At 38.1% G+C, this 72,089-nt stretch overlaps 1 protein-coding gene and 1 pseudogene across 1 annotated transcript; one reads left to right on the top strand and one right to left on the bottom strand.

Moving 5' to 3' along the window:
- Positions 1-24,098: 24,098 nt before the first annotated feature.
- LOC128104637 (60S ribosomal protein L28-like) lies at positions 24,099-24,434 on the top strand. The gene has a single exon (XM_052729569.1). The coding sequence runs from the start codon at positions 24,099-24,101 to the stop codon at positions 24,432-24,434; it is 336 nt and encodes a 111-aa protein (XP_052585529.1).
- A 19,291-nt stretch (positions 24,435-43,725) lies between these two features.
- On the bottom strand, positions 43,726-44,636 carry LOC128104630 (pyrroline-5-carboxylate reductase 3-like; annotated as a pseudogene).
- Positions 44,637-72,089: the final 27,453 nt, after the last annotated feature.

The raw sequence follows: 72,089 nt of genomic DNA, 5'->3' as shown, positions 1-72,089 counted from the left end.
TACACTAAATAAGTATGCACCAAACTCTGGTGCTCCAAATACAATAGTAATAATAATAATAATAATAATACAGTACTGGATTTAAAGATACAAATTAATAAATATAAATCCATTAATAGTACATAATTTCAGTATCCCACTTTCTAGATTAGACATCTGGACAAATAAACAGAAAAATACCAGAATATTTTGACATCATACATCAAATGTACTTAACAGATATCTACAGAATATTCCACCCAAACATCAAAGAATACACATTATATTTCAGCAGTCCACAAAAGCTTTTCCAAAATAGACCACATCATAGAACACAAAACCAACCTTTATAAAACCAAAATTTAAAATAACTCCATGGGTCTTGTCTGACTATGATGCAATAAAACTTCAAACTGACAGCAAACAAATGCTAATGAAAATACAGCCTTATGGATATTAAACAGCTCAATCTGTGGATAATAGATCAAAGAAGAAATCAAGAGAGAAATACAAATTTTCTGAAATTAAATCAAAACAAGAACATAACAAATTTATGTTTGTTTGAACACACATTTGATGTAGTCCTATTAGGGAAATTTATAGTTCTGAATGTCTACATTGAAATATCAGAAAGAGCACAAATAAATGACTTAATGATGTTGCAAGGAAAATCCACCAGAGACCATTACACAGATACTCTTAAAGCTGGACAAAATGTCTTTATTGCTGGCTGGTGGCTACATGGGAAACTTACCCAAATCATGCAGTTCTGAGCCTGTAGCTCTTTATCTTTTATGTCCAAAAATTGTATCCTGGTTGGCACACTTAAGTTAGCAAGAAGTGAACTACAGCAGCCAAAAGCAATTTTAGTAAATTCTTTCCAGGAACTATGGACTAGATCTTTGTTCCCATTTGGGCAGGAGTTGGGGGTCTACATTCTGGATTTTAAGGTCAAAATGGTGCCTCTAATATGGCATTAGTCATGCTAAGATCTGGAGGCCTGTTACATTGGTGCAACTCAAAAATTTGAAAAAAAAAAAAAAAAAAGAGCAAACCAAATCCAAACCAAGTCAATGACAAGAAAAGAAATCAGAGCATAAATTAATGAAATAGAAACAATGAAAATAATACAAAGACTCGATGAATCCAAGAGTTGGTTCCTTGAGAAGATAAAAAAATATATGTAGACAAACTCTTGCCACAACTAACCAAAACTAAGAAAAAGAGGACCAAAATTAACAGAAACTTTAATGACCAGGGAAACATTACAATAGACAACAAAGAAATTCAGAATATTATAAGAAGTATCTTAAAAACCTGTAGTCCATTAAGCTGAAAAACCTCCAAGAAATTGATAAAATTCTAGATTCAGTCAAACCACCACCAAAATTAAACCAAGGAAAAGTTAATAATTAAACAAGCTCATAACCAATGAAGAGATTGAAATAGTAATAAAAGTCCTTGCAACTCAAAAAGCTCAAAACCAGATTGGTTCACAGAAGAATTCTATAAACATTAAAAGAAGATCCACAGCCAAACCTTCTTAAACAATTTTAAAAAATGGAAATGGGAAGAGCACTCTCAAAGTAGCCATTATTACTCTAATACCAAAACCAAGTAAAGACACACACACACACACACACACACACACACACACACACACACACACACACACGCACGCACGCACGCACACGCACACACACACACACTCACACACATGCACACACAAATAAAGAAAACTAAAAGCCAGTATCCCTGATAAAAATAGACTCAATAATACTTGCAAACTGAACACAGGCACATATCAAAAAGATTATACACCATGGCCAAGATGACTGTATCCATGAAGTATAAGGATAGTTCAACAAGCCATTAAATATAATTAACCACATAAATGGACTTAAAGACAAAAATCACATGATTATCTTAATAGTTGAAAAAATAGAAAAAATTCAACATGTCTTCATGATAAAAGGTACTAGAGAATATATGACTACAGGGAGCATACCTCAACACAGTCACAGCTACAAACAGGAAACCCACAAGCAACATCAATATTACCCAGATAAAACCCTGTGACCTACTACAACAACCTGCCAATAAGACTCACTGGTGCAGTGAGAAAACATTGTGAGAATAACCATTTACCTTTTAAAACTTGATTTAAGACCCACTCCAAGAGATGGAATGCATACCCAGTACAGCTAAAATGACAACAAACCTGGGAGTAGAGAGGTCACGAAACCTAGGGGAAAACCTACTAATATTACTCTGCTAAAGGGATATAGAAATAAAACAAATCCTACTGACATACTGTTATACCCATAGATCAATGAATTGCTTAACCCTCACTGGAGAATTTCTTGCAGTACATTGGAATTAACACAGAGACCCACAACTGGACAATGTGTAGAGAGTGAGACACTTTGGAGCACTCAGCCCTAAACTGACGTCTTTATCAAACCTGTTCTTTTAAGGCTCAAGGATCTAGATAGAAGAAGAGAAAGAGAGATTGCTAGAGTCAGTGGTGGTGGATGATGCCAAGGTAACCATGTCTTCCAGACACAATGGGCCCGATACGAATGTGAACTCACAGAGACAGTGACAGCTCAAGACCTGCATACGTTCAAACAAATCAAGAATCCTAGCACTGAGAAAAAGAAGTTGGCACAAAGTTCCACCCTTTACCAAGAAGTTATTTACAATTGATGCCTGCTGTGAAAGGGAAAATTGGTTATCTCCAATGCAGTGCCACTGGGTATATCAATCACACTCCAGGGCAGCCTCCATGCCCAGCAGGTGGCCAACACAAAACAGATTGCATGGGTTTTTTTGTGCACTTTGTTGTTTTTTGTTTGTTTTTTTTTTTTGGATATTTTTCTCTCATTGAGTTTTTGTTTGTTAGCTTTGATTATCATCTTTTGTTTTTTATTTGAGAGGGAGAGAGAAAACAAGATGTTGGGTGGGTAGGGTGATGGAGGGGATCGGGAGGAGTTGGTGGAAAGGAAAGAATATGATTAAAATATAGTGCATAAAATAAAATGTTAAATAAAAAATTCACAGATATATATCCAAATGAAACTAAGAATTCATTCAAGCTATAAGGCTCTATTCCAGTAGAGACAGAAGTTAAAGTTCTGCTCACAATTGATGCGTTACACAGCAAGGGACTCCAATGTGGGCCTTCTGTCAACTCAGGTATGCTTGGATATCTATATGCTGTGAATGTGTTGCTCTGATTGCTTAATAAATAAAGTGATGATTGGCCAGTAGCCAGGCAGGAAGTATAGGCGGGACAAAGAGAGAGGAGAATTCTGGGAACAGGAGCGCTGAGTTCCAGGAGACACTGCCAGCTGCCACCATGAGAAGCAAGATGTGAAGGCAGAACTAAGAAAAGGTACCAAGCCACGTGGCTAAACATAAGCAAGAATTATGGGTTAATTTAAGATATAAGAACTACATAGCAAGAAGCCTGAGCCATTAGGCCAAATGGTTTAAATAATATAAGCTTCTGTGTGTTTATTTGGGTCTGAGCGGCTGTGGGGCTGGGCAGGACTGGAGAAAACCTCAGCTACACAGGTGTTGACCTCCTCCTAGGCAATGTAGGTCCTCACTCACTGATGTCACTGGGCTCAGGGCAGTGACAAAAAAAGAGTATGTTAACATGTGATGCTGAAAAGACAGGGGAGCCACTCAGTCTGGGCTCAACGGCTCTCTAGACCTAATTAGCCATGTACCTGAGGCATGGTGTTGGGCTTTATTGAAACAATAAATCCTACCTTCTAGAAAAAGGATCTCAGACTGCAGTATCCAGTTCAGGGCCCTGTGGCCACTCTTGTAACCTGGAAATTTCAGGGGAGTTGGTAAATGACATGGAGGTGACCCTGATTCAAGGAGTCACACAAAAGACTGTGCTGGAGAGGAACAGGAAGTTTACCAGATCTGAGTTGAATGTCTATTGGGTTTCCAGCAAGCTCTGCCTAAGCTTGGATTCAGGTACTGTGCTTGGTTAGACCACAGTCCCCACAGACCCTGTACAGTGGCCATTTTGTGCCAACACCTGTGGGAGAAACAGGATATCCAGGAGATGGGGAGTTCACCTGGCTTCACCTTTTGCTTTGCAGAGTTTCCTCTGCCACCCCTCCCTCAACTCCAAATCCTGTCACATGTCCCTGTTGTACCGGTTTCTCAAAACCCCCAGAGACCACCAAGGAACTGGTTTCCAGTGCAAGCACATAAGTGTCCTTTTATTGTCAGGTTTGAAGCTGGGCCACTACCAGGGGTAGAGAGTTTTTATGGGGAAAAACTGCAAACTGGGAATTACATGCTTTGGCAACTTGGGATTGGGTAGAAGGGATATGGGGCAAGGTGATTTTTTTGAAACGATTGGTCTAGACTTTTTGCACAAAACCATATTTGAAGCTATTGGGTTGTACTTTTTGGTAGGGAACTACAACTTGCTGAGCAGGATTATTTGGGCTGCTCAGCAGGATTATCTAGATATCTTCAAGGGCCATAAACCATAGACAGAATGTCTACAGGAGCATACTGCCCTGTTTCTGTTCGAGTTGCCATGGCACATTCCTGAGGCCCTTCCTGGAACTGATTACAGCAGGTGGTCTAAGATGGTGCCCCTACCCTAAGATGGAGTCTGTATTGCCTTCACATTCCAGCAGGAATTCACAAGGGCCATCCAGTGCTTGCTGAATCTAGAGATGATGGAAACGAAGGAGCACTCTTTCTGTATCTAGCTTTTATTTTCATTACTAGTTTGAACAGGAACTTCTCTAAGTGAGAAATTTTTGAGATACTATAGCCACTTATGCTGTGGGATGGTCTTTCTGATGAATATGTATTGCTACCATTGGTTAATGGTAAATAAGCTGCTTTGGCCTATGGCAAGGCAGCCTAGAGGCAGGCGGGAAGTCCAAGCAGAGATACAGAGAGGAGAAAGGCGAGATCAGAGTAGATGCTGAGAGCCACCTGGGGAAGCAAGATGTAATACAACACAGGTAAAGCCAGGAGACATGTGGTGATACGTAGATTAATAGAAATGGGTTAATTTAAGATGTTAGAGCTAGCTAGTAAGAAGCCTGAGCCATAGACCAAACAGTTTGTAATTAATATATAAGCCGCTGAGTAATTATTTTATAAGTGGCTGCAGGACTGTGGGTGGGAGAGATTTGTTCAGACCATGGGCCCAGGCAGGACCGAGAAACTTCCCCCTATACACTTACTCTGAAAGACCCTCTGAGCCATGACCAGCCAAGTCCCTTGGCCTCAAGCCACCCTTGCCTGGATGGGGTTCACACTCCTGCCAGAGCCATTCTGACTGTGAACTAGCATTTATCCCTGGATGGCCAGCCTGAACAGCACCCATGAGAGGTAATACCTTCTTAATCAGGCCATGGACCGTCTCCAGAGATACTCCCACTGGTATCTTGGGATGGTGAAACATCCCAACAGATGCCATGATGATCACATTCAGTTATATTCTGGCCTTCCAGGACTACGAGCTTACCATCAATGATCTGGGCTGTAAGCTCATCAAGAGTGTCATCCCCTTTTTGTTGCCCAATAAACAGAGGGGCAAGAACCAAAGAAAAGCTTTAAAAATGGAGGGAGAAAGAGGAGGGAAGGAGGAAGGGAGAGAGGAAGAGGAGTGTTGGTGGTGTTACAAGATAGAAAGCAAAGAGACGTATACAACCTAGCCTTAAGGAAACATCTAGGATGCTGGTACCCAAAGTAGACCAGATGTCTCCCTGAAAGTTGTCCAGTGAGCATGCTTCTCTATACCTCCAGGCTCTGGCTCCTGGGCAGTCTGTTGCAGATGTACTGGTGTTACAAAGAATTTGGTCGTCGCTACCTAAGCCTCAAGCTAGGTCCAGCCACCCATACTCAAGAAGGTCACTAAAAGAACCAAAATAAAAGTGAAAAGCAGAAAATGGAAATTTATCCAAAGTGGCCACATAGTGAGGAGAGACAAAGACATCTAGTAAATGTTATTGGTTGCTTTTCACCCTTCGATTCTTTGCTCTTTGGGGGGCCTACCACCCAACTCCCATATAGATAAACACAGAGATTTTTCTTACTTATAAATGCCCGGCCTTAGCTTGGCTTTTTTTCTTGCCAGCTTTTCTTAACTTAAATTATCCTGTCTACATTTTGCCTTTGGGCTTTTACCTTTCTCTATTTCTGTATTTCTTTCTTTACTTCTTATTCCATATCTGGCTGTGTGGCTGTATGGCCTTCTTTTTTCACTCCTTGATCCTTATTGCTTCCCAATCCCTCTTTTCTCCTTCTGTATATTCTCTCTTCCTGCCAGCCCTGCCTATACTTTCTCCTACCTTGCTATTGATTGTTCAGCTCTTTATTAGATCAATCAGATGTTTTAAACAGGCAAAGTAACACAGCTTCCCAGAGTTAAACAAATGCAATATAAAAGAATGCAACATATCTTAGCATCATTAAACAAATGCTTCACAACATAAATGAATGTAACACATCTTAAAGTAATATTCCACAATGAGTGAACACCTCAAGTCTGTCTTCAGGGTTCTTTTTAAATAAAGGGTCAAGGATATGCACACCTAAGCAATTCCCACCAAAATGTGTTCCAGCCTACCATTGACCCATCATTGTCTGGGCTTCAGTCTCATGCTGTAAGGTGGGATGACAAGTTATTAGGACTGGGTGAAATGTATTTCTGGAAGATAAGTTTCCCCCCCTCTTGCTGCTGGCTTGTCTTTCTCCCAGTATGAGATATCTTGAAATTCACATTTCTTTGCAGTTCATTGTTTCAATAATCTGATAGACTAAGGTTAGAACTCAGTTAGTGCCCCCTATAGACATGCTTAAGAACCATTTTTTTTTATAATCTCATGGCTTTTTAGTTGCTTTTGGAAGGGCTGGCATAAATAATTCCTCTTCATTGGCTTGACACAGTGTCTCATCATGAATCCTAGGCTTGCCTCAAGCTTAAGATCCCCCTATTTCAGCTTTGCAAGTGCTGAGATTACAAGAGCTACATGCTCTGTTTCATCCCATTTAAGTTCTGACAACTCTCCCCCTTGTTTCTGAATAATATTGTTTGAAGGCATTTCAGATTAATAGTTCAGTTATAAGCCTTTACAAATATACAACTGGTAGTTTGTTATCTTTTGTCCCATGATGCCAGGAAAAGACTCTTCCTAACTGGTCCAATTTGATACCACATTGAGGAAGGAAGGTGTGACAGCTAATCTTGGTTTTCAACTTGACTGCTTCTAGAATTAACTGAAACTCAAGCAGCTGGGCACACTAGTGAGGGAGTTCTCTTGTTTGGATTATTTAAAGTGGAAAACTTACCATAAGTCCAAATCATTGGAGATCAGAAGACCCTTCCAAAATCTGGGCCACACCTTCTGGTGGCAGCCCAGATAAAAGGACATGGAAGAAGGAAGCGTTTGCTTTTTGTCTGTTTGCCCTCAGTTTGGCTAAGAAGTTCACCTATCCTGTTCCTGAGACTCCCCTTTCTGATGTTAGTACCTACTTCTTCAGGATTCAAACTTAGACTGAAAACCAGAATCTCTCTAGGACTTCATGGGACTCCAGCACTAGATTGGGACTCCTGAGACATCTAGTGTCTCATGGACTGAATTAAAATCAGATCCTTGGCATTTCTATCATGAGACAGCCATTATAAGACTACTCAGACAACAGCCTGTAAGCCACTAATAATATCATATGTGTGTGTGTCTGATATATACATGTCTAATATGTATATCTAATATATATCATATATTTCTAATAAATGTCATATATTTTATTATATTTGTCATTTCCGTTTTGTTACATTCCTTTGAACACCTTGATTAGTACAGGAAGTAAGCAATAGATGTCAAGAAGTTAGTGCCAGTAAACTCTTTAGGTCCAATTTAAGCAAGTGAGGTATAGAAGAAGTGGTTCTTAGGTCAAGTATACTTGAAGTCCATTCTTCTTGACCTTTATGTAATGTTAGAAGTGTTACTCAGGCTCCCTTGTCAGAGCTGTACTTCTGTAGAATGTTAATGGATAGTTTAGTTATGAGCCTTTACAAAAACACAACTATCAAGTAAGAGGCAATAGTTAGCTATAAGGCATCACACACACATACACACACACACACAAAAGCAAGAGTAATACTATTTTGAAAATCTAGTAATTGTGTACAGATTTACAAATATTCAAAATTTATCTGTCTTCAGAAGGCTTATGTAGTTAGAGGCAGCTATACACAGAGTAGCAGCAGCAATCAGTGGCACAGAACTATATAGAAGCTACTTCTAAAACAAAAGTTAACAACTTTGGTTTAGATACACAGCTATACGTGTTTCTTATCACAGATAAAAAAGGCATTAACTGCACTAAAATAAATTTAAAATAGTTGCTTATAAAGCAAGCTATCATTTAAAAGACTTCAATGGTAACTGACCCGTAAATGATCTTTGACTTTAAGACAATTCCTCAAGTAGCAGAATACATGAAACAAACTTTTAAAATAAGTCATAAAAATCTTGCTTATTTTCATCATAAAGATCTAAACAATTTCTTTAAGAATGTTTTGTTGCTTTAGAAATAGAAATTAGGTTCTATTTCTGCTATACATATCAAACATCAACAGCTTTGAAATAGACAGACAGATATTGTAGAAGGGGCCGAGAGATTATAAGAGCCAAGAGGATCAGGGAGTTTACTTTGTGATTGTATCTCTTAGTAATGTCAGAAGTCACACCCACAAAAATCTCACCAATATGACCACCTAAACATTAGTTGGACAACAAAAAATGACTTGCCAAGGTGGACAAGGGAAAGCCCACAAGGCCTCAACCCTATAAACACACACACACACACACACACACACACACACACACACACACACACACACAAACCAAAAAAAAAAAAAGAAAAAGAAAAAAGAAAAACAAAGAAACACACAAACAACTGAGGATTTCTGAGAGTGGGAGAATTAGACTTCTCCAGGGAAAAGCACACCAATTAGTTATCTAATACCAAATAGTGCTGAAAACATACATACATACAAGTAACACTATACATACTGAACAGGCTATACTTAAAAATATATATGTATGTACATGTATATGTATATACACATACAACAGCAATTAATGAAATAAGTCTACAAATTTAAAAGAGAGCAAAGAGAGGTAAATGGTAGAGTTTGGAAGGGGGAAATGATATAATTATATTATAATCTCAAGAATATAAGAACTTTTAAATGATCTGTATTTTAAAGATGATAACCAGATGAAGTTCATAATGGAATGACAGTTTTACATGGTTTGGACAAATTAAAACTTGAAAATCTGAGCCGGGCAGTGGTGGCGCATGCCTTTAATCCCAGCACTCCGGAGGCAGAGGCAGGCGGATCTTTGTGAGTTCGAGGCCAGCCTGGTCTACAGGGCGAGATCCAGGAACGGCGCAAAGCTACACAGAGAAACCCTGTCTCGAAAAACAAAAATCAAAACAAAACAAAACAAACAAAAAAAAAAAACTTGAAAATCTGTATAATTAGTTACTCTGTATTTCCTAAGTCATACATATATTGAGATGAGAACTCATGACACATAAGGGCTACCACTTTTTCAAAGCAGTTAACATTCCGAGTATAGTATTTCAGAATGTTGAAATATTGAGAGTCTTGGGGAAGAGTGATCAGAACGAGAGAGCATAAAACACAGAGAAGGCATCTACAGAAAGTGCATTTTACTAGAAAACTTGTTAGATTTGAAGGTCATTCAGGCCAAGGTCACATGTGCTTACCTGTAGCTAGCTAGCTAACTCTCCTCCTCCTCCTCCTCCTCCTCCTCCTCCTCCTCCTCCTCCTCCTCCTCTTCTTCTTCTCTCTCTCTCTCTCTCTCTCTCTCTCTCTCTCTCTCTCTCTCTCTCTCTCATAGTTGTTGTAAAAGAATGTGGGAGCATCCTACTGAGAGTTTGCCTGTGAGTCTCTGATCTCTACTATCCAAAAGCAGCTTCCTGTAAACGTAAGCAATCAAGAACACATCTCACATACTGGACATACATTAACTATGTTTTGTTTCTTCCACTTTTAGTATGAGCTACATATAATAGCTCATCGACTATCACAACAAGCACAATCATGACAGACAGAATAAGACAGCACCACAGTTTAAATATGCAAACAATAAATATAAAATAAAATGAATATAAAAACTGTGAGTATTAGCCTTAACAATCCAATGAACGTAAACTATAACTCAATGTTACTCTTTTGGGAATGATATTACTTTTATCCTAATTATTTTACAATGTATATTTATATAAAATTGTTTTTCCCCTTCCTTAATAGATTTTTATGGCAAAACTTGTCTTTTTGAGTTCTTTAATTTTTTTTTTAAAGAAATCTAACTATAAAAGGTATATTCATTGGATTTTGGATACTGACCAAAATGCCACTGCCTGTCTGACACTGGGCATTTTTTATTATTTTATTATAGTAGAAAAAACTAAAATTATAGAAAACAAATGAATTTCTAAGGAGGAAGATATGTCTTTTCAGGAAGCAAGTAGCTAAACATTGAAATTCAAAGTATCAAATCCCTGCGGGCTCACCTAGTGATGTAATCATTACCATTATTTACTTGTGAATCAATCTTTCCTCACTCTGGGATTTGATTTTCTGGAGAGAGCTTTCCTTTACTTCTGGTATTACTTGATACCAATGAGAGATTTTTCCCTGCCTGAAAAACTCCAGAAGACACAGGGCAAATCCTGTACCCTTCAGATAGCATTCACCAGAAAACATGAACTTATCTAAGAATGGAGCATTTTCATCTTTTGTCCCATAAAATCCCACAAGACCAACTCCAAGTTAAAAAGCAAGGACTGCCTTTCTGGGTAGTATGTGTTTCTACTCCATTTGCCCAAGCCCAAGACGAGATTTGACTCTCACCTCTGCCAAGTCCTGTCCCCCAGATAGTTTTGGTAGTGGTGGCAAGCAGTAGAACCTCCAGACCCTGGCAACATGCCTGCTTTACACCTGTTTTTCAGACTAAATGGGTGGTCCTCAAGCTTCCTTCTGATCTCTCTTTCCAAACTTCCATGAGAGGGAAACTAAGAATCAAGGAAAAGGATCCCTGGAAATACATTAACATTAAAATAGGTTGTTTACAACACATCTCCAGCAGCTATTTCAAAGCAAAAGTTAATTCATCTCAACATTGTCAATGTATGTACATTTTAAACTGATCAAATATATGTTTATAGTTTCTCTATATAAGTTACTCCTGAAAATAATCTTTTAATTTTGCATTTTAAGTTTGTCTAAAAGAAGCAGTTTAGGTGTTTTTGGATCATAAAACAAACAGATACTTTATTTGTCTTGCTTATTTCTTTGTTTTTTAAATTGAAAAAAGATTCTTCTCTCATACAATACATCCTGACCACAGTTTCCCCCTCCTCCCAGCTACACCCCACTTCCCTACTCTCCCTCTGTCTCATCTTCAGAAAAGAACATGCCTCCAAGAAACTACAGCCAAACAGAACAAAACAAGATACAATAAGACAAGGCAAAGCCATCATATAGAGGCTGGACAAAGCAACCCAATAGGAGGAAAAGAGTCCCAAGAGAAGGCAAAAGAGTCAAAGACACACCTGCTCCCACTGTTAGGAGTCCCACAAAACACTAAGCTAACAACCATAACATACATGCAGAGGACCTGGTGCAGACATGTAGGTCCCATGCTTGCCGCTTCAGTCTCTGTGAGCCCATGTGAACCCTCCTTAGTTGATTCAGTGGGTCATGGTGTCCTCCATTCCCTCTGATTCCTACAATCTTTCCTCCCCTTTTTCCATGGGCTTCCCCAAGCTCCCACAGAATGGACTCAATATAAACCTCCAATTTAGACTCTTTCTTCTTATTTGTAAGCACTAGACCCTAGTCATCTTTAGAAGTAAGCTTAAATGAACATTTCAACTAGAATTTTAGATAAGTACACAAGAGATAAAGTCAAAAAAACATTTTGTTATTTTCTTGAACTTTCTGAATCCTTGAATTTTAGCTTAAAAAAAGGACACAAAGCCAGGAGTAGTGATAGGCACCTTTAATCTGAGCACTCTGGGTAGTGCACATCAGAGGCAGATGGATAGCTGTGAGTTGGAGGGTACCCTGATCTACAGAGATAGTTCCAGGCCAGCCAGGTTTACATAGTGAGAACAACAATAAAAAAGACACAGAAAACATGGAAATAGTTGCTCTTATGTAGTCCAAGTGATCCTAAACACATTTGTACATACAAACATTTGTTTGAAGGCATGCCAATAACGATTATTAGTGTGAAATGATTTTTTTAAATGCAAAACTGAAGTGGTCAAAGTTTTCTCTCCAGAAGATCCAGGGATGTAAAGTTTTGTTCTGTTACTGTCTTAGATTATCCTAAACTATGTAAGACTTATCAGCCACTATTCTCTTTAGAGGCTACCAAAGTAGTAAAGACAATATTTTTTGTGGTCACATAAACCACAGCAGATCTCCTCAACTCTTTTGTCTCTCTGTTCCAAATAGCTCAGTAGAACTCAAAAGAGTTTCCAAACAGACAAGGTCTGTCCTACAAATGGCATCATTGTCAGATCATAGACTTTTCACTTTTAAAACACTCTCCCTCTAAAAGGTTGGACATCTTAGCTTGAAGAAATCAGCCACATTCCCTCCTTTGACAGGATCCTTTTATAATGATTAAAATGCACAAGTAACAGTAGATAAAAAAGAAAAATCCAAGACAAAGGAAACTTCATCATGTCTCCCTGAAGCCTCCAACTGCTGGAATGGGAGAGCAGTGTCTTCCTATTTTGGCAGCCTCTGACTTTGAGTTATATTAATTTTCCCAACACCTTTGAGAGCTCATTCCCTCCCTCTCCCACCAACATGATCAGCATGTTTCTTTATTAAGCAATTTCAATAGCAGCAACAGCAACAACAAAAATATCTCTCACCTTAAGGGCTTAAAGGTAATAAATAAAAGATTGTTTATTCTGGACTCACATTTGAGTGATCATGGCCACAGAACACAGATTTAGTTTACAGCAAATTCCATGTTCTAATGTGGAAGCAGTTTCATGAAGTTTTATAATTTTACAGATCAGAGAAAGCCATAAACCAAGACAAATTTAACACTGGAAAGTTGTTGTGGAATAATCTTTTTGTACACTGTGAAGATGTATCATCCTGATTGGCTTAATAAAAAGCTGAATGACCAATAGCTAGGCAAGATTTTTCAGGCACAAAGGATGCTGGGAAGAAGGTGAGAGTCTCCAGGCAGATGGAGAGGAAGCAGCATGGGAAGTACAGAGTAAAGGTAATGAAGCCACAAGACACAAATTAGATTGATTTTTTAAAAAACAGGTTAAAATAAGTTAGAACAGCTAGTTAGTAACAAGGCTAAGCTATCAGCCAAGTTTTTATAATTAACATAAGTTTCCATGTCATTATTGGGGAGTGGGCAGTCCTGATGAAAAAGTCTGACTACAGGGAATATGAAAGGAGATTACAGTAATGGGGGAAGCTTTTCTATAGGCCTCAGATGGTATCTGATGACATTCTTAGCTTCAGGCTTGGTGGAAGCTAGAGGACTGCTAGGTTAATAAATTAAAAGGGGTTGAATCTATTGGTCTCAGGATGTTAGTTTGGACAACAGAGGTGGGCAGGAATGACTTCAATGAACTAAAGCTAGCCTGAGAGAAGGTACTTAGCCTCTGGCCCAGCAACATTCCAAAGCTGCCATCAGTGCAGGTCTAACCAATCAGTCTTTCAGACACAGATTCTTTCCAGGGACTCTTATTGACACATGATACTCCAGCATGCTCCAACCATGAAAGACAATGCCAATCACAAATGACATTCACACCAATTGTTCAAAACAACCCTAAATTGTTCATAGGGGTCCAAAGACAAACAGGAAAGCAAAGCCTCTGTATTCAGATTGTTCCAAGAATACCCTCATAAAGTCCAAACTTAGGAAACAGCTGATGTCTGCTGCACTGGAACTACAGGAAGGTGGTTTCTGAAGTAAAATGAGTCCAGTAACTATTGGGAATTTCCACCTTTACACCATCAGTCAGCAGACACTCCCCAAATATGTCTTCATGATCGCTATCTTGTTATGAACTTGAGAGTCAGGTCCCAAGTGCCCCAAGTCAGGTCAAAGCCACCCATTCTCAATAAGTCCATGAAGGGAGCAAAATTAAAAGTGGAAAGCAATAAATGGAGATTTATTCAATATAGCCACATTGAGAAGAGAGAAAAAGAGATCAGTGAACCCCTCTATTCTCTCTTTGGATTCATGACGTGAGACTAAAATTTAATTAGAGGGCCAAGGATATGCACATCTAAACAGACCCCATCAAAGTGTGGTCCTGCTCAGCATTAACTCATCTTTGGGCTTCGGACTCATTCTGTAAGTTACTAGGACTGTGTGAAATCTCTTTGTAGAAGACATGTTCTCTTCTGGCTGCTGCATTTTCCTTCTCCAAGCATGAAATTTCTAGGGAAATTCTCATTTCTTTGAGGTCTGTTGTTGAATAGTCTGATACTCAGATAGACAGATGCAAGAGTCTGTAGGATATCTTCATTTCTGCCAGGCCTATTACACTGGTACACCCTGACCTAGCCCCAGGCCACTCCACACTACAGCAAGTGTAGCCTGAAAAAGAACTGGATCATAACTTTTTGACAGGTTCTGAGGACTCTCAAGAGTCAAGAAAGTGATGACTGTGATGGAGTAGGTTTGGGCTCGGGGGAGGGACAGTGTTAAAAGTCTCTTGCTTGTGAACAAGGGAGCTGTGATCCACCCATAGCTGCAGATCACATTCCAGCAAGAACCCACATCAGTGCTGCCACTGGATCTATAGTGAACATGTTAGGTCTCAGGCAGTTCATATGCCCAGAAATGACAGTCTTGACTCAATTAAAGCTGAACTACAGAAGGAATTCTGGTGGTTAAAGGCCACCATTCCTCAGGAACAGGCTTTCTGTCCTCCAAAATGAGTCATGTTCCTTGCCTCTGGCAGAAGGGACAAATGGTTCTTAGTGACATATGCCTATGGCTGTAATATCAAAGCCCATGCTAGCCTCCAGGTTTCTATTCACAAGTACCCATTATATATTTCAAAGCCCACATGATAGCATCCTGGCCCTACTTACCTCCTTAGGCTTTTCTCTTCCCTTCCCTAAACTCCCTGGCCTGATCCTCTTCACTGGCTTCCCGCCTCCTTATATCCTGCTGTTGTCTTGCTGTTCCCTCTTGCTGTCTTGATATTCTCTCCTCCTCCCTGCCCCTTTCTCTTTTGCTAGTCTCTGCTGTCTCATTGTCTCTACTGTTCTCTGCTATACCAGCTTCCCTAACCCTGGCCATGTCCAGTCTGTTTTTTTTTTTTTTCTTTCTGCTCTGAACTCTTCCAGATACCTCTGGCTGTTCTCTCTCTTATCCACAATAAAAACTATCCCCTAGTGGAACAGCCATGTCTGCAGTTTCTTTACTATACCCCTTTGCATATAGGGTAGAAAAGAATTGTCACTCTCCTGAGCTTCCCTATATTGATACTGAGAAAGCCCTAGGTTCCTATAGGTAACTATGCAGAGTCAAGGCATCATGAAAAAAAAAAATGGATGCCTTGGAGCTTAATACTTGGGCTGTGGCAGCCTGCACTACTCTTCAGCCTGCCCATTTTCTCCTCCTCCTTCTTTTCCGTCTGATTTTCTTCCTCCTTTCAGGACCAGGTTAATTTGGGTGTTCTGCCTGATGCAAATGATAGCCCTACTCAATTGACAAAAGCTCCATCCTCCCCTCCACCATTTCTCACCTCTCCACACCTCCTTCCCCTGAACCTTTGCCTTCAAACCTCCTTCCTCTTGAAGGGCATCCCAGACACCAATGTATATAGACACCTTTCCGCTGTTTCCTCCTCTTTCCTCCCTCTTCCCTCCTCCAGGCCTTTCCCATGCATCTGAACTTCTGATCTGGCAACCATCCTCAGGTTCTTGTGTAACAGACAGACATAATTCCTCTCTCTGAAATGATTATTTTGAGATTAGCATCCCCAGGCAATAGCAGGAACTTCTTCTCATTTCCATAAGTAAGTTGTTGCATGTTGTACACAGTGGCTGCAAATGAATACCAGTCTCCTCCGCCTGTCTATACTGAGTCCTCTGCTTTACAACAGATTTCTATCATCTGTCTGTTCCTGCTCACATTTAAGATCCCTGGTGGTCAACAACAGAAAGCCTCTCCTCCACCCCCCAACCCCCACAAGTGCTTCTCCTCCTTGACTCCTTTCTGGCCTGAATAATTTGCTTCCAAGGTAGCAGGCAGTACCTGTCCAATACTACCATCCTATTTCATCACAAATCTAGAGACTGTGAATACCACCACTCTCCCACTTTCCACCTGTCTCTGCCCAAATCCTTACCAAGTTTCACATGCAGTCAGTTTGGGAGGCAATTTCAGTTTGCAACCGTACTGAATTGTCCCTGAGCCTACCCCTGAGATGCTAAGTGGGCATCAATCTGTGACATTGAATAAATGTCTTAGCCTCTGTCACATTCTGTAGTATGTATTTAATTCTTGAACTTGATCATATTACTTTAATACATACATATATACATACATATGCATACACATGCTCTGAGAAGGACCTCAGATGATTGGGTTAGAGTCTAATATGCAGGGGAAAATTAGAGTTATCTGTAAGTTGTGCAAGCACTTGACTCAGATCCTCCAATGGCAGAGTTAGAGTTCCAGATGTGGGGCAAGTAAATACTCAGTATGAGTCCTCAGATGGCAAGGTTAGAGCCCCAGATGGAGAAGGGGAAGAGAAAGCTGTAAGATGAGCAAGTTGGCTCTTGTCCTCAGATCATGGCATGAGAGAGAGGGGCAAAGCAGGGCTGCCTGTGAAATGGGGAAGTGACTAGGCACAGATTATCAGATGGTACAAACTGGCTGGATTAAAGTCCCACAGACATGGTCATGGGAGGGCTGACTGTGAGGTGTGGTTGATATATTGTGCACCCAAATAAACTTAGCTGAAGGTCAGAGAACAGAACAGCCACTATATTAAACATAGAAGTTAGGCAATCATAACACATGCCTTTAATCTTAGCATTCCAGAGGCAGAGATCCATCTGGATGTCCATGACTTCAAGGCCATACTGGAAACAGAGCCAGGCATGGTGACACATACCTTTAATCCCAGCACTTGAGATCTCATGTCTTGCTTGGAAAAGACATGTCTTTAATCCCAGGAAGTGATGGCAGGAAGCAAAAAGGTATATAAGGCATGAGGACCAGGAACTAGAGGCCTTTTAGGCCTTTTAAACTTTTAGGCTTTTGAGCGGCAGTTCAGCTGAGATCCATTTGGATGAGGACTCAGAGGCTTCCAGTTTGAGGAAACAAGATCAGCTGAGAAGTAGGCAAGGTGAGGTTAGATGTAGCTTGTTCTGCTTCTCTGATCTTTCAGCATTCACCCCAATACCTGGCTCTGGGTTGGTTTTTATTAATAAGACCATTTAAGATTCATGTTACAGTGAGGTGAGCAGGCATTTGGTATAGGTCCTTAGATTGTAGGGTTGGAATGTTATAAAAAGGGAGAAAGGAGTGGTGTTAACTGTGGATAAGCAACTAGCTTGGTGCACATCTTTGGATGTGGGGTAGGATCCCAGATGGGAAGGACAGGCAGGGATGATTGTAGGACAAATGGGCACATGGCAGGGATCCTCAGCCAGGTTTTGAGTATCAGAAGAAAGAGGAAGAGTGGGCTACCTGTAGGATGGGCAAATGATTGGGCACAGGTCCTTAGATAGCCAAAGTTAGACAGGAAGAAGGAGAAAAGGAATGATGGCTGTGGATGAGCAGATGATCCAGAGCAGGGTCTCAGGGAGCCACTTAAACCTCAGAAGGAAGCAGACTGGATGATGATCTGTGTGTTCAGCAAGCTACCTCAGTGTAGGTCCTCAAATAGTGGAAGCAGATCTCCAAATGTGAAGTGAAGGAAGTTGGGGATGACTTTGGGGTGAACATGTACTTGGCCTGAGTTCTCAGAAAAGAAGGCCATGTGGCTAGAGACAGGTCATCAGATGTCAGTGTTAAAATTCAAGAAGGAATGGGAACAGAGCATTCCCTGTGGGGCAAGCATACACTAAGTGCAAATCCTCAGAGTGCCACATTAGAGTTCCAGAAAGAGAGGGAAGGGAGATTTAGCTGTGGGATGAGTACATGGCTTGCCTACATCCTCAAATGGTAGATTTGCAGTTTCAATTGAAGAAGGAAGGAAGGCAGGGAAACCTGTGTGGAGACTAGTCACTCACTCGGTACTTAGAGGGCAGGGTTAGAATCCCAGAGGGAGGAGTAGCTTTGGGATGAGCCAATGGTCATCAGATAGCAGGGTCAGAGTCCTGGAAGGAGTTACTTTTGGAGTGACCAACCATTTAGTCTGCTTTTGTGTTCTGAAAATATTCTTGAAGTTACCTTCCATATTATGATTTGATTTCCTGAAATACACATTTTCTTTCTCCCTTCTTAACTCAAATTCATATACTATGCTAGTTATTTTTTTTTGTCAACTTGACAAGTCAAGGTCATCAGACAAGAAGTAACTTCAATTGAAAAAAAAAAATGCTTCCTTCAGATTGGCCTGTAGGCAAGTCTGTCGGGCATTTTCTTGATTAATAGTTAATGTGGGAGGGCCCAACCCCCTCCCTATGGTTAATGCCATCCCTGGGAAGATAGTCTTCAATGGTATAAGAAAACAAACTGAGCAAGCCATGGAGAGTGTAAGGCAGTAACCAATCTTCCTCCATGACTTCTGTTTGGGTTCCTGCCTCCAGGTCCCTGACATTGCTCAGTGATAGGCTATAAGCAGTAAGATGAAATAAGCCCTTTCTTCTGAAAGTTGCTTTTGGTCATGAATGTTATCACAGCAATAATAAGCAAGTTAAGACACATACATATTTTATATGGCGTTAATGTACTGTTAGACATTTTTAACTCTTTCCACATCCAGCTATATTTTTTGTATCAGTTGATTATGTTAAAATCAATAGATTCTCTGTTAACACCCAGTTATTCCATGTACACTGAATGTTTGGAAAATATCTTGATGATTACCTACAAAAAGGTGTTTCTGTCAACCTTAAAATCGTCTATCTCTCTCATCACATACAATGTATTTCCTGTAATAATTGAATAAAGCTAGACAGGAAGGAGGCTGATTATCCCACTAATTGGATAATATTCAGAAAACTATTTAATCTCTTTCATTTATTATGACTTCAGTACCTATAAAATCTCTGAAAACAACATTGCACTATGATTAAAAATAGTCTATAATGCCTTTGATAAATTAATTATGGCCCCAAATTTGCATTAGATTCCATCAGCCTTTGAATAACTAAATATGATCAAGGATCAAAAGACATGGTGTCATTTGCACTATTCTATGGCTACATTAACCTTGTATATTTCAACTCTAGTTTTAAAAAATATTTGTAAACTCAAGCAGGAGCTAGATCAAGAGTTGGGGAAGCAGTTCAGTGTAAAACATTTGTTCAGTATGTGCAAGGATCTGGTTCAGTTTTCAATACTGCAAAAAAAAAAAGCAACATGATTTTAGCTACTAAATACTGTAGATTTGGAATTTTTCTTCAAAATATCACCACTTATTTTTATATTTAAGTAAAGAAGTTAGGAAGAAGTTCATTTTAAAAATTTAAATGACATTATTAGTAAGAAACTCATGATGTATGTTAAATTTCACAGGAATCAACTTAGAGGAAATGGAAATCTAATGAAGTATATTAAGTTAAGAGCTGGGTATATAAAGGACTCAAAGAGCTCAGGAATTGCTAAGTATATTTTCAAATGACAATAAATTAATTACATTTGAATTTTTTATACGTCAACTGTTTTGCCACAGTCAAATATCGATTCAATTGAGACAAGAAACAAATCATTTTATCCATCCCTAATTTCATTATGTCCTTGTTCTTAATGATCATTGTCAGCGATTACAGCCATGCAAAGAAAGCACATGTTATTTTCTTTTAACTGTGTGCATAGTTTATAGAATGATTATGTAATCGATGTCAATTAACAGCACTGATGCTTGCACATCGTTAATGTCACACCCTTTTCTTTGTCATTGCCTTTAACTATAACACTGTGAGATGAACGCCCTTCTTCTCATCTTCTTATACTAATGCATGCTATTAAAAGTGGAAAGAAATGCTATATTTATCTTGATATATGTTAAAAAATAATGAAGAAGATAATTATCAAGCTTGCACTGCAATTTCATGGCACTTCTGTCAGTTTCAAAGTGCTCAATCTGCATTCTTTTAGTTCATAGTGCCTAAAAAAAGAATTAGTGGCTGAAATACAGTCATTTAATTAATTTTTGACTATTATTACTTTCATTGCTATCCTTTTGGTACAGGCTGTGTGTTGGTAAATTTAAAAATTGAAAAAATGGAAAACTATAAAATGAATCCATTCATTTTTTTTAGTTTATCTGACTATTTAACCCCTAAGTATTGAATGTCAGAGGTTCATAAATATCACAAAATGAAAAATATTGAATGTATACTTAATTATATGCTACACGGTCACTTTTCTGAGTGCTGTAACAAATAATCTGACAGAAGCCACTTAAGGAAGAAAATTTTTACTTTGCCTCACAGCTTCAGAGGGTTCAATCCATCATAGTAAGGAAGGCATGGCAGCTGCTGTGGTATAGTCCATGGTAAAGAAGGATGCAGTATGACTTGACCATTTCTTGATCAATCCAGAAGCAGAAAACAATGAGACAAGACCTAGAGCAGGGCTTACCCTTAAAAAGCCTCATCCCAGTGACCCACCTCTGCCAGTTTGCCTTTTCCAGGGAAAATAGTGAACCAGAAATAACATCACATCCCTGGAGGGATTCCTGAAACTAATGTTAGCATCAAGGAGTTAAAAGATTCAGGGTGGTGGTTTCCACCACATCTACTGTTAATTCTCCTATTTAGCCTGCTCAGAAAAAAAAAAAAAAAAAAAAAAGGATATTGTAGAATGACAGTTGTCTATGCAAACTTAATCAAGTAGTGGCTTTAATTGCAGTTCCTGGAGCAGCTATGGTTTCCTTATGTGAGCAAATTAACATATCTTCTGGTACCTAGTTTGCGGCTATTGATCTAACAAATGCTTTTTATCTCAATACCTGTCCATAAGGACCAACAGTAGCCATTTGATTTCATCTGGCAAGGTCATCGTATATGTTTACCATTCTACCTCAAAAGTATATTCATTCTCTAGCCCTGCATCAAAACTTGTTTCAAAGAGGTCCTGATAACCTGTCTTTTCTACAAAATATCACACTGGTCCATTATATTGATGACATTATGCTGACTGGAGCTACTGACAAAGAGGTAGCAACCAGTCTGTGCTCTGGACTTTCTATGCATCAGGGTGTTAAAAAATGGGACTGGGTCTCAAGAAAATGACTGTACAAGCCAACGTATTCAAGTAAGGCAAAAAGTTTTCCTTTTTCAGGAGAGTGCACAGTCATGCCAAGTCAAGCACTCAAGTACACCCATTAGGAGTTTCTCTGAGTTTTTATTACTAATGCAAAGAGGTCCTGTGCTTCACTCTGAGTGGTCAGAGCTTGACTTCATTCTTATGTTGTTGGATAATTCAAAACAGCTCTGCTGATAAGCAAAATGCATCTTTGGAGAACAGGATAAAGCCTTGAGCACATACTTTGATCTTTGAAAAATGCTGACAGTAGGAAGGATTTTTTTCTCCAGATGGTGTCTTTATAAATTTCTTCAAAGATAGAACTTCCTTTACTTCATTTAACCCATTGATGGAAAAGACAATATATTTCACTTGCACTTCACACAAAAGAATGTGAAATGAATCCAACCAAAATTCCAGGGCTTTTGGACTCAGTGAATTTTTTATGAATTTAGTGGTGTAGAGAATTCAAAAATATTTGTACTAAGGTAAAAGTCAAGTTGTTGTACTTGGCCCCTTCAACCACAAAGAAATAAACAATGTTTAGGGGGCCTATTTGAATTTTGGAGACAGCACATTCCTAACTTGGATCAAGTGATTTGGAAAGCTTCTAGCATTGAGTAGGACTTAGAACAGAAGAAAGTTCTTCAACAGATCCAGGCTTCCCTGTAGGCTGCTCTACCACTTGGGCTATATGACCCATCAGATATGACAGTATTTAAGGGGTCAATAACAGATAGAGAAACTATTTGGAGTCTCTGGCAGTTCCCTATAGATGAATCCTAGTGGAGACTCTTGGGGCTTTGGATCAAGGCTCTGCCATCATCTTCAAATAACTATTTCTACTCCTGTTACAACGACCCTGCACCCAAGAATACATCTATGACCTCATGGGTTGTTCCCAATGATCAGTAGGCTGAAGAAAAGAAGATTCATTTACTGAGGGCTCACTTCTTGATGATGCCTACATAGTATGCAGAACCATCAGTAAATAAAGCTCTCTTCTGAGACAACCCTGAAGGTCTATAGTGGGCAGAATTTCATGCAGTAGTTGGAAGGAGAAATTAGTAGTTATGTGATTACATGCCTGTGGTAGTTTGGATGAGAATGCTTTTCATAAGCTCTACATTTGAATACCTGGTCCCCAGTTGTTGGAATGGTTTGGGAAGAATTAGGAGATTTGGCCTTGTTAGGCTCTGAGGTTTTATAAAGCCCATGCCATTCTCTCTCTCTCTCTCTCTCTCTCTCTCTCTCTCTCTCTCTCTCTCTCTCTCTCTCTCTCTCTCTCTCTCTCATATCAAGATGTAAGCTCTTAGCTACTACTCCAGTGCCATGTCTTCTTTCCTACTGGCATACTCTCTCTCAAGATAGTTTTGGACCTCTAACCATCTGGATCCATGAGCTCCAACTTAATAAGATGTCTTGATCATATTGTCTTAGCACAGCAATAGAAAAGTAGCTAAAGCAGAACTCGGTTCTAGGAAGTGGACTATAGACCACATATCAAGAAATGAACCGAGATTCAACATATTTAGGAAAGTTTAAACAACATCCTGCATATTACCTGACCACATATGAATAAAGTTATAAATCAACAATAATAGAAATGACATAAAGTACACAAATGCATGGAAACTATCACACTACTGAATCAAAATTGGATGAAGGCAGAAATCAAGAAGGTAATTTAAAGATTTCTAGAATTAAATGAAAACATAAGACCAAAACCTATGGGACACAACAAAAGCAGTCCTAAAGAGATCATTTGTAACACTATGTGCCCACAGAAAAATACTTGAGAGATCTTAAGTTAATAACTTAACAATGTACCCTTAAAGGCCTTAAAAGAACAATAACAGCAATCAACATCTTTTAAAAAGTAGGCAAAAAGAGATAATTAAAATCAAGTCTCACATTCATGAAATAGAAATGGAAAAAAACATGAATAAATGAAATTAAGAGTTGGCTCTTTGAGAAGATTAACAAACATTTAGCAAAAATAGCCAAAATAAAGATAGAGACTACTCAAATCAATAAAATTAGAGATGAAAGGGAGACAGTACAAAAGATATCAAGGAAGTTCAAAGAATCGTAAAGACTTATTTTGAAAGTCAGTCCACAAAAGTGGAAAACCTGAAAGAAATGGATGAATTTCTAGATATATAAATACATTTATATTTATCTTTTGAAGACAACAAAGAGGCCTTGAGTGGAGGTGTGTGTTGCTAAAGTCTTGCAGCAGGTGGAGACAGGACCTGAAGGAGCAGCCACCATCACCAAAATCCCAAGAATCCAGCAAGGACACCGTAGCTACCAAGGGTCTAATTGAACTGTGTACTACTCACTGGTCAACATCCTGGAATCGGATATTAATAAATAGCATACATGGTTAAAATAAAATATAAAAGTGTGTTGATTGAGGTGAAAGTAAAAGTGTGATAAATTGTTGGACAAATTGGGAAATCATTTTAAATAAACATCACATCATTACACAGGAAAAAAAAAAACACTAAAGTTAAATCAAGATTAAGTAAATAGCTCTTTCTGTCTCTAGTTACCGCAGGGAGAGGAGTTGCTGCAATGTCTGTGTACCTGCAGAGGATGGTTGTTCGGAACTGCTTCAGATTCCTGATCAAGACGAATAAGCAGCCATACATCACATATCCCAATAATCTAAAGGCCTTCAACTCCTTCTACTACAACCGGCTGATTCACCTTAAAACTGTGGGGATGGAGCCTGTGGCCAACCGCAAAGGGGTAATGCTGGTCATGAAACACAGATCCAGTCAGCAAAAACCACCTACTTCTGTGATGATCACGGGCACTCTCAGCAGCATCAGGCACATGATCAGCAAGAGCAAGTACTTTCTTGATCTGTGCATGGTGACCATCCATGAGGCCAGTGTCATCCTGTGAAGTCAGAAGCCTGTGGTTGTGAAGAGGAAATGAACCCACTCCACCAAGAGCTTCCAAGCCCCAAACTCCAGAAGCAGTAAAGAAATAGAGTCCACTGACTTCTTCAACCACCTCAAAAAAAAAAAAAAAAAAAAGACTAAGTAAATAATTTAAAGAGACTCATAACATCCAGTGAGGTAGAAAGTATAAACAGTAATAAAAATATCTACAAAATAAGGCTAGAGAGAAGAATGATTTGTTAAGAGTACTGGTTGCTCTTCCAGAGGACCCAGATCAATTCCCAGCACTCACGTGGTGGCCCACAATTGCCTTTAACTCCAGTTACAGGGAATCCCACACCCTCTTCTGGCCTCCTTGGGTACCAGGCAAGCACATGGTGCATGGACATAGGTGCAGGCAGACACTCGTACACAAAAATATAGTTTTTAAGATCTCCAACTTAAAAAAATAAAATGGCTCAGTGTCAGTTAGGTTTAGTACAGAATTCTATAAGATTGTCAAAGAGCCAACACCAATACATATCAAATTATTCTGAAAAATGGAAAAAGAAACTTTACAAGTTCCCTTTAGAAAGCCAGTATTACACTAATACAAAAACTAGATGGAGTCCTCACAAAAACAACAAAATTATAGACCAATACCTTTGTTGAACACACACGATAAAATCCTCTAAAATACTTTCAGACCAAATTCAAGAATACATCAAAAAGATCATCCACCATGATCAGGTAACATCCATTCCAGAGACTCAGGTTCACTATAATCAATCAATAAATATAACCCACCAAATAAATAGACTAACCAACAGAAACAGTATAATGATCTCATTAAATGCAGAAAAGGCCTTTGACAAAATCCAACATCCAGTCATAATAAAAGTCCTAGAGGAAATAGAGATTCAGGGGCTGTATTTCAACATAAATAAAGCAATATACAGAAAAGTCACAACCAACATCATTCTAAATGGAGACTATCTCAAAACATTTCCACTAAAATCAAGAATAAAATAAAGATATTTACTCTCTCCATTCCTATTCAACACAGGGCATGAGGTCTCAATTAATACAATAAGATATATGAAGGAGATAAAATGAATACAATGGTAAAAGAAGAAGCCAAAACATCTTTATTGGCATGAATTTATACATAAAAGACCTTAAGCACTCCATCAGAAAACTACAACTGATAACCACACTCTACAAAGCAGCAACATCCAAAATAAATATCCCCAAATCAGTAGCCTTCCTATATACAAAGGACAAACATACTATGAAAGAAATCAAGAAAATGTTATGATTTATAATTTCCTCATCAAGAAAACAAACAACCCAATTTCAAAACACTATTTGTTGCCCTCTAGAATTTGTCAGTAAGATCCTAGTGCTAAAGGCACCACTTGTGTAAGTCTTAGAACATGGAGAAATCAAGCTGGTAGTGACCTATAAGCTTCAGTCCTGTGGCTAGCCTTCTTAATGTTGGAAGGTGCTATGCATGATACCAAAGGAGAAAAGTAGCCATCACTCTTACTCAGTTGTGACCTCTATGAAGGATAATAATGAATGGCCTGGCAATACATGTCCACTGGTAAAATAGTAGTATGTATGTTGTGATAGAAACCAACCACTTTATGATTAGATTTAAGGTCCACTCCACAAGCTGAAACATACCTTAGCACTGATACCTGATCAACAACTTGTGGCTAGACAAGTCATAGACCCTAGGAGAGGGCATACTGCTATCATTATGCCAAATAGACATAATATTAAGCTGACTCCTAACCATTTATTGGAATATCCATAGATTAATGCATTTTTCAACTAAAAGCTTGTTTGTAGTAGATGATAATCAACACAACTAGCAAGGTGCAGAAAGTAAGACTATAAATGGACATTTCCTGTCCCTACTGCCAAGTTCCAAATAACCAGCTCAGAGGTTGAATATAAATTATAAATGATCAGTAGATAGCTCAGGCTTGTTACTAGATAACTCTTACATTTCAATTAACCCATTTCTATTAATCTATGTATTGTCACATGGCTCATGCCTTTACCTGTCCTCTAGCATGTCTTGCTTCCTCGGTAGCTGGCTAGTGTCTCCTCCTGACTCTGCCCTCCTTCCCATCATTCTCAGTTTGGCTTTCCCACCTAACTTCCTGCCCAGCTATTGGCCTGTCAGCTTTTTATTAACCAATGAGAGTAATACATATTCATGATGTAGAAAAGGATTGTTCCACAGCATTTCCTCCTTATTATCTAATTAAAAAGGAAGGTTTCAACCTTAATATAGTAAAACTATATGCAACAAAAATAGTTAAAGTAAGAATTATAGTAACAATATCTAATCCATTTGCATTTGGCAAAATCAAATAATTATCTATCTTATCTTAGTGAGTCTAAAGTTTTGTATCTAATTTACTTTCTATTATAACTAAGGAAAACTATAATTATAACTATTTAGACTTCAACTCCATCAAAGGCCCTAGAAGGGTAAAATATTACCTAATGACAGGGACATCAGGCTGCCTAGATAGTCACCCAAAGTCCCTCTGTAATGTTGGGGCTTCCAACTCTGGCCTACAGGCCTAGCATATCTGACAGACTTTCCTGTGAAGCAGGGATTTTTGAAGGTGTGTCCTGCCTTGTCTTAGCAAAGTTCAGCAGTCACCTTTCTTGCAGCCTGCTTGTCCAGTTTAGATAGTAACTGTCAGCAACTGAGGCAAGAGCAGTTTCTTTGCCCACATGGCTAGCTTTTGTCATAAAGAAAACAAACTCCATATGGAGTTTCTTCAATGCCCATTATCCTCTTTGAAGTATTTGGTGCTACCAGAAGCAGAAATGTCTCACTATCGAGAAAAGTCTAAGTTCTTAAAACATTTTAAATGCCATATTCTGTAGGTCTTTCAAGTGTTTGAAGATTGCCTATCTATCTGAAAATTTAATCTCCATATGACCTTGAAAACCTAACTAACATGACTATAAGTTTGTTTATTGATGACTGCTAATCTGTATTTCTTAATTATATATTATGTTTTTAAATGAGCTGCATAAACATAATACCCTAAACAAGATTAGAAATATATATACAGTTCTCCCTCTCTGTTCTTGATCCAGCTGGGATCTCCCGCTCCCCCAAGCTCTCTTTCCCTCGACCCTCGCCCTTCATTACCCCCACTCATGTCCAGGCTGTTCATGTAGATCTCTTCCATTTCTCCATCATTGGGTGATCCCCGTGTCTTTCTTGGGGTCCTATTTTCCAGGTAGCCTCCCTGGTGATGTGAGTAGCAGTCCAGTCATCCTTGTTCCACATCTAGTATCCTCCTATGCATGAGTACATACCATGTTTGTCTTTCTGAGTCTGGGTTACCTCACTCAGGATGATTTTTTCTAGATCCATCCATTTGCCTGAAAACCTCATGATGTCATTGTTTTTCTCTGCTGAGTAGTATTCCACTGTGTATATGCACCACATTTTGTTTATCCATTCTTCAGTTGAAGGGCATCTAGGTTGAATAGGAGACCATGGTAAACGAAGACCACATGAGAATAAGAAGAAGCAAAGTGCTACAGAGGCCCACAGAAATTCACAAAGATACCCCCACAACAGACTGCTAGCAATGGTCGAGATACAGCCCGAACTGACCTACTCTGGTGATGGGATTGCCAAACACCCTAATTGTCGTACTAGAAACCCCATCCAACTACTGAGGGATCTGGATGCAGAGATCCATGGCTAGGCCCCGGGTGGAGCTCTGGGAGTCCATTTAGCAAGAAAGAGAAGGGTTTATATGAGCGAGAATTGTTGAGACCAAGGTTGGATAAAGCACAAGGACAAATAGCCAAATGAATGGAAACACATGAACCAATGGCTGAGGGGTCACCAACTGGATCAGGCCCTCTGAATGGGTGAGACAGTTGATTGGCTTGATCTGTTTGGGAGGCATCCAGGCAGTGGGACCAGGTCCTGTGCTCATTGCATGAGTTGGCTGTTTGAAACCTGGGGCCTATGCAGTGTCATTTGGCTTGGCCTGGGAGGAGGGGACTGGACCTGCCTGGACTGAGTCTACCAGGTTGATCTCAGTCCTCGGGGGAGGCTTTGCCCTGGAGGAGATGGGAATGGAGGGTGGGCTGGGGGGAAGGTGAGGGGGGAGGGAGGGGGGAGAACAAGGGAATTCGTGGCTGATATGTAAAACTGAATTGTATTGCAAAATAAAAAAAAGAAAAGAAATATATATACAGTATAACAAAATTAACTTTAAATTTGTATCAATTAACCAAAATCCATACCAATGTAAAATATGTATGATTAATAGTTGTTTTTTAGATTAAAGTAGATTCCATAATCTACCCTTTTAGTCTATCATTTCTATGTCCCCCCCTTTTTCTTTTCAGAACAAGATTTCTGAATCCAATTTCCTTTGTTTAGCTTTTTTTCTGACCATTAATCCATAACAACTTATAACCAACCCACCTAAACAATAAAAAACATTAATAGTTTATTTTTGGGAATGTGAGTATAGTTCTCTAGACTACTTCCTGTTCATTGGGGGTGCTGGTAATCTTTGAGAGACCCTGGGAAAATTTAGGAAAATTGTTAAGTCTTGGCTGTAGTATTCTGTGAGGCTAGATCATCTCAGTCAGCAACCTAGAAGCAGTTCTGGATGCTAGATCACCTGGGTTATTCATTTTTGTTGGTGTCTGGTCTCCTTCCTCTGAAAACACACCAACTTTTAAAGGTAACATACATATCTATATTAATACAAGTATATACTGTGTATTGTACACAAGTCAGCCAAAGAAAATTTTTTTCGTTTTATGTTTGAACAGGTAAAATATACATCATGTGTCCTGTAGTCTTTTAAGGTTATTTATTAACATTTGTAGTCAGATTTTTCAGAGGGTCTTTCTTGATCAAACCCGATTTTTTTTAACCCAGAATGAATCCATAGCCTCTCATTTCCTATGGAAATAAAAGCAGAACCTCCTTCCCACAGTAACATAGCTTTTAATTTAAATTTTGAAGTCAAGAATTTTTAATATATATATATATATATATGTTGGTTTAATCTAGCAGCTTTCATAATTAAATGTCTCTTAGCAGTTATCATTTGTTCATTAGCAGTCAAAAAATTAAAGACAACACAATAACATACAGTATACAGACTCCCTGTGTATTTTTCATCTTTCCATGGCTTATTATATTTTTATTACTCTATTCCTTTTTAAGGACTTTATTTCAAAACTATATCTTTTAATCTAAGACTGTATATATATATATGTATATATATTTATATATATATATATATATATATATATATATACATACATATATATATTTCTCTCCCAAGCCTAAACATATTTTTTAAACACACTGTGACCCATTTAGAGGCTTTTTTTTTTTCCGGTCTGAATCTGTCCTTACTGTGCATCTGTAACCTTTTCTCTCTGTATGAGCAGAAAAACTGCTGTGTAACTTAGATCATGGAGTGCTGATGCTGGCTCCTCCCCCTCAGTTCCCAAAGAATCTAGTTTCATGATGGCAGAGGTACATTTACTACCAGCTCTAGGGGCCATGTTTACCACCCCAACTCTAGGAAGTTTCTAGGTCCTTACTACCAATGAGTAGCATGCCACTGGCTGCTCATAAACAACATATAAGTGTTTGGTAGTAGGGCCTCTTAAAAGAGCCACCCATTTTTGCTGTTAGCACTGAGCCAGGAAGCAGTCTCTTAAAGGAGCTGTGCCAGCAAACAGAGCTCACCCAAGAAAAGGCAGCTACCAGGAGCCATGCTTGACTCCATTCTTGTGTGTCTAGAATCCATTTTTTTAATATAATTTTATTTTATTATTTTTTCTTTTTTTCTTTTCATTTTTCTTTATTAAGAAATTTTCTACCCACTCCACATACTGCACACAGATCCCCCCTCCTCCCTCCTCCCTCCTCCCACCCCCCAGCCCTCTTTCCCAAGCCACCCCACATCCCCACATCCCCCAAGAGAGGAGAGATACTGTAGGTGAGGGACGTCAAGATCATGATGGGAGGACGTGCAGAGATGACTGGCCACACTAATAGAATCCATTTTTAAGATGTCAGGTTTTATGTGGAAATTTCAGCCACATGTTGGAATACCATATGTAAACGGGCATTTCCAGTCCAAACCATCTCATCCCAAATAAACAACTCAGAGGCTGAATATAAATTATAAATGCTCAGTAGATAGCTCAGGCTTATTACTAGCTAAATCTTGCATTTCAATTAACCCATTTCAATTAATCTATGTATTGTCACATGGCTCATGCCTTTGCCTGTCCTCTAGCATGTCTTGCTTCCTCAGTAACTGGCTGGCATCTCTTCTTGACTCTGCCCTTCTTCCCATCATTCTCAGTTTGGCTCTCCTGCCTAAGTTCCTGTCAGCTTTTTATTAACCAATGAGAGTAATACATATTCATAGTGGAGAAAAGGATGATTTCACAGCATAAGACTGTGGTGTGCTCAGTTCTAAATAAACATATACCACATACCCTCCTCCCAAAGCTTAGAGATCTTTGAGAAAGAGGGATTAGAAAGAATTTCAGAGATGGTGGATGACTAGAAGGAAACTGTCACCTGTCCATACCTGGACAGCTACGCATGTGAACTCCCAGAAATTGTGACAGAGTGCACAAGATCTGTTCATGCACAAGTCAAGCCAACATAGTATAAACACTCAAGGAACCATTCTCCCTCTTTAAAAGCAAAAGGAAATCCTGTCATTTGTGATGATCTAGTTTAACCTGGAGTATGTTATATTATATGAAATGGCACCAGTACAGAAAGACAAATTACTGGATGACCCCACTTATGGGTGCTGTATAAAGAAGTCCACAAAAATAGGAAGTTGTGATATATTTTCAGAAAATATTTCTTCCCTTGAAAGAGACTGAACTTTAGCTAAACCTTGCATTGGATTTTATGATATACCTGGAGATCAATTAAGGCTATGTATTTAACCTGATATCCTACTGTGTGCTCAGCTTGTTTAAGTTTAAGTTACCTTTAAGAAAGCAATGTAACCAACCTTACTTTGCCTTAGATTTCTCATGTAATCAGCTTTTACAACCTCAGCAAAATGCATAGCTCTAATCTCAAACTATGCTCCTGACCAAGAATTGTGTGTGTGTGTGTGTGTGTGTGTGTGTGTGTGTGTGTGTGTGTGTGTGTGTGTTGGCACTCCTTTGCTGAAAGCATCCATCAGGTTAAAAGCAACCTTAAACAAAACAGTATCCACTATAATTGTGGGAAACAATGTGTGAATATACATTGGTAACATCTGTTTGCAATTTTGAGTGCTATTCTGGATCAGTTAGGGCCAGTAAAATAATTCTTTCCTTGTAAAGCTCCATTAAAGATCTCCAAAAAAGTATCTCTCATTCCTTTCAGATACCATGTTCCCTACGCTGTTCAATAAATACAGAGCAATGTCCTTTGATAGGGACAGTCACTGACACAGGCATAACACAAAGGCCAGTCCAACACACACAACAGACTACAGACAGGCTAGTAACCAAAGACTACAACCAGTTGGAAGATCAGGGAGGGAAGTGGAAAACTCAAATTTGGGCTTGCTCTTGGTCAAAACACACCAATAAGATGCTTGGCAGTATCTGAACCATCTTCCCTGAGGTTTCTACAGTTGACTTCAGCCCAACAGCTTCTGAACTGAGAGGACTTTGTTGATCCTGCCAAGATCAAAGGATTTTTTTCTTCTTCCATTAGTTGTTCTACACTAGGGACAGGAAGAATCTAGTCCATTTTGTATTTGCACACTAGGAAGCAAATCTCTGTCTCTCAAACTAAAAGGGAATTAATTAAGTTCTACCATAAAAAGGAGGTTTGGAGAGTTGGATACTTTGCAGGGTGAAAACACTCAAACTTCTACAATGAATCATTATATACTAAACAAACACATATTGTCTGTCTATAGTACCCTCATCAATAAAAATGCTATTAGATTTCTAGGCTCCATGCAACCCAAAAGTTGATATAGATAGATAGATAGATAGATAGATAGATAGATAGATAGATAGATATAGATATTGAATAAATATCTATATTACATATAATATAGATTTAATAACTATCTATATTACATATATATGTAATAAATTGTAAATGTAAGGGTGAAAGTTAACCTGTAAGCACCACTTGCCCAAGGACAACGGACTTCCTGGAATGCTGGGGGCTGTTCATATAAAATAACATGTGTTTTTTTGTTTATTTTTTTAGTCACATGTTTTCACTTCAGTAAACAAGGTTGGTTATTCCAAATGCACAGGATGTGCTTTATCACATGAAGGTGTGGGGTATGTAGGTAGGAAGTACATCAGGATGTTCACTTGTCCCCATTGGACAAACGTGGGACAAAAGTGGGGAGCCTTGTAGGTTTTGTCTTTATGAGCACCTGACTGACCTAATTCAGCTGCATTTGCTGGGAATACCACGGATGGATCTGACCAGTGTACATCTTCCTGGCCAGTAGTTAAGAAAGTCTGCTTTAACTGGACAATTGTGAATTTGGTCTTTCTCCTTGCAATTTTCAGGTTTAAAACAAATATCTGCATATCCAATATAAAATATATTGCAGAGGGCTAGAGAGATTGTTCTGTGGTTAAGAGCACTAGCTGCTCTTCCAGAGGACTTCAGTTTTATTCCCAAGACTCACTTAGCAGTTTACAACCACCTGTAACTTCAGTTCCAAAGGAGTCAACACTCTTTTTTGACCTCCATGGGAACTAGGCCTGTATGTGGTATAGATATAAATGCAGGTGAAACACACATAAAATAAAGAGATTTTTTTTAAATATTTTTATATATTGCAGGATTTTGTCAAAGTATTTTCATTAATCCAGTGTTATGATTCAAGTCCACTGTTTTCATTTCAGGAACATAGAAGATAATTCAAAATATTTCAACGTATACAGAACTTACATTATAAAGCTGTAAAGCATTTTCTTAGCTTCTAATATAAGATCAGTTGCTGTGTGCAGTAAGACTGCACACTATAACTTTCTTTACTGGGGGACATACCCACTAGAGGAGCCCACCCTTATGACAATATTTACACATGACTATGCAATGGAAACCTTTATGAAGAGTGTATTTACAAACACCTTTCTTTAGTTTTTTATTGTTTTAGTTGTATCCAAATGTGGGTATGTGCCTGTGAGTGCAGGTGCTCTAAGAAGCCAGAGGCATCAGACCCCCTAGAGCTGGAGGTACAGCAAGTTTTAAACCACCCACGCAATGGGAACAGGCATCAGATCCTTTAGGAGAGCAGTAGGTGTGCTCCTAACTGCTGAGCCAGCTCTCTGCCTTTTCCTTTCATTCAAACTTTCTCCATTTCCTTTTTCATGTAGTTCATGATTTGGGGATGTGATATTATCGTGAGTTAGATGTCTCAGATTTCAACCGGAAGCCACTTATTGCCTATTCTCCTGTATTCAGGATGGAGGGGGAACGTGGCAGTCACTTCTCAATTTATCTTACCTTTTTAACAGAACAAATTAGCATGGCTTACTGAGATGTGCTCATGGTTGTTTTGTCTTAATTAGTTAAAATATGAACAGAACTAATTACTTGATTCACAAGGAAAAATCATTAAATTAAAATCACATTTGACTGGTGTTAGCATATTAGGGCATATATTTTTATTTAAGTGCGGAGACTGTCTGAATCTTAACTAACCCACAAAATACGTTCACAGAGAAACTAATTAACACTACAGCCATGAGCACAATTCCCTGGTGACTTGATTTCTCAATGAAACTAAAGATACTTTTTGACCTACCATAATGTTCCTTCTGCCAAGGTTAAGGGAAAGATATCACCATAATTGGGGCACGAGTCTGTATTAGCCTGATTTAGGTTAGAGAACCAAAGAGCTGCACAAGGAAGAAACTCGTAATAATTAGGGTGTAAAGTATAAAAGCAAAGGGCTTAAACACAGCATAAATTAATTATTTAGTGCTACTCAATCCATTTAGACTTATAAATTACAAAAGGTCACAGGACAAAGCCTGCATTCTCTTCCAGCTGAACAGTGTAAGATTTCTGAAAGCTAAGACCTTACAGAGCACAAATAAGCTTGCTTAAGAGTTCATGTAATATACACAGGGAAGTGTTAGATAGGAAAGGAAATGTGTGGTGGCAAAACACACTTTGTTAAGTAGTCCTAAGAATTGTTAATGGCTAGATTGTACATCACACCAACACTTTTTGTTTCCCATCTTTGTAAATTAATAACAATACATTTAGGCCACTTTGGATGACTTTATTCCATTGATGATGAAATTAGTGTTATTCTTACTTGATGATATAGGTTTCAGTAAATTGATGATTTCATGATTTGTATGTATAAATCTTAGTAGAGAAAAACACAAACAAAGAAAGAACAAAACAAGAAAGCATAATAATTTTGGAGACTTCAGTAAGTTGAATACTGCCTATTCCCAAGATGTTTGTTTACATCTTTATACATTGCTTTATTTAACAAAGGAACTTTATGTGCTGTGTTAAGAAATGAAGAAGTTGTCCCAAATTTACAAGTGGATCTAGTGTGATGTCAAGAACCCTTAGAAGAGACAATTAGTCAAAGCTAGATACAAAAATCCCAGGAAAGCGGAAGCAGGAGGTGAAAGAGTGATGTGGTACTAGGAAAGGGAGCCAAAGAAAATGAGCTACACCACAAGTGTGGAAGTCAAGAGACTGGTCATAACCTAAGACCTTGAGAAGAAAGACAGTTCTGAGTGAAACATAACTTAGGGCATCTCATCTATAAAATTATATAATAATACACTTGTGCTATTTTAAACTACTATGTAGGTAAGTGGTGTTTTTTTATAGCAATAAGAAACTAATAAGGAAAAAATGGGAAGCTAAGGTAATATCATTAATTTCAAAATACTAGACTCTATTACTATATAATGAAAAATACTATCCCCCTAAATGGAGTGACCAATGCTATGGGCATGGACAATGGAACTAGAATATTTGATGTGTACTCAGGAACCAGTTCAGAGTAATTAGAAAAATATACAACCTAAACAAAATGCATTTTTCTATAATTGACATTAGTTTAATTAAAACCAATAAAACCATATAAAGGGCCTTGAGCAGTATCTAAATAATTTAATCACTCTGGAGGATGAAATATGTCTGTTTTCCTGCCTTTTGGACACCTTGAGTTTTATGTAGGAGATACATGCAAAACTATGAAGACTAGGAAGTGACATAGAATTTGTGTTTTAAAAGTACAAGGGGAAATATAGAATAGTGTTATAAAGAGATAAAGAGGAAAGCATACTTGGGGGATTAAATTAGGAGAACTACCAGAGGTCAGGGTAAAGGAAGGAACATGGGGAGGGAAACTAAAGGCCTTTAAAAAAGTCATGTGGAAACTTATTACTGTAGAAGCTTCCTAAAACATATACAAACATTAAAGGTATTTCAATGGAGTCACTATATAATGGGGGAGACAATGCCCCAACTAGGCATCTTATGCCACCAAGTAAAACCCCCAGTGCCAGAAATTAATTACATTTTGTTGAGTCATTGGCCATATGGGTGTATCCCACAGCCTCCACCAAACATCACAGGCTACTGCCAATGCTATTGGTTACTCTCAATAATCTGATAGTAAGACCTTATGGCTGAACATACAATTTACTTATATCATCAAACATAGAGAAATGGAGCAGGTTTCCAATTGAAACTTCACTCTGTACTAACTAGCAATCATGATACTGGGAGGTACATTACATACTATTGGAGGAAAAAGCAAGCATTGATATCACCCTGTTCTTGGGTGTTTTTTTCAATGATTTTAGTTTACTTTTTGCATTTCAGTTTGGAAATTATACTAACTTATTTATTACTATTTTATGTTTTATCTTTAAATCCACTATTATTTCCTTGACCGTGTTAAGTCTACTGAAGCTCCAGTAGAGTAAGTGCTTCATTTCTGTTTTTTTTCTTTTCTAGAATTCTATTGATTCTCTTTCAGTATATCCATCTTTCTGCTTACATTACTATTTTTTGCTCTTTTTTGTATTCTATTAAAAAATTTGAAAACTTAATGAACATTAAGTTTCATATGTGATAGCTCTACCATCTATGTTAATATTCAGTCTTGTTCTGATGACTGATTTGTCTCCTCAAACTTATTTTAGTTGCACTAGTTTCCAGTGCCTTATCTGTGTGTATGTGTGTGTGTGTGTGCACGCATGTGTGTGTGTGTGTGTGTCCATCCTTTAAAGCAATATATTCTATATCTGATAAGATAACAAGAATTGCCAAAAATAGGCCCTCAATATAAGAATTAGCTAAGATAGCTAGAAATTGAACTTTTTACATTTTCTATTGGAACACGACCTACACATTTTTAATTACTTTAGTGACTTCATTCTTACCTCCCCACTTTACCCTGAGTAAGTACTCCTTAATAAGAATGTATGTTATAGATCTTTCAACTGAAATTGCCTTTTCTGTACTAAAATCCTAATGACATAATGGTAATGATTAATATGAGGAGTAGAAATAGATGTTTGTAGCAGTTTGAATGAGCACTATCCTCCATAGACTTGAGTATATGCATACTTGGTCCCATTGCTGGAGAAGGAATACCACTGGGAGAGCCTTTGAGAGTTTATGCCTCACCCTACTTCCAGTTCATGCTCTCTGCTTCCTGTGTAGATGGAGAAATGATCTCTCATCTTCCTGCTCTGGCAGCATGGTATTATGCCTCCCCATCCAGAATGGTGAGCCAAAATAAACTCTTCATACTTCACTCTGGTCACCATATTTTATCACAACACCTAAAAAGTAACTAACATTCGACCCCTTCACAAGATTTCACAAACATCTCTGCCATTATTATACCCACTTCTGTCACTGTTAGTTTTTCGGCTGCGTTGTGTTCTTACCCTGCAAGGATATGCCACGAAACATGACAGAATCCGCTAACAAGAGTTTTATTAAAGGTAAAGGGACAGAGAGCGAACAGACCTATGGGAAACACGTGTGTGGAGAAGAAGAAAGAACCGGGAACATGGCGCCAGATTTTAAAGGCTGGGCATGGACAGATCAGCGTCACTACTACATGCAAGTGCATAGATCACATGGCCACGCTGTGCACGTACGTGGCCAATGGGACGTCACGGATCTTGGTCATGCGAGATGCCCTGACCCGGAAATGGCTATCCTGACCTGAACCTGGCTAGGCAGAAGTGTCCACCAGCATAGGCGAACACGCCTGACCATGGGGGCTTGTTGTAAACCTTTCAGTCATTCTACATCCTATCCTCTTCTCTGGTTATGGAGTTCTAAATCTATTCTCTCAAAGACTGAACCTTTTTCCTTATTGTTTTCTCCCCTTAAATGAGACAAAAATCTAGACATGATAGAGTGAGATAAATTCAGCTCCTACTTGAAGAGTCCGACAAGTCTTTTCCTCATGGATAATAGACTTTTGTATGCATATTTCACAATGACTGATGTTGATGACTAATGTTTTCTTTCTATCATGTCCCTAAGGAGATTTTTCTCAGACTCTCACATTATGGAAAATATAAGGTTCCTAGAGTTAAAATTCAGAAAACTTTAAAGGTTCCTCCAAAACTATGATCATGAAACATTACCACTCTCACATTAACATTCAGCCTTCTATGTTTTCCATAATTACAATATATTTATTTATATGGGTTCATGATATTTCCTTCTCCTACTCCTTCTCCTTCTTATTCCAGTAAGTGGACTCCAGGTGGCTTCCTGAGTGAATCTGTTTCTCCAGAATTTGGATAATAGTGTGCCATTCAATATTGGTTGTCCTTTTATCAAGTCATTTATCAGAATTTCCCCAGGGGCCTGCCCTGAGAAAATCTTTCCAAGGGTCCTAGGGAAGATGCTACATCCAGTGTGGGGTTATCTGAGGGAAAGGAATCTATATACACTGTGTTCTTTTGTCCATTAACTTTATTTCTCTAAGACAAAAGTCTAGCTACACAGCTTCAGTTCCATCCTGACACTCAGTTTCTCTTTCTCTTTTCTTTTTCTGTCCCCTCATAACCCTAGTAATAATTAAGTTCTTATGTTTTCAATCTCATCCTCATCCCCTGTTCCTTTGTCCTCCATCTTTCCTCCCTCTTCTCCTTTCCTGACCTGATTCATTTACAATCTACAGAATACTTTTCCTTGCTCCTCACTCCTCGGCCTGAGCTACACTCTGCAAAAGATCTGCTGTGTTCCTTTCTCTCCAGCCACATGACTCTGCTCCAGTCTTTACTGCACCTGGTTATGCAAAAAACCCTATTGTCATGAGGCAATTGCTTTGTAATGCTACTAGGCCTGAAGGAAAGGGATGGTCTGAGCTTCATTTGCACAAGAAACAAAACTATGCATCTACAGTCTGCCTGTCTCCTAGGCTCTGTAGGGGTGGTACCTAGTAGATCAGCAGAAGTTCTGAGAAGCTTATTCTGTTTGCCATGTGGCCTAGTAGTATATGAGCGCACAAGAATCTCACAGCAGAAGACAGCTGATATATATTAAAAGCTGAATAACACCAAATATTCCTTGATAAATGGTTTCCCTCTAGAAAAAATCCTTGATCTTTCTAAGTATAGCTTTAATATATGCAAGTGAAGCTCTGTAATATATTCTTGCAGCTTGCTGCAATCATTGATCTTCATTTCATTCAACTTTCTCTTGTGATGAAGATTGGGGCATGACTCCTGTTATAGTTTCTATTGCTGTGACTAAGCATCATGGCCAAGGCAACTTATAGATGAGTTTAATTGAGCTTACTTTTTTTTCAGAGGGATAGAATCCATGAGGGCAGAGTAAAGACATAGCAGTAGAAACATCTTGATCTACAAGGATGAGGCAGAGATAGGGAGGCACACTGTGAATGATATGCGTTTTTTTTTAAACTTTCTTTTTATTTATTCTTTGTGCCTTTCACAACATGCATCTCAATCCTGTTCATTTCCCATCCCTTTGTATCTGCCCTCTCCCCTTGCAACCTTGCCACCAAAATAAAATAAAATAAAATTTAAGAGAAAAAAAAAGAAAGAAAAAAAAGGGAAAAATCTCATCATGGAAACTGTAGTGTGACATAGTGAGTGAGTCATTTAGTAAACCCTTTTATCCATATATCTTTATGTGTGAGTGAGTGTCCATTGCAAAGAGTCATTGGTCTGACTCATTGCAATGACTCTGTGCAAGAACTTTTTAGTGGTGGGAGAGCTGGTCAGCAAGCCTGCTCTCCCCTGTCTTTACCACCACTGTAAGCTCTCCAGCATTGCCCTTGCTAGTTCACCCCTTGCAGCAATGAGCAAAGGACAGGGGACAGTTCTGCTTTTACATCCTCAGGATCAGCTCTCTCACACCTATACTTTCAGGGCCAGCTCTACTGTGTTGCCTAGGTGAGTTGTAGGAGCTACTCTCCTAAGTGCTACAGCTAGTGAAGGGCAGAAACAGCTTTCCCACTCTTATGACCCTAGGGTCAGGGCAGGGCAGCTCTTCCACCTGCCACAGGTGACAAGGGACAGGGACAGGTATGGGAGGGGGGGATGGCATCTCTCCCTTGCCCACACCACCATATGGCAAATGAGGAGTGGGATCAGATCTCCCATGCTCATGTTCTGAGGTTGGTTCACCTGCACCCCTGTCAATAGGGTCAGCTCTACTGTGCTGCCCAGGCAAGGTACAAGGTCCACTTTTCAGAGTGCTGCACCTGGAAGGTAGAGAATCAACTCCCTCACCCACCAAGTGCGAGTGCTGTAGGATGTCAGCGGCTGCTGGATATTTGGAAATTGTTGGCAAACAGAAATTTCCACCTACATATGAGTCTTTTAAAACCTGAAGTTCCCCCCAGTGACACATCCTCCAATAAGGACACACCTCCTAATCCTTCCCAAACAATTCCACCCACTGAGGACCAAGTATTCAAAATATGAGCTTATGAGGGACATTCTCATTCAAACCATCACAATTCCAAGGTTAATTTTTTTTAGCATGTTGGGACTGAAGCAAGAACTTTCTAATTTTCATTAATTTGACATTTTTAATGTTGTTGGGACTATCGCTAAAAAAATGGGATATTTTGGCAAATACTTTAAATATAATGAAGACACGATCCAGCTCCCGATCTGGTGAGGAATATCCAGAAAAGAAGCAATAGAATATGCAAATACCATGAAGAACAGAGGCCAGCATAGCCAGAGCAGAGTGAGTAAGGGAGTCACTAGATAGTGAACGACAAAGGGAAGAGGAATACCAGTTCCTTAGAGGTATATGATCTCTTAGGAATATCTAGAATGTCGACATCAAGTGTCATATCCCTGAAACATATCTTTTCATTCTCATGACCCTTGCCAAGTCATGGGGACAATGAAAGAGGCCAAGAGCACTTTTGGTTAGGAGCCCTCAGGAGAGCCATTTACTCCTCTAGTGCATACAGGTGCATGGCAATCTAGTGTAATCTAAAAAAGAACCTTCTTCCTGCATGTACACATCAGCTATTCCTTAGAATGCTGGTGATACAACACAGCAGGGTAAGCTATTGATGCCACTGATATCTCGTTCAACCTTTAGAAACTCTTTGCTATATAGTCAAATGTGGCAAAGAAGCACTCTGAAAAAATATTTTCTCTCGGTCTAGCTGGCTACCATGAATCCTTTGCAATGCTATGGAGTTGAGCATTACCAAACAACAGTTTGTGATGCTTCCTGTTCAACCTTACAGACCCATCTGCTTCAACTAGCCATCACCGGATATTCAACACCATTAGCTTATCTGCCCTTTTAGCTTTCCTGTGGGCAAGTTTCAATAAACATTTTGCTTCGCAGGCCTTTTACATGTGTTTTCTTTTGTCTCTTGGCAACCTACATGGGCTAGGATAATTTAAGAGGTAATTGTGAGGCTTTAAGGAATTTGGCTTTTAATCTATAAGGGATGATGAAATATTCTATTTTCAGCCACATTGCACCCTGATTTCTGTTTATTAAAAGCTTAATTCTGGTTCCTGTAGAATCTAGATGAGATTAAAAATAAGGACAGAGTGAGAATATCAGCTAAGACAAAATTGTATTAATCCTTGAGTTGGGCTATGGTGACTTAGTGAAGTATAGAAGTTGTGGACATAGGGAGAAATGGCCAGATTTCAAGCATGTAAGACTTAAAAGATTTACTGAACTTATTACTGATTGGGATGTGACAGAAAACATGGAGAAAAGCAGAACTTTATACAAGTTGTTTTTCTCAGCAATGGAAAAAAATAGTTTTTCTCAAATGACATAATGTTCTTTCTGAACTATGAAGCTGGTTAAATCTCACCTAAGGTTCACATCATTTACTATTGTTCTACTGAGTACATTTATGCTTCTTTACTCTGGCATGCAAGCACATACCTACCCATCATGATTCCACATTGGCGATTGTCTATGTCTCTGAGCCCAGTCTTGCACATCCTTAAAGTTTTTCTGTGATTCATACTGAAATCTTTGGTTCTACTGACCTATTGCCTTGGCATACTTAGATGACTATTTGGCTTTTGTTTCTTGATTTTGTTTTGTTTTGCCTTTAGAATTTCTGTTTCTTTAGATGTCTAATTCCTGCTGATACTCAAAAGTTTAGTAAGTCACTGATTCCTTTTTGGAAAAAAAAAACCCAGTCCATTCCTTTGTGCCCACTCTTAACTCCACTCTGGAAGTCCTGGCCAAGGCACATAAAAAAAGAAAAAAGGAAAAGAAAAAGAAGTCAAGGACATACAGTTTAGAGAGAAAATACAACTGTCCCTGCTGATAGACAGCATGAAAGTCTGTGGAAATCCCAACTTTTCTCCAAACAGTCTTGAGTGTTCATAAGAGAGCTTAGCAGGACAGAAGAATCCTGGGCAAAAACACAAAATCCAGTCCTGTAGACACACAGGACCTCTAGCCAGGATGGAGCAATGATGGCCCAGCAGTTAAGGATTCATGCTGCTCTTGAAGCAAGAGGATCTCTAGGAGTTCAAGGTAGCTGTCATCTTGACATTTATTTTTAAAGATTAATTATAGTCCCTTCTGACTTCTCGAATGATGTGGTCTTTGGAGAAAAGTTTTACTTTATTGATTTATCCTTAGTGAACATTATTAAGTAGGACCATCAGTAACAAATCTTCCATTTTCCAAGTTTTGGAACCATTCTAATTTTTAGTGAGTTTATGGCAGACTTTGTTGGTCTTTTTATACAGTTCTTCATTGTTTCATAGGATTATTTGGTTCCAAGAAAAACATTAATATATTCCATTGCAAAAGAAAATCTCTGGTTGTTCATAGCACCTACATGGTGGCTGAAAAATCATATGTAACTCCAGTTATAAGGATCTGATGCCTCTCTGGCCTCACTAGCATCACACATATGTGGTATACATACATACACACAAAGGCAAAACACTCATACACACAAAATAAAAACAAATCTTTTTTCAAAGGTCATATATGATTCCCAGTTGACACAAGAAATGAATCCATTGTGAGCTTGTTAGCCCAGCAAGCATCAAAACCTGTTTTCTGTATGTGGTATTATACTGTTGGCATCTGCTATTCAGTTTAATACAGCATTGTGTATTTATTTTGTCAACTAAGTTCACATTCTGCGTGTCTGTATGCCTTGAGGCTATGGGTGTACCTTGTAACATACAAATTTAGCTCATTTTCTTGTACACTCATCAGTTTACAATAACCCCTTCTTTCCTACATTTTAAAAATATTTCTTCTTCTATTTGCTTATTTTTAAATAAACAAAGCACATGAAGTAATCAATTTCATTACAGAAAGAAATTTCAAATGTACATTTTTTTTTCCAAGTTGGGGAACCAATGAGTTTATTGGGCTTACAGAGCATGGATGGGGTGTTGCTTACAGGAGTGTGGGTGACCCCAAAGCAGCCACACCATGAAAACATCTCATGCTAGCACGGATGATGATGCCCCCCATATCTCCAAAGATGAAATCCTCTCCCGCTTCAGTTAATCTTCTGCAGGCTGTATATTCGACCACCTCCTGAGACCATGAGGTCATGTGTAATTAGGACAGTTACAACTGGCTGAGAGGTGCAGAAGGGAGGAGCTGGAATCAGAGATGAGGGCCAAGTGACCCTCCCCACCTCCTCCTTCCTTGACTGAATGTCACAGGCAGCAGACTTGATCTTGAGGGTCTCTTACAAGTCGTCACAGCATCTTTGATGATGGTCGTGACACTCGGAGGAGAGAACACTACAACACCCACTCAAGGTTATTCTCACCACTCAGAGGCCGGAGCTGGGCAAGGAGCCTGTAGTCTCCCCTGGAGCCTGGCTTACTTCCTGCTGAGGTCCTTAGCCCGGCGGGTAGCCGCCTCCACCGCGCTCATGGTAGCTGCTCGAAGGCCGCCCTGCTCTAGGGCATGAAGCCCATGGATGGTGGTTCCAGATGGTGTGAGCACATCTGTCCGAAGCTGGGCTGGGTGCTTTCCTTCCTGCTGCAGCATTTTGGCTGTCCCCAGCAGCGACAGGGCAGCAATGCGGTGGGCCAGGCCACTGGGCATGCCCATCTTGATGGCACCTTCAGCTAGGGCCTCCGAGAATATGCACACAAAGGCCACACCACTGCCACTGAGGCCAGTATGGATATCTACGTAGGACTCAGGAACCTCTGTGCACTGCCCACAGGCCTCCAGCAAGTTCTGCAGGAACTTGGCGTCATCATTCCCAGCATGGTGGCCCCGTGCCATCACCATGCCCCCCTCCTGAACTATGCAGGGTAGATTGGGAGAGACTCACAACACTCGTGTGTTCGGGGGCAGCAGCTCCTCTAGAGAGCTCAGAGAGATCCCAGCAGCCACAGACACCACGATGTGCTCAGTGGTGACTACAGGGGTCACCTCTGCCAGAACCTCTGGCAGGACTTGAGGCTTAGTGGCAAAGATGACAAGTGAACAGCTCTGCACCACTTCATGGTTGGAGTGAGTAGTCTGGCAACCCAGAGCCCTGAAGTGGCAGAAATTCTTGTCTGTCGTGCACTGGCCAGCACTTGCTTAGCTTCCACTTTGCCTGCTTGTATGAGGCCTTGGGCGATGGCCTCCGCCATGCGGCCTGCGCCCACGAAGCCCACACTCAAAGGTTCAGACCCTGCCGCCGCCATCATGCTCCGGGCAGGCCTTCTCACCCAAATGTACATTTTTTGACAATCACCTCTCCACCCCTGTGCCCTGCCTACTCACTGTTTCTACCTTTCTAGCCCTAGTACTTCCTACTCTACTTTCATGTCACATATATTGTATTACACACACACATACACTCTTGAAAATGTCATTTTCCCTCTCCTGTTCCCATTTCTAGTTTTATAACTTAAAACCACATCCATATACATATACATATGTAAAAATAAGTAATACACTCTGAATATGATAGAGAACATGCAGTGCTTATTTTTCTATGTCTGGGTTATTTTACTTCATATAATTATTTCTAGATCCATCTACTTTTCTGATATTTTCATGCTTTTATTTTTTCTTTTGTATGTGTATAGCTGAATAAAGTTACATTGTGCATATCATCATCTTTCTGTTGCCCATTCATCTATTGATGGACATCTAGACTGATTATACTTCCTTGCTATTGTGAATATTGCAGCAATAAACATGGGTGTGCATGCATCACTGTGGCATGATTTACAGTCCTTTGGGCATATGCCCATGTCATGGCCTTAAGGGTCAACTTGACAAAACTTAGAGTCTCCTGAGAAATGAGCACTGTGGAAGGTTATGTCCCTAGGCAGATGGGTGTGGGCTGTATAAGGAAGGTAGCCGAGCAAGCCAGAGGAGAAGTGAGCCAGTGAGCCAGTGAGCAGCCCGGTATCCTGCAGTTCCTATCTCCAGGTTCCTGTCTTCAGTTCCTACTTTGATTTCCCTTGATAATGAACTGTAAGCCACATGAACCTTTTCTTCCCCAAATTGCTTTTGGTCAAGTATTCCATCACAGCAATAGAAAGCAAACTAGAAAAACCCAGAAGTGGTCTAGCTGGGTTGAAGGATACCTCTAATTTTAGATTTTCAAGAAAACAGTATATGATTTCCATAGTAACTACACCAGTTAGTCACTTTTTTCTCCTTTCCCCCTAGCTTTTTCACCATTAAATGCTTTTATAGTCTTAATTTTTAATCAAATTTAAAGAATTATTTCTCTTAAAAGTATGAGCAATTACCACAGTAATACTAAATGACAGAAATTCCAAATGATAAAATTGTTGAAATTAATTAATAAGTAATAAAATGATACACTTATTAGCAGTAGGTGACAGCCCCAAAGCTACTGTGAAGAGAATTGCATATACTCTTGTCCAGTATTGAACTCACTGGACTTGATCGTTTTGTTGCCACAAACCTAGCTGACATATCATGCATAAGATACTGTCGTACACTTTTTAAATGATGATGATTTCATCTGAGCCACATAGCTTCCCGAAGCTCTAGTGAAGAAATTAAAGCATATATGCACAAATGAAGCATGTGTTTGGCAACTAATAGAGCTGATTTTCAAAGCTAACCTTTGTTGGTAGTCTTGTGTAAGATTCAGATGCCAGAGTTGATCATGAAATACAGGAAGAAACATTCCTAAACAGTAATCATGTCAGAATTTTAAGCATGCTTATGGAAAGAAGTGGGATAAATGTTATTTCGAACATATAAACTTTTCCTTTAGGATAATTATTAAATTCTTTTGCTATTGCATTAAAATGGAACAAAAGATTGCCACAAAACCAACACACAAATTGAAAGGATCTTGATCCTGAAGGATCCAGCAGAGAAAAATGAAAGATCCATAAAGCATGTGGCATATTTCTTGTCAAATTTCCTCATATAAGGACATTGCTATGAGATGTAAATATCTTCAAAGGATTAACCCTTCAACATCATGAAAATATGCACATTTTCAAAGGGGTGAAGTGTTTTCTAATCTGAACATCTTTAAAGGGTGGAAATCAATAAATGGCATGAAAACTTCAAAGCGGGACCCGCTGTCAATGACAGAAGTTCCTCAGCAATGTGGAAGCTTTGAAGGAGGACTCCCAGTGCTGGGATACCTTTGAAGTGACTGGAAACAGACATTTATAATTACGGAAAGGTGCAGTGTCCAGCAGGGATAGTACAAAGACATGTCTGAGGTAGGTACAGGCAGAGATTGGGAGGAGGTAGGGACACTGACCTCCCAGCCTCCCAGTGTAAAAGCCTTTCAGGTTAACTCAATAACCACATATAAAGTGGCAAGTGTAGAGTGAGAACACTGGCAAGAGGCTAGAAACCAAATTATTTTAGAGCTCATGTTTCAAAAGAGAAAAGTCTCTCAGCACCCCTAAAGCGTTTCTTAATACATACCGCCTGTGCATGGGTTTTGGAAGCTGCATGATATATGAAGTTGTTATCAACACTCAGCTTTCCGCAAACAAGAGTTCTGCTCTGGGAGTGTGAAGAAAATCTCAGGGTTAGCCTATCTCTGTCTCTTGATGTCCAAAATCATGTATTGAAATCCTTCTAATATTCTTACTATGTAAGTCATATAATATTCTAAAGCATAAAAATAATCTTAATCCATAAATGTTGATTTCATTTAAATTAAAATTATTATTAATCAGAAATGTATTGTTTATTTTACATTACTCAACTGAAGACTTTCTGAACTCCAAAATAAGTGGACCAACACAAAATAGAATGGTAAAGCCATCCTAGACCAAGTCAAAAGAAGTTAATTAAAATGTTTATTCCCTAAACTAAAATTTTTTGCATGAATGTCATTGGGCTTTAAAGATAATGACATCCTTTTGGTTCTTGGTGATGTTCGTTATGGAATACGCTTTCTCAAATTCATTCATTAAACATTTGTGGGGCATAAAAATGTCGTAATCTCTATTCCAGGCACACTGTATGACGTTGTTCACAGATTCTACCCATGCTTGTGGAGATTATAGTTTATTATGTGATCAACAGTCAAGCAGAAATGTAAATTACACTGTGCTAAGAACTTTTAAAGAAGGCACACAAAAGAATACCATGTACTCTGAAGATTCATGTAAGTTCTCCCCAAGTAACCTTCAGTTAGGTTGAGATAAGAAGGATGAGTATTATCAATCAGCAGATCTTGGAGTTAGATGTTACATCCAACAGTTAGAAGGAGAAGCAAGAAATACACCAGGTAGAAAGAAGAAAATACAAAACTACCATGGACAGGTAAAATGAATGCCACTTCAATGGAGAACAGTGAGTTATAGAGAATCTTAATGCTGACCTAAGGACTTTGATCATAATCATATAATCAGTCATGCAACTGTGAAGTTTTTAAAGTATGTGACTAATGAATGAAGTTGGAAAAAACAGGTAAGAATGCAAAAGAAGTCAAGAATGATGTCCATATATTTGCATTACCTAAGATCATTCACTGAGAAAATTAGGGAAGTAGTTGGGTTTGGGGATAGGAAAGGAGCTCAATTTTTGTTATATTGCATTTGAAACATGGATACCTTGAAATCATGAAAGTGCATGTGCCAAGGATCATGTTGGCCAGCAGAAAAGAAAACATCTGTAAAACAGGTAGTGTGCTGATGTTAGACTTCCTTGTAATGACATAGTTAGGTCTTTATGTGTAGGGAGACTATGTAATGTAAGCCATTTCATGAAATGCAGGGTTTCGTATAAGAATATGAAATATATATACATATATCAAGAAGAAATCTTGATTGCAAGTGAGCAAAGAGGTTTCAATTATCCCATTGTGATGATTATTAAAATAGATATAATATGCAAAAATGATTAAAATGGAAAGTGGTTCATAAGAGATCCTTCAAGAAACCCAATATTAAAGGCTCTATGGTTTTCCTTAAAGTGTCATGGTTGCATTTCACTAAGATTATCTTGGATTTCATATTTTAAAAATTAATACAGTGTTTGATTGATGATAAAATAGGCAATTTTGATCTATGTTTAAGGCTTTTGGATTTGGGGAAAAGTAGCAATATTGTAATATTCCACTATGTTCATAAATGTATTTTGTTTCTTGTGTAATTTTACTTATGTGATTAATTTTCCCAATAAGGTTAAAGTATACAACTTAAAATGCTCCTATCATCTCTTAATTATTAATGCAATAAATTCCTAATGAGGAACAATGATGGGGTAGGCATTTTTCTAGGAAATTGGGATTTATTAATGAACAAAGAAAAAACATGAAATATTCTATCAGGTTAACTGGGGTGATAAGGAAGTCAGAAACATTTTAAAATGGACTTAAAAATAAAAATATTCCAGATTTGTATTGAATACTTACCATGGACCAGTGCGTCTAGCTACCTGGAATATAGCAGTGAAATGACTAGTGAAGCTCTTCCAAATGTATTCCTTTGTCAAAGTAACTAGCCAGTAAGGAGAAACAGACACTAAGCAAAAGTAAGTAATTATGTTATGGGTTAGAAGATGAGAGAAGCATGACGTGGGGAAATTCAGGCATGATAAGTGATGGGTTGTGGACTGAAATGTCATATATAATGATGATTGAGGTGATAGTTCAACAAAGACTTGAAGGACAGAAAAGTGTCCGGGGCATCTGGGGGAAGAATGTATTACCCAGGCTGTGCCAGACTCCCATGGAGGAGTATGCTTGATGTGTTCAAGGAACATAAAATCACCTGGTGTGAGCAGAATTGAGTGATAAAAGGGTAGAATAGTGAGAGACAAGGTCAGAGAGGGTAGAGACAGGTCACATGGATGTTTGTGGATCACTGTAAAGACCTCAGATCTTTTCTGTGTGCATGGGGAAGAACTGTAGTATTTTGATCAAAAAAAAATGACCTGACTCATTTTAAAAGGAAAATTCTTGTTGCTGTGTTGAAAATAGAATATAAGGAGAGAAGCATGAATTACAGGGGGCAAAGGCATAGGTAGAGGTATTGAAAAGACTGGTTAAGAAGGCTCCTGTGACACACAGCTAAGAGACTAAGAGAATTCACGGGAAGATGCAACAATGAAGGTAATGAGCAGCAGTGGGGTTACAGGATTTACGTTAAAGGCAGAGCTGGAATATTGGAAGTGGGGTATGACAGAAAGAGAAGAAGCAACTGTGACTTCAAGGCTTCCGGAATACACTACCAAATGGGAAGTGCAGTAGAAAGAGACTTAAGGAAGAAAGGCCAGAAGTTCCTTATTTAAATGTGCTGAATTCAAAATTATTATTCAAAATGTGGGTGTAGGTCTGAAATTGTAATGTTTGACATGAGAGATGTAAGTTCAGATACTCTTGGGAAGATGAACCTCTGTGAGCACATAAACAGTTAACAAAGAGGAACTTAGAATGGACTCTTGGGAGTCCTTAGAAAAAAATAGCAAGACCAAAGAAAAGTGAATCAAAGATGGAGTAAAGCCAGCAGGGCCCTTTAAGCTAGAAGTAGTCAGGAAACTCAACCAGAAAAGCAGGAATGATAACCCACCAAGCAGTCTGCCTGAATAGCTCCTGTCTCCTCTCAAATTCTGCATCCTATGAAACAGCTTCTCTCCCTGTGACTGATGGCCTGGTGCACAGTGTTTATAGAATCCCATAAATTCATCCCACGGCCTTTGTAAAATCTTTCACTACACCGTGTCCTGATTCGCACTTTTATTATGACCAAAAAAAATTTTTTTAAACTTAAAAAATAATTGAAGTAAGACCCATGATAATGAGTAATCTCGACTGTCATCTTGATAGGATCTAGAGTCACCTAGGAGACAAGACTCTGGGCAATGCCTATGAAGGATTATTTAGAGTAGATGAGCTTCTAGCAACATCTGTGAAGTACTACCTACAGTGGGTACCAAGGTGAAAAAGACACATCCTAAATATAGAAAGTATCATCCTGTGGGCTGGGACCCCAGACTGAATTTAAAAAGGGGGAAAAATGAGGTAAGTTATAAGCATTCATCTCCCTCTGATTCCTAACTGGATTCAATGTGGCAGTTCTCTCAAGCTCTTGCTGCCATGAACTCCTTGGTATGATGAACTGCATCCTATGACTGTTCAATAAAATAAACCCTTACTTCCTTAAATTGCTTCAGTCACATAGATAGTCATAGACAAGTAGTTAATGCAGTCCATAAACAGAAAAGCATGTGTGTGTGTGTGTGTGTGTGTGTGTGTGTGTGTGTGTGTGTGTGTGTGTGATCATTATATCTGATTAGACTTGTTTTACTATTCACGTTCCTGTAACAAGTCCCCAGAGGAGAACAATGTTAATACACTGCTCAGATCGAATTCTGCATACTTCATTATCACATACTTCACTACAACTTCTATATCCACAGCCTTATTTTCCTATTTTGAACTTAGGTTTAAATGTGCTGAATTTAAAATGATTATTTAAAAATGTCAGTGGAGATATCAATCTCATGATTGTGTGTGTAAGTGTTAAACTGTAATGTTTGAAGTGAGAGGTGCAAGTTTGGGTAATATTGGAAAGATGAACCTGTGTAAACACATGAACAGTAAAAAAGAGGAACTTAGAGTGGAGTCCTGGGAGTCCTTAGAAAAAGCTAGCAAGACCAAAGAAGATGAATCAAAGATGGAGCAAAACCAGCAGGATGAATGGATGAATGGAATTGCATATTGCACTTTAAAAATTTCCATACTGGTTTCTGTAATTAATTCTAGTCTTTGCTGTGTAATTACTCATCATTCTTATTGAAATGTGTTCAAAATGAACAGCTATATCATAATTTATTTATCTGTTTTACTAATGATGAGTCATTTCTACTTTGGAGATATTACAAATCCTGCTGGTGTGAAATTATGAATTATGAATTTTAATGATCATGAATGATTTTGAGATATGCCTTGGAGTGAATTAATAGCATTTTAAGAATTCTTATTGTTCCATATCCCAGAAAACTAATTTTTGGTTATGGTTTTGGTTTTGTTGTTGTTGTTGTTGTTGTTGTTTGGTGGTTGCTTTTGTTTTGTTTTAAGACAGAGTCTCACTATGTATCTCTGGTGGCCTGGAACTTGCTATGTATACCAGGCTGGCCTTAGACTCGCAGAGCTTTGCCTGCTCTGCCTTACAAGTGCTGGAATTAATTTTAACTATATTCTAACATAGTGGTTCTCAACTTGTGAGCCATGACCCCTTTAGCGGTCAAAACACCCTTTCACAGGGTCACCTAAGACCATTGGAAATATCAAGTATTTACATTATGATTTATAATAGTAGCAAACTTACAGTGATGAAGTAGCAATGAAAATAATTTTATGATTGGGATATGTTGTGGATCACCACAACATGAGAAACTGTATTAAAGGGTCACAGCATCAGGAAGGTTGAGAACCACTCTTTTAACAGGTATTTACTGGTATCGCATACTGGTTTTAATTTATATTCCACTGATGTGTAAATATTTGAGTGCTTTTCCTTTCCTAGATTGATTATACAAGTGAACCCCAGATTCTATGATCTGCCTTTACATGGTTATTGATTATTTTCTCTATATTGAGGGAATTTTTAAGCCATGGAATACAGCTGGATACAAGATTTATCTATCTATTTATTCATTTGTTTGTTTATTGACATTGTCACATTGTATATTGCAGAAAACCTTGATATTTGTTATCTACCTGCCTCCACTTCCTGGGTGCTAGAATTCAAGCATGCATCAACAAGTGTAATTGGATCCAAGTCTTTGGTCTGGTATGTGTATTGTAAATTTCTTCTAGCACTGTGTAGCTTGCCTTCTTTCTTAATAGGATATTTTGGTTAGTAGAAGTTCTTAGTTTTAACATATTCATATATTTTTCTCATATTATCAATATTTTTGTGTCTTACTGAAAAACTTCATCTATACCAAATTAATGAAGATATTTTCTGGTTTTTATCAAAAATCATATTGTTTCAGCTTATAACTTTAATTTACTACATCTGGAATTGATTTGAGTTCTGAACGACTAAAGATTCGCATTTGCTCAGCAAAATTTATTGAAAAGAAACTGATTTTCCTGCCATACTTTGGTCAACTTTGTCCTACATTAGATAATCACGTGTGGAGATTGTTCCTGTGTTATCCTGGTCTGCTGGTCTACTATCAACCCTTTACATGGTTAAATTATTATGGTTGTAATGAGTCTTCATTTCTTTTTTTTTTTTTTTTTTTTTTTTGGTTTTTCGAGACAGGGTTTCTCTGTGTAGCTTTGCGCCTCTCCTGGAACTCACTTGGTAGCCCAGGCTGGCCTCGAACTCACAGAGATCCGCCTGGCTCTGCCTCCCGAGTGCTGGGATTAAAGGCGTGCGCCACCACCGCCCGGCTGAGTCTTCATTTCTTATATTGTAATCTATACAGTTTTGTTTGCTTGTGTGTTTTTCTGCTTTCCCTCAGAATTTATTGACTTCATTAATTTTAAAATCAGATTATTGGCGTGTAAGAGAAATTATTCTTAGATTTTTGACTGGGATTAAATAGCCTATGAATTTTAATTCCTTTTAAGTCCTTCCAATTCCAAAATTAAACTTTAGCTCATATTAGAGTGAGTTAGAGGATGGAATATAACTCAAATACGCAGGTTGCTTGTTTATTGTTTACTTATAGTTTATTTTGACTGTACCCCCAGTATTTCTGGTTCAGCAGGTTCTAGGGGAGGTACTTCTAACTCCTGCTCTAAAGAAGATGCAGGGATTCTTTTAAGGACCATTGTGCTAAGCTTCAGATATCATACTACATTTTAATATTCTCCTCTGTTTACTATTGTTTACAAAGCCAAATTATGCTTATCTGACATTACCGGTGCTGATAAGAGCCTTAAAATGCTGTATTACTATACTTATAAACATACTGTTCATGGGCTAAAGAGAACATAAGTAGTAATTGTGTTCTGACCAGTCAGTGTACTATCCTGATCTTCCCTGGATTTCATGTACACTGAGAGATAAGGAAATTGTGGGTGAAGGCTTCTACCAAAAATATAAAGCCTTCTATTTTCAAGAATGTTTATTATCTTCCCTTGAGTTAGATCAGGTTTGCAAGCCCTTATTTTTGAAAGTCACCAAGAGAAAAGCAATTCTGCTATATTCTATATTACTATTATTTCCATAACTACTTATCATTTACTCCCACATATACTGTTGTTTCAGATTAATCATTTTTCTTTAGGCAAAAGGCAGTTTTGTCTTTTGGAAACTGTGCTGTTTAGTTTTTAGATGTTTTATTTATTTGTGTAATTATGGATTTGGTATAAGGCAAATCAAAAACAAAAACAAAAAACCTTAACACTTCCCTTGTTTTAGGCTCATCACTTGTCTTGCATATTCCATAACTTGAAATCAATGTCCTTTAATGAAAGTAGAAGAGAAACCATTTAGGGAAACAAAAGCAACTAGTGGAATGGAGATAAGTGACAAAGGAGAAGTTATGAGGGAAAATAAGCTAATACTACCTTATATACATGTGTAAAAATTATCCATAAATAACCAAGGGCCATGAATAATTAATACACACTGTGATGACTAATCTTGATTATAAACTTCACAGGGTTTAGAATCAGCATGCAAAGAAATTTTTGAGTATATCTGTGAGAGTATTTCTAGGATGGGCTAATTGAGGTGGGAAGACCCATCATGATGTTGGTGACACCATTCCAGGGCTGGAGTCCTCAATTGAAATGGATAAAGTGAGCTCACCATCAACATTTATCACTCTCTGCTTCTGGACTATAGATATTGCCGCTTTCTCTTGCTGACATCCTGCTCTGCCATGATGGACTGCACCCTCCAACTGTGAACCACAAGAAACTCCTCCCTCTTCAGCTTTCCATTCATCAAGCATTTTGTCACAGCAGCAAGAGAAGTAACGAACACAGAAAATCGTACTTAAGAGTAGGAGTATCGCTGCAATAAACCTGATTACACTGTTCCTAGGCCTCTCAAATTGGTTTGTTGGAAGAATGTGGAAGCCTTTATAACTTTGAATTAGAAAATCTGCAATGCTACCAACATATTTTAATAAGGCCTTCAGATGGGAGTTTGAAAAACCAGAATTCAGAGAGAAAGGCACAGCTTGTGAGGACTGAGAGGGGAACGTGAACTCTATTGGGAACTGCTACAGTCTGGCAAAGAATCTAACACCTCTATCTTAAAAACCTGACTGAAGCTGAATTTAAAAAAAAAAAAAAAAAAAAAGGCAGTAGCAATGACACTGTCCTGAGATCTTCTAAATCGTCCTTGGGGCAGCCACGGGCAACAGGCACATCCTGTGTTGTTTTTAGAGTCACGTGGACTTCCTGACCCTACTTAAAAGAAAGTTTATCTAATGTTGAAGATAACATGTGCTTCAGACACAGGCTTTAAGAATTGGGGCTAGATGTGGCCTTGTATGCCCAGTCTCTGAGGACTAGCTTTCACAGTCCCAGAAAGCATTGTTAAAATTGCCAAGGGAGGGAAGCAACTGACAGTCCTACCAGCTATGATGCCTATGTACCACAACAATGACCAGAATAACAAGGCATTCCTAAAGGTACAATAATGCCACTCATGTCTTGGCTGTAAACACTTGTTGAATTGGACTTCAGTCAAACTTAAAAGGAGAGGAATCATCCCTGGTAAGGGAAATCTATCCAAGTACTTGAGGGCTAGTGAAGTCTTAGATCTTAGAACAGATCCTACTATTACCAATTTCTTAAAACATCAGAAATCCTGACTGCAATTTTTAATATTTATCATCATACCCTCTGGTAAACGTAGTTCTCATCCTACATCAAAGAAGCGTCTCTTGCAGCAAACAGAGATCACTTTAAAAAGGCACAAAAGGTCAAAATGCAGAGAACAACTGATTGTGGAGTGCCCATCCCCAATCGACACATCTACAAGGAAACCCTCATACCTTAGGCTCAGAGACCATTAAAGAAGGGAATTTGAAAGATTATAAGAGCTAGAGGATGAGAAAGGCCCCTGAGATACTGCTTCCTAGAAAGAATGGGGAGTCTATAACAATAATACCTCAACAATGTGGCTGCCCAAACAAGACCTGTAAAATGGCACATCCATAGGAATACTAATGGAGAAGGAAGAAATCTCACAGGACCCCAACTCTAGATGAAAAGTTACAGGACACTGATGATTGCTGAGAGAAGAAGAATTTGTCTTCTCTTGTGATTAGCCCCTTAGTTGGTTATCCAATACAAAGTGGTCATCCCTGAAAATATATGCATAAAGCAATACTAACTGCACTTAGTATATTATATATAAGCATATATGTAACATACATATATGATGATTTATCTACATCTATTTCTACTAAAAATCTGATGAAAATGATAGTAGTTAAATCATACTGTGTATAAAAACACATCAATTATTACTAATGGCATTTACAGATAATAATTTACATGACATCTTAGAAAAATATCATCCTTTCTAGTGGCCAAGGAAATATAAAATGAAACAAAAATAAACTGGGGAGATAATAAGAATGGCATATTACTATTTTTAAAAGATTTTTAAAAATGTAAAGTAATATTTATATAAATGCTATACCTGCATGTAGAAAGGATAGTGGATAAAATCCTTTTACAAGATACAAAGTAAAAAAAAAAAAAAAGAAAATATCTAATATAAACAATCTAAACTAGTGACAAAATTAAATGTTTTCAAAATGTCCTTGCCTTTTATTTCACACCAAATGTTGAACACATGGGTGTCTCTCACCCTGTGTGCTTGCCAGACTACAGAGGAATATTTCTTCCCTGTGCAGCATCTTTGTCTTGTGAAGAGAGACCTTTGCAGCCAAACTCCCTAGAGTAGAGCCACCAACTTAACATGCAGCAAACACAGTTGTTACAGAATGAGAGCCTATAACAACAATACTTTTATAAATGATTATATGAAAATATTTGCTTTAGACTCAAGAGAGTAAAACCCTTATTGTGATTTTATTATAAGAGGGCACAGGGAAGTTTCAGGAAAAGAGTAATATAATAATTAGTGGATGCCAATCACAGCATCACTGCCAATGTTTACATATTGGATTTACTTTAAACTCATATCAGTTCTCAAAAGTCTATCAGTTCTCAAAAGCTAATGCTGGCTCACTCAAGAGTCTGTAGAATAATGTGCATAGGTGTCTATAAAAACAAGGAAAATATCTCATGTAAATTTATATACATTAAAATGTTTGGACACTTGATTGCTTCTTAATAATTCTCAGCTAAAAAAGCAAATATTTCATAACAATTAATTAGCAATATCATACATTAGGAAAATAGAGGACTAAAAATATGAGGTTTTCAGAGGCAATTTAGCTGCAACTCTATATTCTAGTTGCTCTAATTACAATAGTTTTAAAAATCTATTATTATATGTAAAAGTTATATATGTTTGAAAAAAACCCTTTCATTGTTCATCAGATCTAGCTCATATCCAAATCCGCATTTAGTGGAAAATATTTGAAAATTAATAATATAAATGAAAATATATAATACATTTATAGTTTACTATTACTTATTGGAGAATAGAAATATATATTTGGTAAGTCTGCTTTGTCTTTCCTAGAAAGATATCAAATAGGAATATTTGAGAATAAAAGAGCAAAGAAGAAGTCATTACAAGAAGAGAAAGGATACAATATTTCAGTTATAGTTTACCAGCCAAGAAGAATTCTCCACAATCCAGAAGTTTTCTAGCTCATCTGTATCTGCTCACTGATTTCTGTGCCGCCTGTCTTCCAAGGGCACTAGAGTCAACTGCAATTATACAAAGGCATACTGTGGTCATAAAATAGGTGACTTCAAGTATTCATACTCTCACTCACAGAAGTATACTACAGCAGTACAGAGTGATGCATTCTGAACTAAAACTTATGGGTTTTGTTTTTTTTTTTTTATTCTATAAGTGTCAGATCAATTCATTATTTGCTTGGTTTAATATTCTTAGCCACCAGTATCATCTCTCTGTTTCACTGTCATTTTCCGTTTCTCATTATTTATAGCTCAGAAAATAAATCATATTGTTGGAAAGACAGAAATTTTATTTTTGACAAAACTCACTTTCCGTATTCTTCGCATGATAGTGACTAATTTATAAAAACCTTTTATCTATCTAGCAGCTCAATTTTATCTTTATTCCATTAAAGTTCTGTAAGATTTTAGTGTGTTACTCTTCAAAGAATAATAGAAAAATAACATAAATTTAAGAAAATTCAATAATGGCTCATTTTAGAAAGATTAGAAGCCTTCTTTGATGTGGGGGAAATGTATACAATGCATTGAAAAATCTAAATACAAAAGGTATGTTTAAAATAGATAGTGATCTGGGAAAAATCATTGTCAAATTAAATTAATTGCATTTATTAATAGGAACATAGAATTTCTTGGCTCTAAAATACTAATAGAGATATTTTCTATATTCTCACACAGCTTCAATTAATAAAAACTATATGGCCCTTCTTTTCTAGTTTCTTTGCTACCATTTTTTGCCATTTTTTCCACATAGACTAATACTAGGTGATCTCCTTAAAACAAGTATTTAAAAATACAAAAAAATTTAAAAGTCTTTAAAGCATAACTTTTAAAATCACAAACTTTGAAGTTGATTCCTAAATATTTTATTTTATTCCTGTGCTACTTTAGGCAATACATTACCTTTTAGTGCTTTATTTTCCTCATCTAAAAAAGTGATTTTTCTTTATAATACTTGATGACAATAAATATTTGAATATAAAAAACAATGTCAGGTATATGGGCTGTGTACAATGCATCTTAGCACACTGTGTTGGTTTGAATGGCAATGGCTTCAATATACTCAGATTTTGGATGTTGGTTCTCAGTTGGTGGACTGCAGTCAGAAGTTTTCCTGTGTCTCACCTGGTCCTGCAGCCACTTGGACCCAAGTAAACACACAGAGGCTTATATTGCATACAAACTGTATGGCCTAATGGCTCGAGCTTCTCAACTTAACTTACAACTTAACTCAGCCCATTTCTATTAATCTATGCACTGCCACATGGCTTCATGGCTTACTGGTACTTTCACATCTTGCTTCTCCTGGCGTTGGCTCATAGCATCTGCCCCACTCTCCTTTCTTCTTTTTTCTCTCCAGTTCAAATGTATTGCCTAACTTTATTCAGCCTCACCATTGGCCAACAGCTTTATTTATCAACCAATCAGAGCAATACATATTCAGTGTACAGCAAGACATCCCAGAGCACCTCCCCTTTTCTGTCTAATCAAAAAGGAAGGTTTTAACTTTAACATAGTAAAATTTCATACCACAAAACAGTTATCAAGCAAGAATTACAGTTACAACATCTAGTTTATTTGGCAAAATTAGAAAATATTCTACCATTTATCCTATTTTTGTGAATCTAAAGTTTTATATCTAATTTATCTTTATCATGACTAAAGAAAACTATAATTATAACTATCTAGTCTTCAACTCCATCAAGGACCCCAGAAGGATATAATATTACCTAAGTAAATAGGAAGTGATTTGTAAGCAACTTCCAAAATTTTGGAAATGACAGAGACAGCAGTAACCCAAAGTTCCTTTGCAATGTTGCGGCATCCATCTTCAGCCTATAGGCGTAGAGTTTCTTAGTTGCTTCTCCCTGTGTCCTGCAGAATGTCTGGCAGTCTCCTCTGTGAAGCAGGAAACTGAAGGACCATCTCGCCTTGTTTTGGAAAAATTCAGTGGTCATTTTTCCATGGGACCTGCATGTCCAGTTGATATAATATTTTGTCAAGCAGTCCAGGCCAGAACAGTTTCTTGCCCAAATGACTGTTTTTGCCAAGGAGAAGATAAACTCCACATGGAGTGTCTTTGATGCCCATCTTCCTCTTTGAAGTAAATCAGTGTTGCCAGGAGCAGACATGTCTCATTGTCCAGAAAGTCTAAGTTTTTAACATTTTATTTTATTTTATTTTTTTTGGTTTTTCGAGACAGGGTTTCTCTGTGTAGCTTTGCGCCTTTCCTGGATCTCGCGCTGTAGACCAGGCTGGCCTCGAACTCACAGAGATCCACCTGCCTCTGCCTCCCGAGTGCTGGGATTAAAGGCGTGCGCCACCACCACCCGGCGAGTTTTTAACATTTTAAATGCCATATTCTTTAAGTCTTTGAAGTGTTTGAAGATTACCTACCTAATTGAAATACATCTTTGTATACCTAAAAAACTTAACTAGCATGCCTATAAGTTTGACTATCATAGATGACTAATTATTAATCTGTATTTTTAATTATACATTACAATTTCAAATGAGCTGTACAAACATAATACCTTAAACAAGATATATATATATATATATATATATATATATATATATAGTATAACAAAATTAACTTTAAATTTGTATCAATAAACTAAAATCCATAGCAATGTAAAACATTTTAAACATGTTGATGCTTTTAAAAGTAGATTCAATAATTGACCCTTTTGTCCTATCATATCTATAATAGTGGACCCTTTGGGAGGATCTAGGAGGTGTGGACTTGTTGGAGGAAGAGTGTCCCTTGAGGTTTCAATAGCTCATACCAGACCCTGTCTCTGTCTGTTTCTCTGCCTCTCACTCTCTTTCTAAGACCAGATGTAAGCTCTAAGCTATTCCCCACCATGATGGTCATGGACTAACCATCTGAAATTGTAAGCAAGCTCCCAATTAAATGCTTTCTCTTATAAGTTGCCTTGGTCATGGTGTCTCTACACAACAATAGAAAAGGAACCAAGATATAAACGTATCAGTTGAGGAATGTATGCTGAATCACTAATTGTACTTGTTCAGAGATTATCTTTCTATACTTATTTATTTTTTGTAAGTGCCTATGCAAAAAAAGTCTTGGGGCAAAGTCTTAATAATAGTGGAAGGAAAAATTACCATTTATGTGTAATAATCTAAGAAATTGATGTAAATCATAAAACTGTACTTAGTAAAAATACGATTCTTAATATTTAAAAAACTGTCTTCACAGACATCTGCTGTGGGATGTTCTGTATGGCAAATGTGTTGCTAATTAGTCAATAAATAAAACACTGATTGACCATTGGCTAGGCAGGAAGTGTAGGCGGGACAAGGAGGAGAATAAAGCTGGGAAGTGGAAGGCTGAGGCAGAGAGACACTACCAGCCGCCAAGATGAGAAACAGCATGTGAAGATGCCGGTAAGCCACGAGCCATGTGGCAAGGTATAGATTTATAAAAAAGGATTAATTTAAGCTGAAAGAACAGTTAGCAAGAAGCCTGCCATGGCCATACAGTTTGAAACCAATACAAGTCTCTGTGTTTACTTGGTCGGGTCTGAGCGGCTGTGGGACTGGCAGGTGAGAGAGATTTGCCCTGACTGTGGGCCAGGCAGGAAAACTCTACCTACAAATGGCGTCCAACGTGGTGGCAAGAGTTTCCACCTAAAAACCTGAGAAAAGATTCTAAAACGGAGCTAAAAACAGTTCCTAATTGTCTCTCTCAAATGAGCGGCAGCTGCTGGTTTGAGCTACTGGTGGGTTCCTAGCGTGCGTGCTCGACCTGCCTATGGCGGGAATGAGGCCTTTGCAAGTGGCACTTTGAGCTGCATAGTGGATTTAGCCTTTGCTGGTGCAGAGCAAAAGGGGAGGTTTCTGGGCTACACGCTGCTTGGCTAAAAGCATAGACCCCCGATAGCTCCCAGAGCTGGCGGTAAACCATGGCCATGTTGGGAAGCTGAGGTGGGTGGATCCAGCAGCCACAGCTGCTGCAGTTTAATGCAATAGATTCACAATAAGACAGATTCAGATGTAATAGTTTACAATGTGTATAAAAGATACATAGGCTTGAAAGAGACAAAAAAGGTGATATATAGAGTTATAGAAACAAATACATAGTTTTAAAAAATAAAGTCTTTAAAGAGACAGTAAAGGTAGTATAAAAAATAAGCCACATAAAAATGGATATTACACAGAGAATCTGGATTGTGTTGTCTTTGGGATTTTTAACTGCAGAAAAACATTTGATCATAAAAGATGTTGAGTTAAACCAATATGTATATTTTAAAGATACCATGACTTCAAAATTTGGATATAAGGATATGTTGCTTTGGAAAGGAGACTCTGCTTCTGTTCCCACAGAAAGCCAGAGGCTATGGATTTGTTCCAGATTAAGATACATCAGGTTTGACCAGCCAAGACCCCCTGAAAGGTCTCCGATGACACCATGGCCCAGATGATCCAACATCCAGAACGGTTTGAAGGCATCTGGCTCAGATGATACAGCCTCATGGACTATTCCATAATCCTAAAATTTTCTTTGTTTCCCCATAAGATACAGCGCCCCCCTCCAGCAGGAAGTAGTAAGAGAAGCTACGCCCAAATTCCCAAATTATATGTAATTTTACTTTGTTAAGGTTAAAACCTTCCTTTTTGAAAAAAAAAAAAAAAGGGAAAGTGCTGTGGGATGTTCTGTATGGCAAATGTGTTGCTAATTAGTCAATAAATAAAACACTGATTGACCATTGGCTAGGCAGGAAGTGTAGGCGGGACAAGGGGGAGAATAAAGCTGGGAAGTGGAAGGCTGAGGCAGAGAGACACTGCCAGCCACCAAGATGAGAAACAGCATGTGAAGATGCCGGTAAGCCACGAGCCATGTGGCAAGGTATAGATTTATAAAAATGGATTAATTTAAGCTGAAAGAACAGTTAGCAAGAATCCTGCCATGGCCATACAGTTTGAAACCAATACAAGTCTCTGTGTTTACTTGGTCGGGTCTGACGGCTGTGGGACTGGCAGGTGAGAGAGATTTGCCCTGACTGTGGGCCAGGCAGGAAAACTCTACCTACAGACATCTGCAGACTTTTTTGTTTCAATGAAAAGTACAATTTTGAAAATTGTTTCAGATATTTTAAGCTGGTACTAATTTTCAGTAAATGCATAGGTTTTATCTCCTCTTAAAAGATAATTCTTTCATCTATTGAAGTATCATGTGTCACTATCGATATATTGATGACTAAAAACAAATTTTAGTCACCTTTTAATTTACATTCTAAATTTTCAATTAAAATCTAATTACACTACTTCCCTCCTACCCGTTTTTCCCTCCAACACTTCCTATGTTCTCCCTCAACTCCCTCTCAGATTGACTGCCTCTATTTCTTTGATTAATATAGTTATATATGCCTAAATATATAAATACAACCTGCTAGTCCAATTAGTGTTGCTTGGGTGTACACAATTTCAGCACTGATCATTTTGTATTGGGTAGCCAATCAGAGGGCTCATTCTTGAGAGACGAATTATCCCACTGTCAGTATTTAGTTGCCTTTAGTTCTTTGTCTTAGAGTGGGACCCTAAGAGATTTCCACTTTCTGAATTAGCATGTCTCTTGGTATTGTCATTGTCCAGGTTTTGTTTAGACATCTATACTCCTGAGGTATCATGGGTATAGTGTCTAGGAGATACAATCTCCCAGAAAATTTCTTGGTGCTCTGGCTCTTGTAATCTTTCTGACCCTCTTCCATGATTTTCTTGATCCTTAGGTGCAGGCAGATCTGTTACAGATATTTGTCTGTTGGGCCCAGGCTCCTCATGATCAGTTTCTCTCTGTATTATGGACAGTTGTAGGTTTCTGTAAGTGTCTCCATTTGGTGCAAAGAGAAGCTTCTGCTGTGTGGTATGAGAACTAAACTTATCTGTAGGCATAAGGATAAGTTTTAGAATAAAGTTAGGAATTGTGCTTGTCTAGTAAAGTAGCAGTAGTAGGTTCTCCTCTAAGATCCATGTCCTCAGTAGCCTGGGTAGTTAGCTAAGTTTCTCATGTTGAATGGGCCTTAAGACCAATTAGACAGGTGTTAGTTACCACCCAGACATTAGTGCCATATTGCACCTCTAGGGGTATCTTGCAATCCTCATTATTGTTGTGGTTCATAAGCAACAAAAGTAAATAGGACTGTTGATTGTTTCCCTCTCTTGGAGTTTGCACAACACAATTCTGGTACTATAAAATAAAACTAGATGGCAAGAAAGAGGCTTTCAAATTAGATCCAGTTCCATGAGTGAGGTAATGCAGACTCAGAAGGACAAACACGGTATGTACTCAATCATAAGTAGATACTAGATGTAAAGCAAATGATAGTCAGACTGCAATCCACAGCTCCAAGGAGGCTAGCTAGTAAGGAGGACCCTAGGGAAGACACAGAGACTGCACTGCGATGGAGAAATGGATGAGATCTACATGAGCAAACTGGGGGTGAGGGCGGGTAATGGTGGGCAAGAGTTGGGAGAATGAGAGCTTAGGGGAGTGGGAGGCTCTAGCTGGATCAGGAACAGAGTGGGAGAACAAGGAAAGAGATACCATGATAAATGAAGACCCCATGTGAATAGGAAGAAGCAGAGTGCTAGGGAGGTCCCCAGAAATCCACAATGATGACTCTACCATAGACTACTGGCAATGGTCGAGAGGGTGCCTGAGCTGACCTACTCTGGTGATTGGATAGCTGAACACCCTAGCAGTCATCATAGAACCCACATCCAATGACTGATGGAACCAGATATAGAGATCCACAACCAGGTCCCAGGCAGAGCTCCAGGAGTCCAATCAACGAGAGAGAGGAGGGATTCTATGAACAAGAGGATATCAAGACCATAATTTGAAAAAGTACAAAGACAAGTAGCCAAACTAGTGGAAACACATGAACTGTGGACCAATAGCTGAGGAGCCCCCATGGTACTGGACTAGGCCCTCTGGATAAGTGAGACAGTAGTTTAGCTTGAACTGTTTTGGGGGGGGGGGGGGCGCTAGGCAGTGGGACCGGGACCTGCTTCTATTGCATGAGCCAGCTTTTTGGAGCCTAGTGTTTATGGTGAGACACTTTGCACAGCCTTGATGTAGGGAGGAGGGGCTTAGACCTGCCTCAACTGAATGTACCAGACTCTACTGACTCCCCAGGGGAGACCTTGCCTTGGAAGATGTGGGAATGGGGGATGGGTTGGGGGGGAAAGGCTGGGGGTGGGAGGAGGGAGGATAGGGAATCTGTAGTTGGTATGTAAAATGAATAGAAATTTTCTTTAAAAAAAAAAAAAGAGCATTTCATCTTCAGAAATAGGGACTTATCCTCAACCCAGAAGAGTCAATCAAGGACAACAGCAATAACCTACATTGTTTTGATCAACAACTGGAATGGAGGTTTCTCATGCCAGGTACCTAGTCTACGGCTCTCATGAGGATCATCATTGGCCCAGATGCCCTTCCTTTCTCTCCGTGTGTCTCTGTGTGTGTGTGTGTGTGTGTGGTGTGTGTGTGTGTGTGTGTGTGTGCGTGTGTGTGTGTGTTAACATAATTCCTTGAGGCATCAAACATGCTTAATGCTTAATGTTATTTGTCCCTCCCACCATTTTCTCCTCCTGTGTTGACTTCCTACCCAATTCTCCAATTATAGCTCCTCTCCTTGTTTTTCCCATTTCCCCCTTTTTTTTAATCAACTGTGTCTTGCAACCCTTCTCTAGTGTCTCCACCCCACCATGGTCCCTTTTTTTACTTGCCTGTTACTCCAGATTATAAAATCACATCAGAGAATTTGGAGATAGAAACCTCCAATGAGAGAGAATATGAAGCATTTGTCTTTCTGGGTCTGGGTTACCTCGTTCAGTATAATATTTTCTAGTTGTATCCATTTACCTGAAAACTTCATGATTTCATTTTTCTTTACAGCCAAATAGTATTACTATATATATATATATATATATATATATATATATATATATATATATATACATATATATATATATAAAACATTTTCATAATCCGTTAATCAGTCGACAACATTTAAATTGTTTCCATTTGCTACCTATTATGAATAGAGTAGTAATGAACATTGCTGAGCAACTATCTATAGGGTAGCATGTCAAGTACTTTAAGCATATCCAAAGGTTGGTGTAGCTGGGTCATATGGTAGATTTATTTTTAGCTTTTTGATACTTGTTTCCAGAGTGTTTGACCAGTTTGCATTCCACCAACAGTGAACCAGGACTGCCCTTTCCCGCATCTTTGGAAGCACCCGTTTTCTGTTGTTTTGTTGATCATAGCTATTCTAACTGAGATCAGATGAAGTCATGAAGTTGTCTTAATTGGCATTTCCCTAATAGCTGAGTGACAAACATTAAAGATATTCCTTAGCCATTTTCATTTCCTCTTTGAGAACTCTTGTTTAGATTCCTATGCCCTTTTTAATTGGGTCAATTGTTTTCTTGGCTCTGCTGAGTCCTTTATATATTTTGGATATTAATCCTCTGTCACAGGTATACCTGGCAAAGATTCCTTCTGACTCTGTAGATTTCTTTTCAAGCAATAAGTTACTTCTTTGGCTGTACAAATGAATTTAGTTTTTATGAGGTCCCACTTGTCAATTGTTTTCTTATTTACTAGGCAAATGGAGTCCTATTTAGAAAGTCCTTCCCAACACCTACCTCTTCAATAGCACTCCCTACATTTTCTTCTGGCAGTTTTAACATTCCAGGTTTTCAATTGAGGTATTTGATTCATTTGGAGTTGATTTATGTGCAGAGCGATAGATATGGGCCTAGTTCCATTCTTCCCCATGTGGACATCCAGTTTTTCCAGCACCATTTGTTGAATGTGCTGAGTTTTTGAAGCTTAAATGTGCAATGTTAGAAATAGTTTGAAAATATAAATATATTTAAAATATTTGACATTATTTTGTTTTATATTTTTATTCCAGAAGAAATGCAAAATCTTCTATTTATAGAATATCTAAAGAATTGAGACTAAATTTTTAGAAAAATAGACTTTTCTAATGTGTCAAACTGTTACATTTCTTCAATAGTACTAAAGATTTTCAAATGAAGTCTCCAGTTCAACTATATCTAAATATCTTTAAAAAAAATGTAAAGGCACTTCAAAACTTTAAAATCAAAGATATGAGACATAAACCTGTTTTAAAATCTATTGGTTGCCTGTGGGATTTTAGAGCATTATACAGTAAAGTTGAGCATTTCATTTTACTGGAGTTCCCTTGTCTAGAAAAGGTCTACACTGTGTAAACGGCATGCTCCCCCCCCCAAAAAAAGACTTTAATTGTACACATACAAAGTTGTCTTAATTTTTAATAACTTTAAATTTCCAAAACAATAACCATTCTATTATTTTTAAAGATCAAATCCCATCTGCAAAAGTAAAAGACTTAATGAGTATTAGGAAAAGCTGCATTAAAATTTAAGAGCTACATGGTGGACATCTCCTGGTGGACAACTCCTGGTGTCCTTTAATGCATATTTTTTACTCAGAAATTCTCTTAGTTGAGACACCATCTTCCTTTAGACATACTGATCATTCTCTGAGGATGGATAACTGTCTCTCAGAGAACAACCTCAACAAAACGAAATTGGGTGGGGCAGGAGTTGAATGAAGACAGTGGCTATGAGGCAGTAATAAAGTAATTCTGTTAGGTAAGATACAAAAGAAAATTTCAAAACAACATGAATGGGTGTGGGTGGATGTGGGTTTAGAAAAACAAAACAAGGGAGTTTTAGTAAATGTTTGTTAATGTTTAAGCAATGCTAAATGCCAAATGGCAATTAAAATCTACATATTTTACAAAGTGCATATTTAGCTGAAGACAAAATTAAAAATAAATTGGGTATAATGAACTGTACTCATAGCCATGTTCTATTCTTTGATAGTCCAAAAAGTGAAAAAGAAATTATGAAAAACAAATACATCAAAAGAATTTTGAAAATTTGTAATAATGACATTTTTTTAAAGATTGGTTCAATCACGTTTCAAAGACCATTTATATTCTATCAATTATGAAAATTAATAGTGCTATAGTTTTTATTTTAAAGTGGCCTTATCTATACCTTGAAAATATTTCTTCTTAAGGAGATAATAAGGAGCAACAATATGGAAAATGGGCAAAAATAGTAACTGCAAAGGGTAGGGTGAGCGAAGAGAAAGTCATTCATGCACTCAAGAGGAACTGAAGGGAAATAATGACTGACTAGTTTGGGGAAAGCAGATTCTATAACCCCAGAATTGATGTGTAAATGGCCAACATATGTAGGGCATTTGTGGTAGTTAGAATGAGAATGGTTCCATAGACCCATACAGTTGAATGCTTGGTCCCCAGTTGGTAAACTATTTGGGAAAGGTTAGGGGATATGGCTTTGTTGGATGAGGTGAGTCACTGGGGGTGAGCTTTGAGGTTTCAAAAGCCCATGCCAAGGCCAGTTTCTCTCTCTTTCTGCCTATTCTCTGTAGGTTAGGATATAAAGCTCTCAGCTACTGCTCCAGCTCCATGCCTGTCTGCTTCCCACTGTGATGACCATAGACTAATCCTCTAAAACTGTAAACAAGATCATAAGTAAGTGCTTTGTTTTGTAAGGGTTTCCTCAGGTTTGGTGTCTCCACATAGCAATAGCACAGTAACTAAGACAACATTCATGTTGTAAGTTCTTTTAAAGAAGTTACATGGCAGGGAAAAGGAACTAGAGGAGGAATATAGAAGCAGGATCTGCTTCCTGTCAGCCAGCAAGAAAGCGGGTGCCTCAGTCCTATAATCATAAAGAATTAGATATTGCTAATAAATTGAAGCCTAGAAGAGGAACCTGAGTCCCAGAGACTGAAGCTACAACCAAGATGTTTTCAGCAAAATGCTTAGATGCTAAGCAGAGAACCATGTCGTATGAGTCTCCTGATCTGCTAATATAGTAGATTTGTATTTTCTAAGTTACTGAGTTTGTGACAATTTAGTACACATTAAGAGAAAAGTAATAGTAGCATTTATCTTTTTTGTCTAGTTTTGATCTATGATGAAAGAAGAGTAAACCCTCAGAAAAGGATGTTGAAAAAAAATGGATGATATAATGCAATGAATCTGAATATGGGGTAGCCATTGAAGAAGTAAGGCATAGAAGGGTTTTGACATTTTCTTGTGTACTGTTTGAAGTTAAAAGGTAAGTAGTCACAGATAGTTTTATCTATAGTTAAGCTAAATAGAGTGGGTTTTGACATTTCCTTATGTACTTTTTGAAGGTAAAAGGTGAGTGGTCACAGACAGCTCTGTCTAAATAATGACTGAGTAGATTGGGGAAAGAGAAGATTCTGCAACCCCAGCATTGAGTGTGTGAATGGCCTCCATATGTGGGATATTTGTGGTGGTTAGAATGAGAATGGTCCCTGCCTCTACTGAATCTACCAGACTGAGCTAAATTCCCAGGGGAGCCCTTGCCCTGGAGGAGATGGGAATGGGGGGTGGATTGGGGGGAGGGCAAGTGGGGCAGGAGGAGGGAGGACAGGGGAATCCGTGGCTGACATGTAAAATTAAATTAATTATAAAATTTTAAAAAAATTTTTAAAAATGTTCAAAAACAAAAACAAACAAAAAACAAGCAAACAACAACAACAAAAAAAAAAGAATGAGAATGGTCCCATAGGCTCATGTGTTTGAATGCTTGATCCCCAGTTGGTAACTATTAGGCAAGGATTAGGATGTATGGCCTTGTTAACATAGGTTCTAATGTTTTTACTGTCTATTAAAAAAATAGATAGTTCATGCTATTTCTCTTTTGTTAATTATTTATGTATCTGTTTATTTACTTAATTGCACAAAAGAGTGGTCATTATTATTTTTTATATGTGGATATAATGTACTTGGATCTACTACATCTTTTTATCTGTTGTCCTGTATCATCTACTTTATTGAGTATGAGAGGAGAGTGATTGGATGCTAAGCATGTTTCCAGCTAAGATTGAGAGTTCTAAAAAGGCATAGAAATGACTTTTGAAATAAGCTCTACAGGTATAGAGTCAGGCAATTTCTGTTTTAAAGGAATGTCATGGAAAGGCAAAGTCTTTCTGTTCTGAGAGAGAGAGAGAGAGAGAGAGAGAGAGAGAGAGAGAGAGAGAGAGAGAGAGAATTAGGAATTGAAGGATTGATTTCTTAGGTCTGGACTGTGTGACTAAATCTGTTGACTGTTCATTTCTGTAATCCATGATACATGTGGAGAGCTACTTTATTAGCATTTTCACATCTCACCCTCCCCTAAACATTTGAAGCACTATTAGAGAAAAGAACATATGAAATTAGCTTTAGAGAACTAAACATGTGTTCCTTTGTATTTTGTTCACCTTCACTTATGCTTCCTATGAGACAGGATATGATTAGAGAGAGATTATGTCTTTTCTGAACATATGGTAAAACTTGTTCATCAAAACATCTGACCATGGTACCTACTTTGATTGTTATTGACATGTATCTATTCCTGTCTTTCTATTCCTGTTTCAGTTTTAGAGACATCAATAGAAACATTTAGAAACACCACATTTCATCTAAATTTCCAATGTAGACATTAAGTTATTTGGTATAATTCCATGAGTTAGATTTGTGTTATATGTCTAAACCTAAGATGTTAGATAGTAAAAACTTTATAACTGTATCGTCTTGAAAACTGCTTTCCTTCTGAATATGAAATGGTCTTCCTTGTTCTTACTAATGACTTTTCCCTTAAATTCCATTCTGTCTTATAGTATTGCTATATTGCTTTTATTTTCATTATAGCTGTTATTGTGCATCATGCACCATGTTTTTCCTGTATGAATGTTTATTTCTCTTAGATATGTCTCTTGCAAACATACTATACATGAAATTTTAGAATCTATGATTCATTTAAATATTAAGTGAATCTAATATTGTTTTCTTTATATACTTTCTTTGCATTAAATTAAATTAATCTAATTAAAATGTTTTATTTCCTTAGTCTCTGATGATATTAATTAATATAGGCTGATGATAATATTTTATCACTTAACTACAACTAACATAAACTAACTCTTTAAATAGTTCTGTTCATTTATTTGAAGATATTTTTGAGTTTCTGTTGTATGCAATCATTCTCCAAGTAAGAGAAATAAATTATTGAATAAATAAGACAAGAAATCCCTACTCCTTTGAAACTTCCATTCTAATTAATAGTAATTGTACATGTTGGGCAATGATAAGTAATTTGTATATATTACATAGTAATAGAGTCACAGAAAAGAGAACAGTAACATGGGCAAGTAAGTTTACCCAATTGAGATAGTGAGGATTCTAACAGTCATGAGATTTGACTTATGAGCATCTTCATTTAATCTTTGTGTTCAATAACACTTAAGGTTAAATAGTTCTACAGACAAAAAAAATAAAACCTATCTTAAGATCATAGATGGAACTTGAGATGTATTTATAAACTATTGCACATTTTAATGTTTATGTACATATTTTATGAGAAAGGCAAATTGACAGCCTCATGTTTTACTGATACAGTACTTAATGGGTTCAATGAATTCATGGAAAAGGGAATGGTAGTTCTTGGCTAAATGCAGACATTGAAAGATGTGGGTAGGTTTTGTCAGGAGTCTGTGCAATAACTTTCTTATGGCATTACCAAATGACATACCCAGGACATGCTCACTCTGAATACAGACACAGTCGTTAATAGATGCAGTAGAAGACTTTGACAAGAGAATTCAGTACCCTTCAGTCTTGCATGTCACTCTGATTTTATATTCTCCATGTTTATTATGGATTGTAGGTTAATTGAGGCACGTCTATGTTATCCCAGTAATTTCTGTTCCCTCATTTGAAGTATTTCTGGTTTTGTTTTGTTGTTTTTACTATTCCCTATGTCTTTCTCACCATGGGGCCAAAAGATGCTGGCAACACATAAAGGCCTGCAATGATTCTCAACCTTCCTAATGCTGCAACCCTTTAATACAGTTCCTCATGTTGTAGTAACCCCCCAACCATAAATTTTTTAGTTGCTACTTCCTAACTATAATTTTGCTACTGTTATGAATCACAAAGTAAATATCTGATATGGAGGATATCTGATATGTGAATCCCAAAGGGGTTACAATCCACATGTTGAGAGCTACTGGCCTAAGAGTATTTCATGAGATGTTTTGTAGTTATAAAATCCATACAACAACCCCCAACACTAAAATAAGCTGTAGAAAAACTAAAGCCCATTCAGCTTAATCAACTTAATATTAAGAGAATTAAAGAGAATATTTCTGTTCTTGCCCTCAGCTATTCACTGCTTTAATAAGTGCCCACTGCATACCTGTGGAATTTTTAACCACTGCATGGCCATAAACTTGATAAATGTCGGCCGGGGCGGTGGTGGCGCACGCCTTTAATCCCAGCACTCGGGAGGCAGAGCCAGGCGGATCTCTGTGAGTTCGAGGCCAGCCTGGTCTCCAAAGCGAGTTCCAGGAAAGGCGCAAAGCTACACAGAGAAACCCTGTCTCGAAAAAAACCAAAAAAAAAAAAAAAAAAAAAAAAAAAAAAAAAAAAAACTTGATAAATGTCATAAACAATGAAGATCAATAGATAAGTCTTATATGTTAGAGTAAGTAATTTTTAATATCGTGGTATATCAAATTGACATCAAAACTCAAGACTTTGAAAGGAAATCCCCATATATATACTAGTAAAACTCAAAGTTCTGGAATATTTTCTCAAAATATTTGCATTGTGGTCAATTTTGATTGTCAACTTGATTGGTTTAAGATATTCTATGGTATTGAAGAGATACACCCTGAGTGTTTCCAGAGACTATCAACAGAGGGATCAAGACCCACCATATAAGAGGCTGGTGCCATC

Source organism: Peromyscus californicus, unplaced genomic scaffold (assembly GCF_007827085.1).
Source record: "Peromyscus californicus insignis strain IS unplaced genomic scaffold, ASM782708v3 Scaffold_11__1_contigs__length_118956290, whole genome shotgun sequence".
Lineage (NCBI taxonomy): Eukaryota > Metazoa > Chordata > Mammalia > Rodentia > Cricetidae > Peromyscus > Peromyscus californicus.
The sequence above is the reverse complement of the archived record's forward strand: the minus strand, read 5'-3'. Positions and strand labels throughout refer to the sequence as shown.

Excerpts from the sequence above, each read along its gene's own strand:
- LOC128104637 (XM_052729569.1), top strand. The coding sequence starts at position 24,099 with ATGTCTGTGTACCTGCAGAGGATGGTTGTTCGGAACTGCTTCAGATTC.